The sequence below is a fragment of the Eurytemora carolleeae genome, unplaced genomic scaffold, assembly GCF_000591075.1.
Source record: "Eurytemora carolleeae unplaced genomic scaffold, Eaff_2.0 scaffold1050, whole genome shotgun sequence".
NCBI classification, from domain to species: Eukaryota; Metazoa; Arthropoda; class Copepoda; order Calanoida; family Temoridae; genus Eurytemora; species Eurytemora carolleeae.
In genome coordinates this window covers 24,087-96,175 of record NW_019396939.1, presented here as the reverse complement: position 1 = coordinate 96,175, position 72,089 = coordinate 24,087, and the positions used below count along the sequence as shown (strand labels likewise).

The 72,089-nt window shown below is 32.9% G+C and overlaps 1 protein-coding gene across 1 annotated transcript; it reads left to right on the top strand.

The window, feature by feature from the left end:
* The first annotated feature begins 23,725 nt into the window (after positions 1-23,725).
* On the top strand, positions 23,726-59,259 carry LOC111710339 (lachesin). Its single transcript, XM_023484400.1, has 15 exons — positions 23,726-23,855; positions 31,401-31,511; positions 35,089-35,156; positions 35,638-35,716; positions 36,307-36,374; positions 37,025-37,070; positions 38,646-38,762; positions 39,284-39,381; positions 39,543-39,619; positions 40,446-40,546; positions 43,492-43,622; positions 44,156-44,248; positions 48,270-48,372; positions 57,114-57,176; positions 58,371-59,259. The coding sequence occupies exons 1-15, from the start codon at positions 23,726-23,728 to the stop codon at positions 58,463-58,465; spliced, it is 1,380 nt and encodes a 459-aa protein (XP_023340168.1). The 3' UTR covers positions 58,466-59,259.
* The last annotated feature ends 12,830 nt before the right edge of the window (positions 59,260-72,089 follow it).

Sequence of the window (72,089 nt, the reverse complement as noted above, 5' to 3'; positions counted from 1 at the left end):
AAAATCCATATTTTAATCAAATAAAGTTAAGGATTTGAAGCAAAATGGTTATCGGAAAAATATATTTTCTTGAAGAAAAATTTTAGATCACATTCAACATATTTTAGATCCAATTACACATATCTTAGATCAAAATCACAATTTTGGCAGAAGAAATTTTATGAAAATCTTCACTTGACAAATATATAAAAATGAACAGGGAGCTCAAATTTGAAAACAAATATATTAGATCAGATTCAACATTTTTTAGAGCAAATTCCAAAAATTTTCAGAAAAATGCGGACTTAGATCTAAAAAAATATTTTAGATCAATTTCCACGTTTTTTAGATTAAATTCTCATTAGATCAGATTACTCTTAGATTAAATTCCTTTTAGATCAATAGGTACATAGATTAGTTTCCCAAACAGGGAATTAACTTCTATATTATTATTTGAATTTGTACAATGTGCATGGTGGTTAATACAGTCGTCTTCCAATATATATTACAATAAATACGACTTTCTATTTCTCTTTTTCTCACATATAAACTTATGAAACAGATTATTAAAAAGTCGTCTTCATTGTATTTATAAAATCGTCGACTACTGTATAAAAGTCAATACTATGAAGATTGATCCAATTATACATGAAGAAAGTTTTCAGATAACAATAAAAAGGAAATACACAATAAACTTAAGAGATCAGTAACTTATCTATTGGTACCAAATGTTCTTCTATTTAAAGCTTTAAGGGACTGTCAAGGGAAATTGAAAGGGGATATTGGCTGAAACCTGAGCATTTCATGAGTTGATTGAGATCTACAAGAGTTCTAACTAGGGCTGGACGTCGTTCCTGGGGAACGATTGTTTTTTTCGCGAGAACGAACGGATTTATCAAGAACGATCCCATCGTTCAAAAAAAACGAACACATAGAATACATTCTTAAAAATATTGGAACGATTAATTAAAAGAACGAACGTGGAACGAACATAAATTGCTTGAAAAGAACGTTAAAATCAGGAACACATTCTTATCACCAGGAACGCATTTTAAATCAGAAATAAGCAGGGGCAAACAAGAGGGTGGCATGCAGGGGGGGGGGGATAATTTATTTTACGTCTGGAGATTTGTTGAAAAAAAACTCTGATTCTTGATTTTGGAGACAATAATAGCTTTTCATTAACTTTTTTAAAAATAATTTTGTCTTCCTTTTATTCCTTCAAAGTTCACAAACATAAAGAGCAGTTTAATTAATGCAGAATCTATTGAGATGTTTAAAGTGACTGCGGACATAATTTCAATTCAGATTCACAACAATACCCTTCAAAGCTTTGTCTGATCAAGTATTGCATTAAATATCCATGTTTTCAAGTTTGAAACCTGATTATTTTCATTAGTGGTTTCTCTACAAAAGTGACTCACCAGGTTTCAAAGAAATAGGTATTAGAAAATTTGAGTTTGTGGCAAAGAATGAATTTCTTTGCCTGGTCATTTCAAATAACCAAGAGACATGCCAAACCAAATAAAGATAATTTTAACAAAAATCAATTATAGATTACCCTCTTGAGACATGTTTAAACCAGGGGTTGGAGAACATCCTGCATACAATCTCGCGGGGTTCATATTCTTTATATATTCGGCCATGGTGTTATCATTTAAAATAAAATATACAACATTAGAAGTATCTATAGTGTTGCTGTTATCCACGCACCTCTGCCCCTTTAGTAAAAGTAAATTCAACCTATATGAAGCATTAAGTTTGACCATGTAAACCTTGTTGCACCGGCTAGTCCTGTCCATCGGGCTAGATACAGTACACACTGGGACAGGAAAGGTTGACCCGGCTCGGAAATTCAAATGTACTACGGCTGCCCATGCTTCCCACCTACCTGACTCTTTTCTATAAATTGCGGTAACATAATGTTTTTATTATGGATTAAGTATTTAAAATTAAGTGCTCAGTCAAATTGAGACACTGTTTATTGCAAAATATTCTCCGAAAGTTTTCATATCCGGAAGACACTAGTTCACAATATCGGAAAAACTTGTTCAACTAACGGGAAAGAAAGAAGGGTTGCCTGAGCATCTTTCCTGTTCTTTGATCAGAAGATATTGGGTTTTATGGGAAAACCTTTGTTTGTCATAATCCAGCAAATATATTTTATAGTTTGCTATGTGCTCAATTTTTTAGAATATTTCTGAAGTAACATTAACAGTTAAATATAATTGTGATCTTTTTGGTAAAATTAATTATCAAAGAAATTGTTTAAATTTTCAATACTTTATAAACGAATAAAAATGAAACGTGCAAAATCGAAAAATTGAAAAATCCGAGAAATCGATTTTCGACTTACGCTCAAACAATTGGTTGTAACAAAAGAAGTATGAGGCCTAGAAGGAAATATTTTACATAATGAAATAACTGAAATATAGAGCTTTCGAATGACACCTTTATCGTAAAAATTTAACGAAAATTGTCGCCTCAATTACTAATACCCCTACTGCACAGTTTTTTCTGGGACACCCTGTATATACAAACAAATATAAATGAGCGAAGAGCTTTATTATATAGATTTATATATATACATTTATGTTAGCTATAGCTGGCCAAACGGCGGGACCAAATTGACTGAACTTTTTTGAGGGCACCCATGGGTACCCCAGGGGTAATATAGGCTAAACAAAATTTGAATTTTTTTCTTTTAAAGGGTTTTTTTCAATTCAATTTTTTAATTTCACGGACCATGCCAGGCATTTCAGCGAGTGTATCTATATATTGTAAATTCAAGGCTGTCTTGACTTCTAGAATTTTTTCAAGCCATGAGCAGAGTTGATTTTAACACCGGAAGCAATAAACGATAAACATTTCTTCTTTATACTTTATAGCCTTGTATGTAGGAGAGCTAAAACCCCGGCGGATACTTGGCAAAAACCTTGCTAGAGTTTTATATCTCTGCATTGGGTTCGATTTAGTTCAGAGATAACACTCAGAGATTTCAACCTCAAGGTCAAAATATATTTTCTTCTTATAGTAAGCCTTAGTAAGCCCTTCTTAGCGCCGTCATTACAAAAAAAAATATAGTTTTTGTTGCTTGTTTTCGTACTGTGTAATACATATCATAGCAAGATTTCATGGAAATCCCCGTGTTTGTTGGCGGAATTTCAATTGCAATAAAAATCAAATTTATGATAGAGAATATTACACAGAAATTGAGTCTTTGTCACAGATTCAAATTTTCTAATCGCTGTATCTTTGCAACCTGACGGTAAAAAACCTTTGATATTTCAAATTCAAGTTATTTGATCCAACATAATTTATAGTTTGAAATATCTATGGTCTGCGACATCATGGATTACAAAGATATAGAAATTTATAGAAAATCAGATTTTGTTACGAAGACTCAATTCCCTTTTGCTTACTCAGATCATCCCCTGCGGTGTTTATTGAGGTAAAAATGTAAAGCTGGAGAATTAACTGTTCTAAATGTTTTATGGTGAATACTAAACTGTCCTTTTAAGTATCCATAGACAATGCACAATTAGTTCACATTCTAGGAACTCAGTACTCCATAGCATTCCTTACTAGACATTTTTATCTTTTCTACATCTAGTATATGTACAATGTAAATATTTGAAAATAGTATATATGTAAGTATACAAGTATATATTTGTAAATAATATATATATGTGCATATTTGAAAATTGTACGTTAACGACGACTTTTCGTTTACAATCGTTAATGACGACCCTTCGTTAACGATCGGTAAAAACAAAACAAAAAAGACAAAATACATTTTTTGGTCGAAAAATCCATATACATCGTCAAAAACTCAAATTTTGTAATCCCTTTATCTTTGCAACCTGATGCTGTAATCCTTTGATATTTCAAACTTAGATTATTTTATCTAACAGAATACATAGTTTGAAGGTCTACAACATTGGGTTGTAAAGACTCAATATCTTTGACCTCCTCTTCCTGTGTAGTTCAATGTGCAGCTGAAACTAACGGGAAAGAAAAAGGAATTGTATTTTCAATTTAGTTTTCTTTGAAGAGAAGAACTTTTTAAAAACAAATTGAACAGACAACTTTATAAATTGCATTTGACAAAAACAAGAATAATATTTTAATATTTTTCAACTTTAAAAGATGTCAGTTTACATCTTTTGAAATAAAATTCGATTATTTTTATCTTTTTCGTAATAATGGGAATTTTATCACATTTGGGCAAAAGTCATATATGGGATCCATATATGAAGCTACGCTTCCAGAGTCCCAGACGCTTCGCGCCCACATTTGATTTAAATTTTAACTGTTGCACTTATATTGATTATTTGTTGGATTTTTCCCCTAAACTATCCATACTTATCGGTTACAAACAAACAAACATACAAACAGACAAAGCAAAGTATAATAGAAGTATACGTAACTCTTAAGCACCAATTGTCTTAGTTTTGTTTAAAAGTTCTAAGTTGAGTGACTTTTCTCAGGAAATGTTTTTTAAGCTAGTCTATATAATAAAACAACACATTCATATATATGTTGCGTTTAATAAAATGTTGAAGCACTTAAAATTAAAACTCTAAATCTTTAAATACTATCAATAATGTTATCCTTTATAAAAGCTTTCTGTGAAACGAGTAAAAGTGTATGTTCAAGAGAGCTGGATTTATTGAACTGAAAACAGATTCAAAATTCAAATATAATCTTTTAAAGATGATCTGACTTAATATAAACATGTATTATACATATTATTTTATCATCCATATTGCTCAGAAACCACCAAGTATATTCTCGAAGTAGTCGAAATTAGAGGCAAATCGGTCCAGACAAGAAAAACAGAAATCACTACTTTATATATAGGTCCCCTCCCCCCTCTATCCAAGCTACAAGTTTACCCATTTGCCCCCCCCCCCTTGAATGTCACTTTCGAACCCTCCCACTACTTGTTAGGAAGGAATTTCAACGCATTCTTCAATTACTAACTTGTCTAATTATTGCCTTAAATCTACATACATGGGTCACATACAACTAAACTTCACTATGTCAAAATAAGCAAAATTAAAGATTAAATATTTTTTTATTCTGAAAAAAATTCCTAATTCACATAATTAGATTTATTTTTCAAATCTATGAATTAAAAAATCGCCAGTGCAACATTTTTGATTATTTTTGACTTGCCTGTGTTTATTTTCTTTAAACGTCAAAATGGCTGAATCTTCGGACCTACGTTTTATAAAGAACCTCACATGACCTCAGACCAGGTAGATGGCCGGTAGAAATAAAAAAAAATTCGCCTCTGAAACAACTTTTCATTTTATTCAGAAATCAACGAAAATAAAACGAGAAAATCCGGGATATGTTCCCGATTCAAGATGTACAAAGAAAACAAAAAGTTGTCCAGGATATTAAGGTAGCTAGGTAAGGTGTCCAGGATATTAAGGTAGCTAGGTAAGGTGTCCAGGATATTAAGGTAGCTAGGTAAGGTGTCCAGGATATTAAGGTAGATAGGTAAGGTGTCCAGGATATTAAGGTAGCTAAGTAAGGTGTCCAGGATATTAAGGTAGCTAGGTAGGGTGTCCAGGATATTAAGGTAGATAGGTAAGGTGTCCAGGATATTAAGGTAGCTAGGTAAGGTGTCCAGGATATTAAAGTAGCTAGGTAAGGTGTAAAAATATTAAATTCTGCTGTCAGGAAAATTCGAGAAAAGCAAACAAAATACTCTAATGCAGATAGGAGAGTTGTGACCTGAGCGCATCCTAATTGAGTCCTATTGAGAAAATATTGAGTCCTAATGAGAAGATATTGGGTCCTAATGAGAAGATAATCAACTTAGAACTCATCTTTCCTAACTAAAATAATCCTAAATACTAAATCATAAATTTGCTGTTGAAAACAAACATTAGAAATCTTTATCATTTTATAAATTTAGATTAAGTTAAGAAAATTAGCTCCCCTGAAACTAAGACTTGCCGTCGTTCCTATGAACGATTGTATTTTCACGGAAACAAGCAGAACGGAACAGAACGGCACAGAACGAAACAGAACGGAACAGAACTGAACAGAACAAACAGAACGGAACAGAACAGAACAGAACAGAACAAACAGAACGGAACAGAACAGAACAGAATGGAACAGAACAGAAAGAACGGAACAGAACAGAAAAGAACGGAAAAGAACGGAACAGAACGGAACAGAACGGAACAGAACAGAACAGAACAGAACGGAACAGAACGGAACAGAACAGAATAGTACGGAACATAACGGAACAGAACGGAGCAGAATGGAACAGAATGGAACAGAACGGAACAGAACGGAACAGAACAGAACAAAACAGAATGGAACAGAACAGAACGAAACACAACAGAAAAGAATGAATCAGAACAAAACAGATTAGAACAGAACGAAACAGAACGAACAGAATGGAACAGAACGGAACAGAACGGAACAGAATGGAACAGAACGGAACAGAACGGAACAGAACGGAACAGAACGGAAAAGAACGGAACAGAACGGAACAGAACAGAACACAACCAAACGAAAGATTGAAAAAAAGTAGGACATGGCCAGCCCAATTCCTGAAACTCTTAATTTTTAAATTTCTGGATGTAAACCTTTGAAAGTTAACAATTTGACTATTTGATCTGTCAAAATTCATAGTCTGAAATATCTAAAGTTTTAATATTTTAACTAAGTCAAATATTTTTTCCAAAAATAAATTTATTTCTGAAATGTTATTTCTGTCGTTTTCAATTTTGAATTAAAATTGCTAGATTTTTTATTTATATAAGGAGAAACTTGAAATTACAATGTTTGTTGATGAGACATAATTTTGTCTATTTTTCCAAATTCCCAATCTATTAAATCATATCTAACTTTATTTTCATTTCTAAATTCCTTCTGATATATTTTATTTACATCATCATTTTCTGGTTTTCCACTTGAACACAGTTTCTAGCATCTCAGTTTCTTGGAATCCTTCTCCTTACTCAACCCTCCCCCTGGCTCTTCTTTATATAAAGAACCCGGGGGCTTAAAGTGATTGTTTGCAGAATTTCAATGAGAACACAGATACAAAGTTGCAATGGTTGTAAACTTTTATCTATATATATAAAAAGTTGAAATCTAAGTTTGTCTGTTTGTTTGTCCGATCATAACTCAGGAGTCCCTGGAACGATTTGCCTTAAAATTTGATTGGAGAACTCTGGGGATCCCCGGGAATGTTCTTAGCTTGGTTTTGAGGTTATAAGTTGAGTAAATCGACTTGTATGGCGAACATTTAGTTTCACGGTTAAAACTGTCAAAGTCCGGGTAAACGGTGGGAGTAACATGGGCAACGCTGGGTTTCCAAGCTAGTTCTTTTATAATCTTTAAAATAGAAAAATTCTGTCAATTTCCTACCTTGTCGCTTATTTTACATGAATTGAAAAACCTTAATTTCAATATAAAAAAAAGAATTAACATTGTGATTATTAAAGCCTGTAATTCTTGAAATGGAGCTAGTCACAAGAAATGCTAAGACCAGCACCTTGAGTTCATCTATATCTATATCCTTCATGCAATGCCCAATTTGCAAAGGTACCCTTGAAACCTTAATCTGACCAAAAATTTGGAAGATTCCGTCAGGTTTTTTTGCGCTCGAAATGTGTTTATTTCTGCGAGTTTCTCCATTGGTTCTTGCAAACAAGCATTGCGCAAGTTACACTCTCAGAGAAATGAAAATAAACAGTTTAAACAAAAAAAAACATTGATATCTAATTCATGCTTGATCAGACAAAGCTTTCAAGACTACCGTTGTAAATCGTGCATTATCATCTTTGCAAGGAGGATTTTTTGAAATTACGCTAACAGTCCCTTTAAACTCTTCCTTTCTCAAGGTTTTTACTTAATAAACTGAAAACTATAGCTGAGCACATTGAACATGTTTTTTAGATTTATCTTTTAACGGTTAAATCAACTTGCATCAGATCTAATGTAACAGTGGGCGAGTTTTGTTGATCTTTTACGATCAGCAATTCAAGGATTTTTTGGATCGCTGAGATCATAGCTACCAAGGGGAATCATGCCCCTTTCACAGATGTAAACTGTATAAATTAAATTCACAGATGTAAACTGTATAAATTAAATTCACAGATGTAAACTGTATAAATCAAATTGCAAATCTTGGCATATAATTACAATGCTTAAAAAGGGAACTGATTACTTGCCTAAAACTCTACTTTGCAACATGATGCATGAATGATGACACACTGCAAATCGCACGCTCTTACACAAAAATGGAGCAGTATTTTGCCGATTACTTCTTATGAATTTGATCTAGAAACAGACATGCAGCACTTTTAAAATGTATATGTCTAGGCCTAGAAAACAAGGATTTATGATTTGTGAGGTAAAACCAAACGCCTAGGCGTTGAGACACTTCAAAGTAAAGAAATTTGATAACTCAGGGTTGTATAAATCTCAGTGGGCATAACCCTTTGATATTTCAATCATATGCATTCAACTATAAGTAGTCAATATTTGAAATATCAAAGGTTGCCACCACACAAAGATTCAGACACCTGAAAAAAACTAAGCATCAATTTTCAATTTTTAATTTTCAATTTTATGATTTCTATGTTATTAATTTTTATCTCTCAATATGAAGTTTTTGTAACTAAAAATAAACAATTAAGAGAAGCAGAATCTTAATTTTTGTCTGGATGTAGATTTTTAAATAAACCTTCTCAATCTTAAAATATTTTTTGCGCAAAAGCAAAATGTTTGATCGACCCATCCCCCCGCCCCTTTTAAGGCACTGCACCTTAAAGAAACACTATAAGCACATTAAGACAACGTTTTGTAGGCATACAGAAGAACTGAACACTTGTCACAAAGGTAAAATGTGTTATCTTATATCTTAGCAACCTGATGTTGTATGAATCCTTGAGGTTTCTTAGTTTAAATTCTGCTATATCCAATAACCAAAGTTTGAAATATCAAAGATTTACACTATCAGGTTAGTTGTAAAGAAAAAGAAATTGGAAATTAGAGTATGTGGCAACTGGTGTGTTCCTTTACGAAACTGGTTTTTAAATATTTAACGATTTATACCTCTTGATAACGAAACTGGTCGTTAAATATTTAACGATTTATACCGCTTGATTACAAAGCTGGTTGTTAAATATTTAAAGATTTATACCACTTGATTATGAAACTGTTCGTTAAATATATTTAACGATTTATACCGTTTGATTACAAAACTGATTGTTAAATATTTAACATTTTATACCGTTTGATTACGAAACTAGTCGTTAAATATTTAACGATTTTTACCTTTTGATTACAAAACTGGTTGTTAAATATTTAACAATTTATACCGCTTGATTACGAAACTGGTCGTACATATTTAATGATGTATACCGCTTGATTACAAAACTGGTCGTTAAATATTTAACGATTTATACAGCTTGATTACATTAAATATTTAACGATTTAAACCGCTTGATTATGAAACTGGTCGTTAAATATTTAAAGATTTATGCCGTTTGATTACGAAACTGGTCGTTAAATATTTATTATTATTATTGTTTATTTATACCGCTTGATTACATTAAATATTTAACGATTTATACGGCTTGATTACGAAACTGGTCATTAAATGTTTAATGATTTATACTGCTTGATTACGATACTGGTCGTTAAATATTTATCATTTTATACCGCTTGATTAGAATACTGGTCGTTACAATTTAACGATTTAAACCGCTTGATTATGGAACTCAGCCCATCCCTACTCAATTTATCTATTTTATTTTTCTCACTTTTACTTCATTTTTTTTTCAAGAAAAATAAATGTTAACTTTGCTTTTATTTGAACTTTTCATGTTGTTTTCATCTGATTCAAATCTTTAAACTTTAAACAGATTTTAACATAAATCATTAGAAGCCTTTGTTGGAAAAGTTTTTATATTCTTTGTCTATTTCTAGTCATAAATCAGAATTCTTTATTCTTTGGTTTGGTAAGTCTGGACCCTTCTAACCATGACTAATGTAGAGTATGCTTAATATATGCAATTATATAACAGTCTGTACAATATTCATGCTCTGTCTATTATGTTTAGACAGCTAGAGAATAATAAACAATATTTTTAGGGTTTTCAGGAAAAACTAAACTAAAATCTTAACATAGTATTACAGAATATAAGAAGATATTAAACATCTATGCTTTTAGGGAGCTTGGCTCCCCCCTTACTTTTTACAACTTTAGAGGATTACTCTATTTAAATTGGTTTAAAATCTCTAAGGTGAGTGGTTTGACTATTTTAAGGAAAATTAAAGGCAGGCAGAGCTGGGTTCCCAAACTAGTTTTTAATGAAACTAGTTTGAACTGAGCTTAAGTGTGACAGTAAAATATTTTTATTAAATTCTACTCTCCTTGGTAGAAATGTTCTTTAGAGAATAGAATCTAATATAACGAACTGTTAATTCTGAGCATATAAATAGAATGCACTTCTAGTGTTGTTAATTTAATCTGAAAGTTTAAAGGAAGGGTTAACAGTATTCTTTAAACCATTGTCTGAGTTGTTTTTCTTTACTGTGAGTTGTGACGCATTCTAAACAATTTCCTTTATTGTCTGTTCAATATAAATCCGCAAGAGGAACCAGGAGTTATGATTAAACAAAATTTTGGATTGAAAAATTATTAGGTGTAACTAGTAGTAGTATTATTATATTATTTATTATATTAAAATTATGCCTAAAAAATGTTAACTTTTACAAAAAATGTCTTCAAAAAACCTTGTATATTAATAAATAACAGTTCCTGCATTAAAGAAACTCGAGTATATTCTAGACATGTATTGCGATGTGAAGGTAATTAAAACATTTCTTCATTGCTCTCGCGGTAAAGAAACTCAAGTATATTCTAGAGTTCATACTTGACAACTACAGTGAGAACTCAAGTATATTCTAAAGTTCATACTTGACAACTACAGTGAGAACTCAAGTATATTCTAGAGTTCATACTTGACAACTACAGTGAGAACTCAAGTATATTGTAGAGTTCATACTTGACAACTACAGTGAGAACTCGAGTATATTCTAGAGTTCATACTTGACAACTACAGTGATAACGTGAAACTAAGGAAAATCCCACGAAAGATTGAAATCTATGGTTTTTATCATGACTCCTCTTCTTAAATAGCTATCGACATTTTTTAAAATTTTTATCATTCATAAACCTTCCCTGGGGTCAGGTGAGATCCCACACAGAATTTGGGCCCGATCATTTCATCAGTTTTGACGTTTATTGGATACAAACAAACAGACAGACAAGCTAGATAGAAAATAATATATATATACTAGCCTTAGAGGGCGCTTCGCGCCCATCTTCTAAATTAATTGTGAACATGTTCTCTTTGTGTACATCGTAAAACAAAACAAAAATAATTCGCGGATTTTCACAAAAAATTTCGCGGATTTTCAAAATTTTCAAAAATTTAATGAAGATCGAATTTTGATGGAGACAAATATTTGAAATTTTGATCATTCATAAACCTTCCCTGGGGTCCCTAGATGTTCCACAAAAAATTTGGGCCCGATCGGTTCAGCTGTTTTGACGTTTATTGGATACAAACAAACAGACAGACAAACAGACAAACGGACAGACAGACAAGCCAAATTTATATATAGATTAGATAATAAGATAAAAGCTCACATCTCACACTTGTGCTGCGTAGAATCAGAACGGAGTCAGTAATGTTATGTACACTTGACAGCTTCTCCGTCTGGTTAGTTGGCACTGAGCCTGAGACACAAAAATGGTGCAGTGGAAACAGACCCATTTCAACAAATTAGTGATTTAATAAGTCAGTAAAACTATTTTTGTTTGTAACAACATCAAATATACTTTAGATATTGTATAAAGTCTGAACGCGTCAACCTTGTTGCACCGGCTAGTCCTATTGAGTGCCTGCTTTATTTAGCCAATGTCCGGGCGATGCAGTACAAACTGGGACCGGAAAGGTTGACCTGGCTCGGATATTTAAATGTACAAAGGCTGCCCGTAATTTTACCCGATTTACAACAGTACCCTTCAACCCTAGAACTGATCATAGAGGGCAGAGAACTATGTATGTTTCTCTTCAAAATGGTGGTCAAATTGCCGAAACTGGATTATACGCAATCGCAAAGTATTGTCTTTTTCCAACACAGTTTTCGAAAGTTTACCTAAAAATATCTATATTCGAATATGTTATGAGACTTCTGGAAATTATATATTAATATTATTTAGTTAAATATAAAACAACCTACATAAGAGATATCAACAATTACAAACGTTTCTGTAAAAATAATACAGATAGGTCCGTCATGGAACCTTGATCTTTTAGAGGTACTGTTGTGAATAGAACATGGCATTCTAAAAAAGAGGGTCAATAGAAATTAGGTCTGCAGTCCCTTTAATAATAACCACTTCCATCTCTTTCGGATTTAAAAAAAATTATAACTGAATTTCAAAACATCGGTGGAACTGAAAGCGCAAATGTTGCAAAAGCCGCGGGAAACGGTGAACTTTTTTTTATTGATTGATTGATTAAAAGAAAAAGAAAATAAACCTTTGATTCAAGCTTGCTTCGGGCTGAATTAAGATTCTTTCTAATTTTTTTTAAATTTCATAAAGAAATATTTAATCAATTGAATTTAATTTTGTGATGAAAAAAACACAAGTTAAAAAAAAAATTAATCGATTTGTTGATTAAATCTGTATGGAAGACGAATTAAATGATGAATACCGCAAATTATTTTATATGACTCAAGAAAACAGATTAAGAAAATCCAACACGACTATTAAAAGAAACTGAATTAATTGATATTTTACCGTTGCTTGATAAGTGTTAAGTGAAATATAACAGTATCCTGTGATTTTTAAGTATTTCATTTTTTATAAATGGAAATTCTAAAGTTGAAGTTATAAAATAACCAATTATGTCTCCATAAATATAAAAATTCTCATTAAGATTTGTTTATTTATCATTTAGATATTATTAAATTGAAAGCTATGTTCCTAATTGGTTTATATTACATTTAGTCTTCCATAACAGAGCTGTTATTACTGATCTCAAACAATATATATTTCTATTCAAGTAGAGGGTATCGCGAAAGACATTTGTTGAATGTTGATAATTCTTTGGGTCCGTCCTAGTAAGATCTCTAAGGTTTATTAGAATTAGTTACACAAAACAATTAAACAGTTTATAATTGTTTGTACATGTAATACAGTTTTTAAAAAAATTCCGCACATTTAAAAATTTTTCTTTAATCAAAAACTAGTTCTATCATTTTACTAAAATATTTAAAATATTAAAGATTTGAATAACTCAAAAATGACTAAATTTTTTCAACATTTTAAGTTTCTACATTATCTTTCTGAAATTTATTTTAATCTAAAAATTTGCATTTAATGCATCACCACCAGCTTCTTCTGCTTCATTAAACACTCCCACAGTGGTTCACTAGGGAACAGTTTGGTTGAAGAAATTTAAAAATTCATTTTTGTTTTCTATTCCGGATTTGAAATTAAAATCTGTTTAAGGTTAAAATACAATGATATTTTTCACATGGTTGAATATAGAACGGTAGATAGGGTAGATAGGGTAGATAGGGTAGATAGGTAGATAGGGTACCGGGTTGAATTGGGCATGACCAAGGAGTATGGAATTGAAGGGAGATGGAAACGACGCGGCCCGCCCTTGTACATGCTCGCAGACGGGGTACTCCAGATGGAAAAGAGTTTTTAAAGGTAGTCTTTTAATTTTTTTGAAATGTTGTTTTTTAATATACCATATTCAATAAACCAGATTTTTATATTGCAAAAAAGTACGTTTAAAAACGTGTTTTTTTTAGTTATTTAACCTACTTTTTTCACTTTCCAATGTCTACAATAACCTATTCTGAATACATGTACGCGGTATTTGTATATCAGACAAATATTTCTTATTCAAATGTAGTACCGTCTGTAGCAAATCATGAATAAACATATGGTAGTGTGGCCACGTCGTTTCAATCTCCCTTATTTTCCGTTGGTTACTCCTTGAGTATATCTACTACAGTGCCATTAGATCACATATATATCAATGCATCAAAAATAAAGAATTCAACATGTTTGCTAAACGTTTTGTCCTCCTGTGAGCACACTGTGTGTACCCTCCCATCCCGTTTANCTTCACTACTTTCACTAACCCAGCTTACGTTCTAGAGCTAGTGGGCTAATTTTCTAAGCATTGCAAAATTTTAACCAAAACCAGCATAAGAAACAAGAAATTCAAAAAACGAAAAAAAATATAATTTTAGGTCAAAGAAGTTGCAACAATATCTTTGCAACCTGAGATATCTTTGCAACCTCAGAAGGCAAACTGGTAACATTTTTCAATTTTATTTAATCAGAATTCATATTTTGAGAAATCAAAGGTCTAAAACATCAGCTTGCAAAGATAATAGAAACGGACGACTCTAGAAGGACAGATAATAGGGACGGACGATTCTAGAAGGACAGATAATAGGGACGGACGATTCTAGAAGGACAGATAATAGGGACGGACGATTCTATAAGGACAGATAATAGGGACGAACGATTCTAGAAAGACAGATAATAGGGACGGACGATTCTAGAAGGACAGATAATAGGGACGGACGATTCTAGAAGTACAGCTAATAGGAATGGACGATTCTAGAAGGACAGATAATAGGGATGGACGATTCTAGAAGGACAGATAATAGAAACGGACGATTCTAGAAGGACAGATAATAGGGAAGGACGATTCTAGAAGGACAGATAATAGGGACGGACGATTCTAGAAGGACGAATCTAGCTCAGGGTTGGCGGAAAAGTAGTGACGGAGTGTGGGAATATACCGGAGAGACTGAGAGAGAAGAGGGAGGTTAGGTTCGGATATTCTCAGTGTTGATTCTAGCCCTGATACAGACACATCCTAGTGTTGATTCCAGCCCTGATACAGACACATCCTAGTGTTGATTCTAGCCCTGATACAGACACATCCTAGTGTTGATTCTAGCCCTGATACAGACACATCCTAGTGTTGATTCTAGCTCTGATACAGACACATCCTAGTGTTGATTCTAGCCCTGATACAGACACATCCTAGTGAGCCACAGATAGATAGATATATAATGGATAGATGGGTAGTTACTCAAAATATTCAAATTAGTTTTCAAGGGGTAAAAAAAGATGAACAGTCAGAAACTTGAATTTTAATGACACAACTCTCGTACAAAAATATTTTTTTAGCTCTTAAATTACTCCTCATGTTTTTGGGGGTTTGTTCACATAATTGTCCAAAAATCTCAATTCATGCTCAAACGGTTTTTTTTTCTTGATGATAACTACAAACTATAAGAGTGTCCCAATAAACATTGGAATTCATGAACGAACTCGAATTGTCACTGTATTACCTATTTTCACTGGTCATGATAAAACGTTAAAGATGTTCTTGAACATTTCTGCAAGATTTGCAAGATTAACAGTTAAAAGGAACAACTGTACTGTGTAAAGGAGTTGAGTCTTTGTCACAAACTATGATTTTCTAATCTCTATATCTTTGTAATCCAATGCCGTAGACCTTATTTATTTCAAACTATGAATTCTGTCAGATGAAAGAATCTAAGTTTTAAATATCAAGGTATTAAAAAATCAGAGTTTGTGACAAAGACTCAATTCCTTTTTCTAAATTTGAAACTCGAGTACAACAGTATAGAACCAAAACACATACATAGAAATTATAAACAGCCGAAAAATTTACGGATTACAGTTTTTTCAGTATCACCATACTAAATCAAATAATCATTTAGAAAGACGATATCAAAATCGTCACTGGGACACCCTTTCGCAGACAATTTGCGAAGTAGATGTTGAATGTTTATGCAAAAGGAAAAGAAAATAATTATATTTGTTGTCTGCAGAAAGAAAAAAAGATAGTTATGGACTAGAGTATTTTCTGAATAGATAAATAGTATTGATGAATGATTGAGCTGAGCAGGAAAATAAATCATTGATATGAATAAATCGTGATTAGAGGGAAATTCAAGATACAAATGATAAATGTAATTTAAAATATTCTTGTAAAAACAAATATTTACTTCTACAACTTTTATTTTTAAATGGTATTTTATTAGTGATCTATAATTATCCTAAACAGCACACCAAACATTGCCAATTTTGAAGACTTGATGCATACTCCCTAAATCTATACAAACAGATGGCGTAAACCTTTAATATTTCAGACATAAATTATTTGATCTAACAAATATCATAGTTTAAAATATCTAAAACATTGGGTTGCAAAAATATAGGGCTAAGAAAATTCTATTTTGTAGCAAAAACTCAGTTCCTCACATGACCTCAAGGAAGGTTTGTTGTGCCTAAAAAAAAACTAAAAATGTGTGTCCTAAAAAGTAAACTTTTTGATCTTTGCAAAATTTAAAAAATGCTTGAAAAAATATTACGAGATCCGCAAACTTTTTTTGTTTTTGTTTTATGTTATACAAGGAGAAGATGCTCACAGATTAAAAGTTGAATTAGAAGATGGGCGCGAGCTCCCTAAAAGCCTTGTTTTTAATATTGAACATATAACACAATTTCGAAATTACGACTTACGAGCATTCTGTTTGAATTTCCGAACAGAATGATTTAGGTTAATGAAAACATGTGAGATATGCAAAACATTTGGTTAATAATTTTGTAACGTTTTGATGTTTTGATTTGTTATTTTTTTTAAATTTAAACTTTTCTTTTCTGAAAACTGCAAAACTGCTACGGCATTTTGCTTTCTTGATTTCAAATTTCAAATCTTAGTTTGAGTTTAGTTCAGAAATGACAGATTTCAACAGATTTTTTTTTTGCAATTCAATCCTTTTCAGGTCAAAATATTTTGCTAATTTTAGACTAAATATGATGAAAAGAACTTTTCAAATTGCAGCAAACAATTTTAAACAAAAACAAATAAATTATATTTGAAATATAATTATCTTTGTCATTGTAATGAACTTTCACTTCACTACTTTCACTAACTTTCACTTCACTAGTGGGCCGCCAGGTGTCTTTAGATTATGAGTTTTCCAATTACGCTTTGTATCGTTGACATCTTAACAGCTCAGGCTACAGAAGATTACGTATATTTTGGAATATATGCGATTGATTTGAATTACAAAACGAACGGACTCGATTTTGTAGACCTTATGATGTTCAAATTATGAACTCTGTTGGATCAAATAAATAAAAGTTTAAATTATTCACCTTCCTGTAGAGTAAAAAAAATGGATTCGAAAATTTTAGAAAAACTCAATTCCTTTTAGATTTCAATATTCTGACGAACTAAAATAATATTTTTAGTGTACAAAAACAATCAAGTTCAGAACTTTAAGAAACTCATTTTTAGCTTCAAAATTCTTTGTTCATCCCTATATATTTTCCATGCAATAATTCTTACAGTAAAAAAGCATTAATTTTGCCGAATTACCTAACCTTTAATAAAATCATTATTTGAGAGGTTCCTTGTGCCCTTTCCTTCCTTAATGCTACTTTAATATATAATCCTTGTTCCTTCTGCCCTTTCCTTCCTTTTTAGTACTTTAATATCTAATCCTTGTTCCTACTGCCCTTTCCTTCCTTAATGCTACTTTAATATCTAATCCTTCTTCCTCCTGCCCTTTCCTTCCTTAATACTACTTTAATAAATAATCCTTCTTCCTCCTGCCCTTTCCTTCCTTAATACTACTTTAATATCTAATCCTTCTTCCTCCTGCCCTTTCCTTCCTTAATACTACTTTAATATCTAATCCTTGTTCCTCCTGCCCTTTCCTTCCTTAATACTACTTTAATATCTAATCCTTGTTCCTTCTGCCCTTTCCTTCCTTATTACTACTTTAATATCTAATCCTTCTTCCTCTTGCCCTTTCCTTCCATAAAGGGAGTGACCGGCTATGTAAGGTAATTGTTGTCGAAAACTTCTTTAGGATTCATTTGAGACATATTTCACTTTTTAAAGATCTTTAAATCCTGAGTTTGAGCGCAAATTCGACGTTCAAAACTCCTGATTTGGGGGTGGATACGCTTTTAGAATTATTTTTTTTTTAATTATTAAATAACGACAACGAAAAATAAAGTAAAAATTATACAGTAATCTAATTAAATGGCTAGGAACATATTTCACAAAAGAAATTTGTCCATAAATTAATGCTAAAATCGATTATTTCGTTTTCATTATTATATTAAATTTCTAATTTTCTTTGAATTTATTCGCAGATTTCTTCAAATTATTTAAATGTCGTCTTTTCAATAATAATTAAAGAAAATCTGCGAACATCTTTGTGAATAAACGAGAAACTAGAATGATGGGATAATAGAAACTAATAATTGAACAAGATTACTTATTTTCGATGATAAGATTAATTTTTATTTTCTCAAAATGTTCCTAAACATGACTGTAGTTTATTGTAGTATATTTTACATTTTATGTCGTCGTTAATTAATAATTAAAAAAAAAAACTAATTCTGAAAGCATATCCACCCCCAAATCAGGAGTTTTGAACGTCAAATTTGCGCTCAAACTCAGGATTTACAAACTTTTAAAATGTGAAATATGTCTCAAATGAATCCTAAAGAAGTTTTCCTCAGTTCAACTACCTTACATAGCTGGTCACTCCCTTTAATACTACTTTAATATCTAATCCGCTCAAAAGATTTCTCTAGGTTCACATCGTTTTCATAAATAATCTTTCTTTTTAGATTTATTTCCCCCCCCTCCCCTCCATTTATTTTCCTCATTGTGTTACATAACTGAAAACGTTTTTATCGGAAATATTGGTTGAAATCCTTGAAATCCCTGCTATTCAGAATGTCACAAATAAATCCTAATTTTTCTCCAGATTTTATTCTAACTTTGATTTTAAACTGCATCTTCAAGTTCGATGGAATTTCAAAATAAAAATTAATTTTAAAAGTGTTTTCTTTACAGAAATCCATATTTTAATTAAAAATTATTCTGAATTGATTACATTTTTATTTTAAAAAGAAATTTGTTTCTAAAGATTAAGTTGTCAAATGCACACAATAGACTATTTACAAGATTTCAAATAAACTTTATGGAATCCTGTAGTCTGTTAGCAACGTTTTTCTGCCTTGTGAGCGTAAAAATTATCTCAATTTTCTTCATTGTCGCTCATTCGCAACTCCGCAAGTCACTTTCTTAGAGAACTGGAGTAGAAAATATGAACTTTCAATAGCAAACACAAGGATAACCCTAACTCAATAAATTTTTTTTTGGTGGACACATGTTTCTACATCCATTTTTCAAGGGCTTTTCAAAAATATAGTTTTTAGATCTGTAGCTTAAGTCACAAAACATTTTTATAGGCTATGTTCTATTTTATTTTCCCACACCGGACTTTTCTCCGCCCTGTACCGTTCCGTTTGCATAAAAAAATTTTTACTATTCGTTAAAAGTCACAAAATGTCACGGAGATAATGTCAAAAATGAGAGTGCTAGGACAAAAAACTACAGGTGGGGCGGGCCCCAAACCCCCCCCCCCATCCTCTTTAGGGTTAACCCTATTCCCGCTGGGGGGGGGGTCAATTTGACCCCCCCCCTGTAGTTTTTTCTACATAACTCAAAAAGTATTGGTCTGAGGCTGTTGAAATTTTCTGACTTTTCTTACATACCCAAAGCCCTCCCTTTAGGCCTAAAACCGGGCTTTAATACTAACTGCCTGAGTCCTCAGGCAGACTGCCTGAATGACTGCTTTTGCCTGTAGCAAACTAAATCTTTGTTTTGACCCACTTTCACTTGTCAGATTTTGATAAAATTTAGCTTTTTGGAAAGCCTATGACATAAGGAAACGGATTGCACAAGTTTTGCGAAAAAAAATTGCAAATTTTTTGCAAACAACCTGTCAAAGGAAATTTGCACATTTTTAGTTTTTCTTGATTAAAAATCAGGTTATTTAAAATTTTGCAAAAATTTTTGCATATTTGAAATGGCATGGTCAAGGGCTTTTCAAAAATGTATAATTTGTCATTTTTTGGACAAATTTTTTTTTGCAAACATTTTTACTATAAAACTGGATTTTGCGATAAAAAATTCAATTTTCGCAAATTTGCAAATTTTTTTGCAGATTCTAAAAGTAGAGCACAAGAGCTTTCTAATGATGTATCATTTGTCATATTTGGACATAAAACATGGGATTTAGAGGGGGGGGGGGAAAATTGAACCCCCCCCCCAGCGTATCCTGGTTTTCAAGTTCCCCAGCGGGGATAGGGTTAAAGGGTTAATTCCGTAAATTGAAATCGCGTTGGTTGTCTCTTCAATAAAGCAAGATAAATGGTCATTGCTCAATATGCTTTAAATATCAAAATGCACATAACAAACAAAGAAGATTTTGATGAAGACATTGAAAAGGCAAAAGATTGAAATGATGCGCATTGACTATATTTTCGATTTTACAAAAAAGACTGCATGAAAAAAGGAAATATCTTTGATTGCTTGCCAGGTTTTAAATTTTGGCGTCAAACCTTATAGAAATCCAACGTATGGACCCGCTACGTATAGCAACATGGCGTATTTTTCGGGAGAACATTTCTTATATTTTTGAAAAATTAAATTATCAGTGTAAAGTAAATATAATTTTCATAAAATCCTTTTATTTAAATGGTAAAACGAAATTTTAGGAAATCATATTAGCATTACTGGAGAACTTTTTTTATACTTTCAAGAATTTTTTCCAAACCTAAAATGTACGCATTAAACTATTTTGCTCCTTTAATGTCTAAGTTTTGTTAAAAAAAATAGAAATTATGATAATTATAATCATAAGCTACAATATTTTACAAAAACGTTTAATTTTTCAAAAATATAAAAAAATGTTCTCACGGAAAATACGCCATGTTGCTATACGTAACGGGTCCAGACGTTGGATTTCTATAAGGTTTGACGCCTTAAATTTTTTTATTCCATAGTTTTTCTGTAAAGAAATTAAATAATTTGAAGTTAGGCATATATCGGACTGTGTTTACAGATTGGTTTGGTTTGCAGATATGGTTTGGTTTACAGATATGGTTGGTTTACATATATGGTTTGGTTTACAGATATGGTTGGTTTACAGATTTGGTTTGGTTTACAGATATGGTTGGTTTACAGATATGGTTTGGTTTACAGATATGGTTTGGTTTACAGATATGGTTGGTTTACAGATAAAGTTTGGTTTACAGATATGGTTGGTTTACAGATTTGGTTTGATTTACAGATATGGTTTGGTTTACAGATATGGTTGGTTTACAGATATGATATGGTTTGGTTTATAGATATGGTTTGGTTTATAGATATTTTGGTTTACAGATATGGTTGGTTTACAGATTTGGTTTGATTTACAGATATGGTTTGGTTTACAGATATGGTTGGTTTACAGATATGATATGGTTTGGTTTATAGATATGGTTTGGTTTATAGATATGGTTTGGTTTACAGATATAGTTTGGTTTACAGATATGGTTGTTTTACAGATATGGGTTGGTTTACAGATATGGTTAGGTTTACAGATATGAATTGGTTTACAGCTATGGTTTGGTTTACAGATATAATTGGCTTACATTTAATTTTTGGAAATTGAATTTGCGAACTTGTATCAAAAACTTGTTCTGCTTTTTTTGCATTGATATCTTACAGTGATCAAAAGGTTGAAAGCTGTTGTGCAAAACTGTATATGAGAATTTTGCGATTTTTTGGTAAAAACTAAAGCTTAAAAACGTTCTGTATGCATCAAAGGCCAAGGTGCAACGACACTAAAAACTTGACCCAATCCACGGGCAGCTGTAGTACATTTGAATTTCCAAATCGGGTCAACCTGTCCCAGTTTCTACTGTATCGCCCGGACTTTGGGTAAATAAAGCAGACACTCAATAGGACTAGCCGGTGCAACAAGGTTGACGCGGTCAGACTTTAGGTTGAATTTACTTTTACTGAAGGGTCAGAGGTGCATGAGTCTTGAAAATCATATGCAACATTTTTTAGCTGTCTGGGTTTATATGGGATCTATACTTTGAATGATTGTAGCAGTTGCCAAATTGTTAGATTTTCAGGTGAGATGGTTTTTGTTGTTGTATGTTCATTCTAATTTGAATAGTCAACCTCGCTTAAAGGTAATTCAAAATGACCTTCGATTGCAAGTGTTGCGCGCGAGTCGTTATTGCCAACAAAACCACTATGAATCCAATCAATTTATAATACTTCTGCGCTACTTTTAGAGAACATAAAGACATAAAAATTGTACTGCAATGCTACTTTCCCTGTAAAACCTTTAGATTTTAAAGAATTGGAAAATGCAGCAGACAGTTTATTTCTGTTTCCAGATATTGATATTCCAATGATTTGCAAATACTAAGCTTCGAACGAATATTATAAATCAACCTTGTCAAAACCCAGTCAGAAGTATATTGAAAATAAATCTTAAAATGTTAGAAAAAAAGATAGAATAATAATAAATAAAAATTTGGAAAGTGAGATAGATAGAAAGATAGATAGATTACCGCAATACTATTTCTATTGGTTCAGAATAAACAACAAACACATGACTGAACCCTGATTGGATCAGGTGCTAATGGACCGGAATACAGGAGTGTTTTTCTTGCGCAAACAACGCTTGAAAGATACTATTATAAGTTTAACATTACAGTCATACATGGAGGGTCAAAGGAAATTACGTTCATAATCCCTTTAAAAGCATAATAAAAATGTCCATAAGTTCGTTCCAGTCAAAGGTTTTTTAGTCTCAACAATTGCTTTTTCCCTCAAAAAATAACTAAACTCTAATTCGTCTTTAACTAGTTTAAATAAGTATTAAACCCTGTTAACACAAATTAATTTCAAACTGTTTATTTTGGGGGTAAAATATTTGTTCTTCATTTTTCGTCTGTCTCAATACATAATTCGATTGTTGCACTTAAATATGATGAATTATTTAAGAATAATATTACAAGCTAGCTATACGTTGGTGGCATAAAACGATTTTTTATTTGGAATGTTTTGAAAAAAATGAATAGTACATAAATTCGCGAACTATGATTTACTCAAAAAAAAATTTATCTAATGGTTCAGAAAATAGGCTCGCTAAAACCATATCGATTTTGTCTACTGGAAAAACCTTAAATCTTTAAAATAAAAATTTTCAATTAAATTTTTCAAAAGAATTTTTTCTATGATAAAAACATGTTTATTAAAATTTTTATTCATTCAATTTAATAATTATTTTGGGAGGGAAGCAATGAACTCTTTCCGGAAACCCATGATCCAAGAAATATATATTAAAAACAATAAAATCTAACATGAAAGCACTGAAATCTAACATGAAAACACTGAAATCTAACATGAAAACACTGAAATCTAACATGAAAACAATGAAATATAACATGAACACAATGAAATCTAACATGAAAACAATGAAATCTAACATGAAAACAATGAAATATAACATGAAAACAATGAAATCCAACATGAAAACAATGAAATCCAACATGAAAACAATGAAATCTAACATGAAAACAATGAAATCTAACATGAAAACAATAAAATCTAACATGAAAACAATGAAATCTAACATGAAAGCAATGAAATCTAACATGAAAACAATGAAATCTAACATGAAAACAATGAAATCTAACATGAAAACTATAAAATCAAAAATGAAAGCATTGACATATAACATGAAAGCTATTAAATCTAACATGAAAGCTATTAAATCTAACATGAAAGCTGTGAAAACTAACATGAAAGCAATGATATATAACATGAAAGCAATGAAAGAGGACTACAACATGAGCATAAAATTGTATGGTTATATTATTACATCATTATCATTATTATTATGTTTCTCCTTCTATTGAAGGATGCGAAAATATGAAACATTATTCTTATAGTTATTAATCTTGGTCTTCGCACACTTACAATATTAAAAATAAGAATTATTCAGCTGGATATTATAAACTATATTATTCAGCTGGATATTATATATTATTCAGCTGGATATTATAAACTATATTATTCAGCTGGATATTATACACTATATTATTCAGCTGGATATTATAAACTATATTATTCAGCTGGATATTATAAACTATACAATGTTCATTTGGCGTCTGTATTTGTGCTGTACAGCTCGCAGTAGTTGATTAAACATCGGTCCGGTACTTGAACTGGAATTTTTACAGTGAAGAACAAGTAAAAGATTGAATATACATTAAATGCTTTGGTTCGACAATGAATTCAAACTTCTCGTCAAGAATAAACTGTTGTTAAAAAGTATTGTTAACTGTTTTAAAAGCTTGTCACCTTTTGTTACATTTTCCAACTTAATGGTCAATACTGATCAATGCTTCTACAAAATGGTGATTTATAGTGTGACCCGTTATAGAACAATATTATTTTATATAGTTCTTGATTGTAGGATTGAATACGTAAAAAACAGAACTGTTGGTTTGAATTAATCCTGAAAGCTAGATAACGTAAGAAAATTTTCAAAACTCAACTCATGAGATTTAGACAACTCTGAAAACTCATGAGATTTAGACAACTCAACTCACTCATGAGATTTAGACAACTCAACTCACTCATGAGATTTAGACAACTCTGAAAGATAGTCAGCAAATGTTTAAGAAGTCTCATCTTCACCTTGGCCTTTGGTCTAACCTCACCAACTTTCTTATACTTTTTTGTAGCTCTAGGCATATGCATTTAAAAAATTAAATGGGCTTGTTACTCGCTTAAGTTTTAAAGAGTTATTGGCAAATTCCTGCTCGATTTTTGCGTAAGTTTGCATTCATTCATATACAACGATAATATTAAATTTTAAACCTTAAATTGAGAAAGATTATGATGAGTTTAGTAGTTGGAAAACTGTTGAATTCTGACAATTATCTTCTTTCGCTCTTGGTGTGTAAATCCTCAATTGTACATATATCTCTATACTTTGCTTGTCTGTCAGTATGTTTGCATCCAATGAACGTAAGACGGCTGAACCAATGTAGGGCCGGCCTCACATGACAAGGTTTAAGGATGCTCGAAATTCCAAAAATTTGTGTTCAAAAGTTTTTTATTTTTGTAATTTTTTGAAAATGTGCGAAAAAATATTATTTTTATTCTTCAAATGAAAGATGCTCACAGATAGAGCAACAATTAAAAGTTTTTTTTTAAATGGGCCATAATTAAAGCCTTTTTTACATAAAAAAGATTGTCATTAGAATTTTTACTTGTAGTGTCACTTAAAATTACGTCTACATGTTCATTAAAATATAAAATTTGATCGAATATTTTTTTAAAAGTTGTCTCATCTAAATCCAGTTCAAGGCTTCAACTAAACTCAAACTTCTGGAAGTCAAACACTTGAAAACAATCAAAACAGATAAATCTGTAAAATCTTCATTTCCAAGGAAGGAACTCAAGTTTAATGAAATAAAAGTTTTTGCCCGGCAAAGGAATAAATTTATCTTGGCTTGAAGTTGACAATTTATTCTTTATTTCCCTACAAAGCTCTAGTTAATGGACTATGCAGTGCAGTTCTATTCAAATTGTTTTCTTCAGAACAAAACTATATATTTCAGAATTTGAGACAACGATGTGAGTAGCGGAGCAGAAAATATCGTTATGTTATCATTGCTGAGATATGTTGGAGCACCTTTTCTCGTCGCTGTATTCCTCCCAGGTAAACAAGTTTTTTTCGGGTTGTTTATGTTTTTTTTTGTCCGCCAAGGGGGAGGTGAAAAAAAATTGAATTTGGGGGAGGGTGGGGGGCTTTAATAAAATGGTCCACAACAATATATTGAATTCTTCGCTTGGGCAGAAACCCCCCCCCAGTTTATCTCCTCTTAAAAGTTTTAGATGTGAAGAGGAACAATTTCAGTTTTTAGTAGTTGAGTGATTTTTCGGTATTGTGGAGATCCGTAGACATCGTCCTCCGGACACTCTGATTACCAAACCAAATATATATGTAAATATATATATATATATATATGTAAATATATATATAGAAACTCGGATTTTCTAATTCTTGTATCTTTGCAACCCAACAGCGTAGACCTGAGATAGTTCAAATTATGAATTCAGTTGGATCACTTATGAATTCAGTTGGATCAAATGAGTTTGAAATACTATCAGGTTGCAAAAATTAAGGAATTATAACAATTGAGTTGTTGGCAAAAAAAACTTAATTCCTTTAAATTAAATTATGAGGAAGTTTTTGCAACCCTAAATCTAGAATATCGGGTTGGAAAGAAATAGGGATTAGAAAATCATCGTTTGTGGCAAAAATCTCAATTTTTTTACTTAGATTTGTTCTGCTATATTTTAAAATCAGTAGTTGCGCTTTAAATAAACTATAGTAGAAATATTGATAATAAGTTTTACTTCTATTTGTTTCCCAAAGTAATAATGTTTTGCTGCTTTATATAAAGAAATTTCCCATTAAAACAGTTTGCAAAGTGCATTCATATTACCATGTAAAGGCTAGAATTACACTTCCTCTAAAATAAGGATCCAATATTGTATATTTCCTTTCTCGTAATTAATTCTACATTAACACGTTTTCCAGGGTATGAACCAAAGTGTAAATACAATAAGCGAATTTATTACAAATAAGGGAAAAAAGCAAACTTATTTTTTTAAAGAACTTTTACGTTTTTTGGAATTTTTTCCTTCACAAATTTTTTAACAATTTTTCTTTTTTGAATTTTAAAAAAAGGTTTTTAGAAAAGATAATTAAGTGTACAATATTTTTTTAATAGTATTACAGAACTTCAATTTTTCAAACTTAGAGAATCTTAGGGCCCAGGGACCCTCCCCGTCTGGGGGGGGGGGAGAAAGGGGTATCATTCCCAGGACCCCGAAAACCCCAAGTGTGAAAAAGCACCCCAACATTTATTTTTAGTATTTTCAAAATAATTGGTATTAGAATTGGTATTGTTGCAAATAATACTGTGAATTTCTAAAGGTTCCAACATTTCAAAACTGTAAAATAAAATTAATATTTGGAAAAATCTAACTAAAAATATCGTTTTAAAACGTTAGTTTTTAGCAAATTTTGCCATAGACTTGATGCTTAACCCTAAACAGGCTGGGGGGGAGGGGGCTGCTTGGCGCCCCTCTCTAGTTGGTTTGACACTATACCGTGAAATTTTTGCAAATGGTAGGGTACAGGGCGGTAAAAAATCTGGTCTGAGTAAATAAAAATTCATAAAACTATATTTTTGAAAAGCTCTTAAAAAATTTGTTTAAAAACAAAAAATTTTCTTTTACATTTGTTTTACCTTTTTTGGCATTTTTTTAACCTTCCCTAGCACCCAAACTACAAAAGAAAAGTTATAGACCTAATTTTATAAAATGAGCAGGCCTTGAAATATTGGGCTATAATCATGCATTTTAACCCTATACCTATTTTCTAAGGCCTTATTCTAGGTGGGGGGGAGACACCCCCAGCCATTATGGGGTTTTAGGAGTTAATAACTCGCCTCAAACTGTGATTTATCAGTCCTAAAAACTGTGAAACATAATATTGTTGTTAAATAATCATGCATGTATTGTTACCCCATCAGGTTGTAAAGATATAAGGACAATAGTCGAATACAGCTTGAGCTCCGTTTGCCAGTACTCTTAAAACAAATAAAGGTTAAAAATACAGAAATTTGATCTAACAGAATTTAAAATTTGTAATTACAAAGGTCCACGACATTGGGTTGCAAAAATATTAGAAAATCAGTGTTTGCAGCCAAAAAAAACCCAATTTATTCTGCAAAACTTTTAAACATTTTAATCTAAAAGGTAAACCCTCTGACTCTGACTATAGATTATCCTGCTAAAGCTTTAAAGCAAAAAGAATTGCAATAGTATACAAAGTGTCTCTTCTCAATGCATTAGACATTTCTCTTTTCCAAACTTAAATCCTTTATTTTCTGAATTGAACCAATATTGGTCACTTATCTAGTGCACTTGGAGGATACAGGATAATCAATCTGATTTACTCCTGATTTCTCCACTCCTCTTGATCAAGATTATATTAGAAAATAGGTTGGGGGGTTTTTAAAAAGTTTTTTTTAAGTTCGTTTTTAAAATGGTCGTTTTCAAAACGATCGTTTTATAAATTTCGTCGTTTTGTTGACGAATGTTAACGACGACCGTTCGTTAATGATCGTTAACGAAGAGAGGAAACAGACCTGAAGGGCATCTGTACTTATTATTGAGTAGTTTTTAAGAAAATATCAAGAAGTTTTAGCTCCCCTACAACTGTTTAAGTTCATGTAAGACGACATTCAAGAAAGTTGCATGTAATTTTTTTTTAAAACGATCGTTTTTCCAAAAACGACCGTTTTCATAAAGTTCGTCGTTTCGTTAACGATCATTTTTTAAAATAAAATTATCGTTTTTTTAAAAACAATCGCATTAAAAACGGTCGGAAATCGTTTCTATAAAAATGATCGTTTTCAAAAACGATTGTTATTCGTTTTTTAAGGTTTTTTTAAGGGGGGGAGGTTCTGAAACTATTTATATAATAGCTAGAAATAAAAAAAAATATTCAATAAACATCCCCCCTCCTCACAATCAGTAGGAAAAATGATGAAAATATGTTAAAAATATTTAATTTCATCAAGATCATTATTTATTTAAGTTATAAGTTTATCATATATATATACAAAGTTGTAATCTCTGTTTGTCTGTCTGTTTGTTTGTCCAATCATAACTCAGGAACCCCTGGACCGAATTGCCTAAAATTTTGATTAGGGAACTCGGGAGACCCAAGGGAATGTTCTTAGCTTAGTTTTGAGATTTAAATGAATAGGTTGACTTTAATAGCGATAGTTTATTTTCCCGGTAAACTCGTTCAAGTGCGGGTAAACAGCGGAGTAACTTTTAGTAACCCGGGCAGCGCTGGGTTCCTATTCCCAAGCTAGTTCTATATATTTCGGAAAAATACCAGCGATTTATTTTATGTAAAATTGAAAACTGAAAAAAAAGTTGTATTATTTTTACAATCCAAAATAATTAAAAGTAAATTAATTTATTCGAAAATGTATGACAAGGTGTAAAGAAATGTAAAATGAATACATGTATATATTTCTAACTAAAATTCTCCTAGATCGTGCTCAAAGTTTGAAATATGAAAAGTTTAAAACATCAGGTTGCAAAGATAAGAAGATTAGAAAAATATTAGTTTGAGGCCTATGTGATCTAGATTTTCAAATAACCAACTAACTAGCAAACTGGCAAATAAATCAACTATCTAACCTTACCATCTATCAAGCTAACTATCAAATTAACCATCTAACAAGCTAACTATCAAATTAACCATCTAACAAGCTAACTAACAAATTAACCATCTATCAAGCTAACTATCAAATTAACCATCTAACAAGCTAACTATCAAATTAACCATCTAACAAGCTAACTAACAAATTAACCATCTAACAAGCTAACTAACAAATTAACCATCTATCAAGCTAACTATCAAATTAACCATCTAACAAGCTAACTAACAAATTAACCATCTAACAAGCTAACTAACAAATTAACCATCTAACAAGCTAACTAACAAATTAACCATCTATCAAGCTAACTATCAAATTAACCATCTATCAAGCTAACTAACAAATTAACCATCTAACAAGCTAACTAACAAATTAACCATCTAACAAGCTAACTAACAAGCAAACATTTTGGATTTAAGTTCAAAGCCAACAAATTAGCGGAATGTCAAACAATAGGGAAATGTTTAGAAACTATACACAGTTTACACAGAAAGGAAATTTGTAAGACCAAAGATAACATAGATAGGACATCAGTACGTTAACAAAATGTTATAGATGTAAAAATACTTTTTTTTCTTAATATTCTGTTAATACTTCCGAACACAAAAATTAGACAATTTCAATATAATAAACAAAATATTAGGATTTCTTTTACCAGTTAATCTTTTACACAATTAAATGAGTGATAAAACCAAGCTTGAAATTCAGATTTTTGTTAAAAAGCTTTTTTAAAAAAAAAGTTAAAAAAAGGAAAATTGAATGAACTTTAGATGAAGATGATTATTATATTGTTTTGACCTTAATATCTAAAATTAGTTTTTATAATATAAATAATTGCATCTACAGTAGAATACATATATAATTTTAGAATATGATAGAAATAATGTATTTACACATTTTTGTTTTTCTGAACTTTTGATTTTGAGAGAAAAAAACGTTTCGCGGATTTTTTTGGCGGGCCATTTACTAAAAAAAAATCAAAAAAAAAAAAAATACAGGAGAGTTGCACAAACATGTACAATACTACAAAAATTATATCGATAGATAGGGAATAAATACAATAGAAATTAAATTTTGTTGTTGAAAACTTATTTTCTAATAGAAAAGAAAACTATAGAAATATATATAATATATCAATATAATATAGTTCATATAAGCTTATATATATTTTATATATAAAAACGTAACAATCTTCTTATAACATTTTATTCATAAGTATATACAAGCTGAAGTGTCCGGTGTTGCCCATGTAATTAAAAAAATGTTTAACCTATGTGTCCCCCAGGGAACCTATGGGTTTCCTCAAAAAATGTCAGCCATTTTTGGTTCAGCCGTATAACCACCTATAACTTACATATAAATATATATCAGTTGAAATGCAACAATCTTCTTATAACATTTTATTCATAAACAAATTGTTTCATAAATATAAATATATAAATATATCTACTGATGACTGCATAATAAGCATGAAACAATAAAACTGTATTTATGAATATAAATATATAAATATATATACTGATGACTGCATAATAAGCATGAAACAATAAAACTGTATTTATGAATAAAATGTTTTAAGAAGATTGTTGAGTTTAAAAAAATAATCACTGTTAATTAATCATCAATTTGTAATTGTAAACTCGTTTTGTAAACAGATACATGTATTTTAGCAATAAACTTTTTCTTATCTTATCTTATCTTATCTTATATATACATTTATATGTAAGTTATAGATGGCTATACGGCTGGACCAAATTGGCTAAACAATTTTTAGGGACCCCATAGGTACCCAGAGGGAAACAGAGACTAAACATTTTTTTATTGCATGGGCAACACTAGACACTTCAGTTATAGTATATACGTATGAATAAGTAGATAAATAGTAAAATTAGTTGAGTTAAGAGTAGCAGGATAGATTATATAGAAATGTATTGAAATTCCTCACAAATACATATGTATTTCTACATACTCGAGGGATTGAGGGCGCTCCGTGCCCCTATCTGGAGTTTTCTTTTTTATCAAAAACATTAGAACGTTTCCAAAACAGTATTTTTAATTGACATTAATAAATATAATTTAATTTTTTAAGTTGAGTTTGTGGGAAGTGAAGAGGCCCAGATCAAGATAAAAACTGTTGGTCAACGGTTTATGAAACCGGTCAATGGAAATCTTACCCTACCATGCCGAGCTCTATATCTAGGTATGTGATAAATATTGTGTAGCAGGATATGCTGTAAACCTGCAGTACGTTGTACATTATTATTATTCTATGTTTGTGAACTTCTACATAAAACCCATTATTAATTTGAACTGTGTTTCAAAAAACTACTCCTGTGATATATATAATGAAGTACATCTTAACTGCGCCTATTTCAACTGTGCTGTAATACTTAACATGATTGCCTTAAAATCATGTGATATAGAAAGGGATGTAGGATTTTTAACTACGTCTATTAACTTTAACTTGTAACCTCAAATACATCAGTTAATATAGAAACTCCGCTTTGATTACAATTTTTGTGATTGTGTCCTGTTTAAGACATTGATCAATTGATTGCTATTGTCTAGTTGACATAGCTAACAAGATCGCGCCCAGTGGGAGTGGCGTTGATAGTTCATGGGATTGTAGCCGTGTGGATCGTGTCCTGTTTGAGACATTGATCATATTGATACCGATAGCTAACAAGATTGCACCAAGTGGTAGTGTCGTTGATAGTTCATGGGATTGTAGCCGTGTGGATTGTGTCCTGTTTGAGACATTTTTGATTGCTAGTGTCTGTAAGTGACAAACTACATTTGAAAAAAAAGAACTGCATGTTTAATTTACAAGGGATTGATTTATTATCCGGTAAGATTTTTGCTTCTCAATCATGGGCATCATGGTATATTTGAATTTCTGAGCCGGGTCAACTTTTCAGGTCCAGGTTTGTACTGTATCGCACGGACATTGGGTAAATAAAGCAGACACTCAGTAGGACTAGCCGGTGCAACAAGGTTGACGCGGTCAGACTTTAGGTTAAATTTACTTTTACTGAAGGGTCAGGGGTGCGTGCAAGGCTGCAATAAGGAGTTATGATTTCAATCTTACACGCAGTTTACTTTAGTTAGTCTTGTCTTGGTCATACTTTTTGATTTAATGGATGACATATTTATAATTTTATTTTTATTTTTCAATTTAACCTTTTACGAAAATTATATGTTTATGAAGATATTTAAGCGTGTGAGTGCTATGGGGGGGGGATAAATATGAAATCATGAAAAAATACTATAAAGGCTGGGGGGTCTGAAACTATTTCTAAGCCCACCCCCCACCCCCTAGAAAAAAAGACCTTAAAAAATAGGTATAGGGTAAAAATGCATGTTCATGGCCCAATTTTTCAAGCTCATTGAAAAAAAACAAGACCAATAACTTTCATAGGGAGGGTTGAAAAAAATGCCGAAAAAGGGTCAGAAAAATGAAAAAATATATTTTTTGATTTAAACAAACAATGTGTGAGACATTTTTCTGCATTTTTCTAGGGCTTTTTAAAAATAAAGTTTTTAGATCAAAGTTTTTAGTTTTAGGAACAAAAAATTATTTCAGATTTTTTTTTCACAGACCGAACATTTATCCGCCCTGTATCTTACCCATGCATTAAAAAAAAAATTTTACAAAAAATCCTTTATACTTCTATTCATTAAAAGTAACAAAATTTCAAGGTGATAGTTTGAAAAATGGAAACGAGGGATAAATATCAAGGACTTTAAATCATTTCCGATTTTTTTCCGAGCTCGGTAAATAATTAATTGTTTGATTGGCATTTTCAGTTAATAGAATTATAAATGTCTTTCAACTTGAAATGTTTTAACATCCTAGCAGGAAATATGGGATTCAATTCATTTACCCGTAACTCATAACATAAAAAATATCAGGAAAGTATGGAAGTTAAAGGCCAAATATGCTAAACCAATTTATCTTTAAGATCGTTGCTTAACGTTCTAAAAAGACATGGACTATAAACGGGTCAAAAATGTAAAAAATTCTAATGTTTTGTTTTAAAAATATAAAAAATTAGGGTTACCCACAAAGAATAAAACTTCATACATGACGACCGTACGTAATCTATGCTTAAATTCCCTGAAACTGTAAGCTTTGCAAAATCATTTAATAACAAAATAAAACACTGTATTCAAGTCTAAAGACTTAATTTAACGTTGGTATCTTCATTATTTTGAGATTAAGGTCGTGCTTTACAGTCTTGTACTTTGAGGGTAACCCTGATGTTTTTAAGTTTCCTTTCGTTTCTTATTCATTTTTTAGTTTAAACTGTATCGTGTCTGTGCCCAAATAAGAAAGGTTTATTTAAGATGTTAAACAGATAAAATTGTCAAGTTAGAAATGCCACATGTCAATGTGGGATTGCAGTTTGGCATCTAATTTTAGACAAAAAGATGGTTAAACAAATAGTGTTAAAAGGGCCTATAAACGTAGTTTCAAACTACCTCCCATTCAAAGAGGGGCAACCCCCGATTCACAACGGTATCATCCTTTAAACCTCACACATCTCTGGCCCTTTAGTAAAAGTAAATTCAACCTAAAGTCTGACCGCGTCAACCTTGTTGCACCGGCTAATCCTATTGAGTGTCTGCTTTATTTAACCTATGTCCATGCGATACAGTAGAAACTGGGACCGGAAAGGTTTATATTCAAATGTACTACGTCTGTCCGTGACCTTTAACAGACTTTTCCTAATTTATCTTCAGAATCAACTAGAATTGTTGAACGCTTTGATTGAAAGCTGTTTTTTAAGGAAAAATAATAATATTCACTTTCTAGAAATGGCAAAATTCTAAAAATTTTAAAAAACCGCATTGGACATATTGTCTGCTTCTATTTTACGACTTTTTACACAGCATTCAATTGAGATTTCTGAGTATTCAAATCAAGATTTCTTTTTAAAAAATGTTTATATTGATTGAACAATAAACTAAGCTAGTGGGATAGGTCATATAGGCCGATTACTATAAAAAGTCAAAGTTGAAACCAAGCCGGCATAGGATAAGGTTGGGCTGGTACCGTACGTTACTAAGACCAGTACAAGGGTTCGGGCCAGTACTTGCCGTATGTTACTAAGACTAGTACAAGGGGTCGGACCGGTACTTGCATGCACGTTTCTAAGACCGGTACAAGGGGTCAGACAGGTACCTGCAGTATGTTACTAAGACCGGTACAAGGGGTCGGACCGGTACCTGCAGTATGTTACTAAGACCGGTACAAGGGGTCGGACCGGTACTTGCATGCACGTTTCTAAGACCGGTACAAGGGGTCAGACAGGTACCTGCAGTATGTTACTAAGACTGGTACAAGGGGTCGGACCGGTACCTGCAGTATGTTACTAAGACCGGTACAAGGGGTTGGACTGGTACCTGCAGTATGTTACTAAGACCGGTACAAGGGGTCAGGCCGGTACCTGCAGTATGTTTCTAAGACCAGTACAAGGGGTCCGGCCGGTCTTGCAGTATGTTTCTAAGACCAGTACAATTAGTCTGGCCGGTGCTTGCAGTATGTTACTAAGACCGGTACAAGGGGTCGGGCCGGTACCTGCAGTATGTTACTAAGACCAGTACAAGGGGTCAGGTCAGTTCGAATTCAAATTAAACTTAGTCCACTCTACACAGTGACTGGAGTAGACATTTGGGTTTACTATAGCACTGATTTCAGGATTCATCTCTAATTGGATAATGAGATGAGATGATTGGATCAGACGCTACAGTGTGAATCATATAATTGTGTTTAGATGACTCAGTGGTGACTTGGAGTAAGGATGGTTTGGTCATCAGTGCAGACGGTTTCAAAGTTCGGCAGGTAAATGAATAAATTTTAAAAATAATTTTTAAAAATTCTTAAAAAAAAAAAATGAAATCTCCATAGTTGGTATTAAAGGAACAGTGCCACAAACTCGAATGTTCAACTTCCTGTATATTTGCAACCTAATGGTGCATATAGGTAGATTGTAGACCCTCAAAATTTAAACTTAGCCTAATTTATCCAACTTAGTCATGATTTGAAATAACAAATTTCTACACCATCAGAGGCTGCAAAGACACAGGGGTACAAAATTAAGAATTTATGGCGTGTGCTGAGTTCTATAAAATGAGTTTCAGAACAAATTTTTAAGACACTTATATCTGAGAACTAATTTTACTTGGTCCCAGGGTGTTAGATGCCTTCCATTTGTAATTCTTTACAATAACAAGCGGAAAATTGTGCAAAATTATGGCTTCCAGGCAATAATTAATGGAGAAGGTTATTAATACAAACATAAACGTGCCCTTTGAACGTTCAGGATGACCGTATAGATGTGGTGTATATGCCCGGGATAGGAGTTGACCTCCAGCTGACTGGGCTGACCAGGGGGGATACAGGCACATACAAGTGTACTGTCAATGTAAACAAGAAAGCAATAGACGTTACACATACGGTAGGTTTCAATTTTATTAAATTTTGAAATAAATATATATATTTTTATGTATTTCTATATCTAAAATTTTTTTCTGTTTTTTCTTCTAATATTTCTAACATTTTATTGTTTTTATAGAATTGTAATAATATTTTTCATATTTTTGATATTTCCAATATTTTTTAAATTTCTAATATATTTAATATTTCCAAAATTTTTAATATTTCTAAATATTGGAAAATATTNCAGCTCAAAGATATAATTTCTAACAGGATCAGCTCAAAGATATAATTTCTAACAGGACCAGCTCAAAGATATAATTTCTAACAGGATCAGCTCAAAGATATAATTTCTAACAGGACCAGCTCAAAGATATAATTTCTAACAGGATCAGCTCAAAGATATGGGGATCATTTGATTGTGAGAGTAATCAATGAAATATGAGGTTTTAGGGAGCGGGTTAAATGTGCTGATTAGGCAATATCATTGTATAATTCCCCCCCCCCCTGTGTTGTGGTTTTTTATCTTAAAATATGATTTTATGAATTCTCTTAGGTTCGAATGTACGACTCGAATGTCATGCTGGGGGTCAGCCTACACCAAGAGTTTACTGGAATAGACAGGTAAAATATCTTGGGTTGCTTTCAAGACTTTGCTCTCTTACAACGGCTCCTGTTCTAACGTATATGATATAAGGGTTGCATACAATACCCTGGTAGGAGAAATCATCACTCTTTTGGAGACATTTTTGTAATCTGTGTTAGAATAAATGTGTATTTAGTTGCCCGAATAGCAAAGGTGCCATTTAAATCTGTATCTTCCATCTGTACATGTGTTGAATTGTTGCATTGCATTATTTTGCTCTATCATATAAATCAACAAGTCACTTTTAACCACAATTGAAACTTTTCATTTTTAGAAAAACTTTATCAGATTTATTCAGCTTTAAACAGTATGTTTATCGGTCACTGTCACTTTAGTATCGGAAAAATTCTATGATTAAGGAAATCAATACAATGAAAATTATAAGACTTTTTGAATTGGTGTTTAAGTTTTTTGGTCTCGCTCTCATGGAAATTAATTTTCTTTGTCAAAAATGGGAAGTTTTTAGAATATTTTTTTTACTTAAATCATAATTTTAGATATTTTTCACCTTTTTTATATGATGACATAATACCCAGTTTTTTGTAATCATTCTTTAATAAAGTGAACAATCATTTTTTTCAAGATGAATATTTTAACAAAAAATTTAATATTTAAAAAAATATTTTAGCACAACCAGCCCATGAACTGGAAAGGAAGTACTACCCGTATAGAAGGTAACATTAAAAAAAATATGTAGAGGAATAAAATCCTCATAATAGCATTATAAAATCCACAATTCAGTAGTGTCGGATTCTGGAACCAGAGAATACCTACTCATCTTGTTCATCTCTAATACATTTGTTATTCATTATGTATTCATATCTAGAAACAATAACTGTACTTATTAAAAAGGGTTATATATTTTCTCTGAAAAAGCGTCCCCCCCCCCCACTATCTTGAAATGTTTATGTTTGTCTGGAGTGTTAAATTAATTTAGGTTTTTTATTTGCTCAATTTGAGAAAATAAATATTCATTAAGAAAATTCAAAAATAATTTCTTGAAAAGGTAAACTCCTGTAAAAATACTGATTAGTAATAAAATTATTTTTAATGCATTTTCCCAGGATAAATAAAGCTATATCATGGATTAAGTTATATTAAAAAAAATTAACGTAATTATACTAATTTTAGAAGAAAATAATTGGGTTACAAAATATTTATAATTTTCTGAAAAATAGTGTAAATTGAAAATTTTAGGAATGAGAAGATAGTAAATCATAATTTGTTCCAAAGATATGTTTTAAATATAAATTCATATAATCCCGAATTATGAAATATTCAAATTTCAACCTATTTTCACTTAATCCCTGTTATATAATCTTAAACATATTTTACTTAAATTCTGAACAATTTCCAAAATTTCGTGCTTAATCCAATATTCGAGCATCATAACCATAATTTTCAAGTTTCTGCTTTGATAAATCGTTGTTCTTACACCATACAACAATTTTCAAATTGGGATGAACACCTTCGCTCTCTTTTTACTTTACTTAGGCCGGGAAGGGGGCCTAATATTTCTAATATTTCTAGCTAATTGTTGAGGTACCACCCTATATTGAAAGTGTGAATCCTAGTAATGGGTCAATTACAGTCAGAAAAGGTAATTTACGAAAACTAAAAACTCTTGTGTTACAATATAATTCAACAGAAAAATTTATATCTATGGCGCAACTAGAGGGATGTGGTAAATGGATAAAATTGAACGGATTTCTCGCCGAAAAATCTTGTTTTCATCCCTATATCGTATTATTTTTAATAATCCTAACTTTGATTATTTGATTTCGCAAAATCAAAGTTTGAAAGGTCTGAGATTGAAAGGATATTAGAGTTATAAAACTTCAATTGGAAGCACTTATTTAGTTGTGTAACAAGAACGTTTTAAGAGAGATGACTATAAAAAATCTTGTTTAATGAAGCAAAAGAACTGATTACTTCTTCCTACTGAATATAAAATTCTAAAATCTTTGCAACCGGATGCCGTCAGTTTTATTTAAACCATCAAATGTTGCAAAAGAGAACGGGAAAATAATTTCTAACAGGATCAGCTCAAAGATATAATTTCTAACAGGATCAGCTCAAAGATATAATTTCTAACAGGATCAGCTCAAAGATATAATTTCTAACAGGATCAGCTCAAAAATATAATTTCTAACAGGACCAGCTCAAAGATATAATTTTTTAGGAGATATATTAGAACTATTAAATATATTTTGAGAGATGCATGGAGAATATATATTTATATATTTCAGGAGATATATTAGAACTATTAAATATATCTCGTGAGATGCATGGAGAATATACCTGTAACGCTGATAATGGAGTATCTCTCCAACCTGCCTGGCAAAGCATAAACATAAATGTCCTGTGTAAGTAACAATTAAAATTAATTCACAAAGGAACTGAATTTAAATTTTAAAAATAGAAATTTAAACATTTAAACCAAAATAATCAACGGTTTGCAAAGATTAAGATAAAAAACCTGAATTTATCGAAAAACCTCAGTTTCTTAAAATAAGAAATAAGAGCGTAGTTGGATACATGCTGGGGTTGGGAAGAATATAACATATATCTGTATCTAGATCCTCCTGAGGTATCTGCATAGCGTAGTTGGATACATGCTGGGGTTGGGGAGGATATAACATATATCTGTATCTAGATCCTCCTGAGGTATCTGCAGAGCATAGTTGGATACATGCTGGGGTTGGGGAGGATATAACATATATCTGTATCTAGATTCTCCTGAGGTATCTGCATAGCGTAGTTGGATACATGCTGGGGTTGGGGAGGATATAACATATTTCTGTATCTAGATCCTCCTGAGGTATCTGCAGAGCGTAGTTGGATACATGCTGGGGTTGGGGAGGATATAACATATTTCTGTATCTAGATTCTCCTGAGGTATCTGCAGAGCGTAGTTGGATACATGCTGGGGTTGGGGAGGATATAACTTTTATCTGTATAGTCTACTCAAATCCACCAGCTAAGGTAAACATATCTGTTTAAATTACAATTTAGAAAAAAAATGTTGTTAGCCTTGTACAACCATTAGTTTAAGAATATCATGTAAATGTCTGGCAAAAATAAAAACATAAAATAAGTTGTTAAAATAAAATATGATCTTTTCCTAACGTGTTTTTATAATTTAGGTTTCCTGGTATAAACAAACTATGAAACTCTTAGATGGAGAAAAAATTAGAGTTAAAACTGTCGGTGATACTTACAGGTATAGATATTAGAACTGTTGTGATACTTACAGGTATAGATATTAGAACTGTTGTGATACTTACAGGTATAGATATTAGAACTGTTGTGATACTTACAGGTATAGATATTAGAACTGTTGTGATACTTTACAGGTATAGATATTAGAACTGTTGTGATACTTATGACAAAAAAACGAAAACATAACGATCGTTTTATAATATGATCGTTTTCAAAATGATCGTTTTTGTAAAGCTCGTCGTTTTGTTAAGGATCCCTTTGTTAACGATTGTTAACGACGACCATTTGTTAACAATCGTTAACAACGACTCTTTGTTAACAATTGTTAACAACGATCCTTCGTTAACGATTGTGAAGGAAGAGAGGAGGAGAGAGGAAACTGCGCTAAAGGGCATTGGTACATATCATTGAGCAGTTTTAACGAAAATATTAAGAAGTTTCAGCTCCCCCACAACTGTTGACCTTCATGTAAGACGACATGTAATTTTTTTTTCAGAAACTATAGTTTTTTTCAAAAACTATGGTTTTTAAAAAGTTTGTCGTTTCGTTAAGGACCCTTTTGTTAACATTGTTAACATATTTCTCATTTCTTACAGGTTAAATATTAGAACTGTCGTTGATACTTACAGTTATACATATTAGAACTGTCGGTGATACTTACAGTTATACATATTAGAACTGTCGTTGATAATTACAGGTATCAATACTGTAAATGTAGGTATTACTTACAGGTTTTAAAATATACATATTAATTAGAATAACTGATCTTAAAAATGTGCAATTTTAATTCTTATAGATAAAATAACATAAATTTATTCAATTTTTAGATTCCTTCTGAGTTCAGTAGAGGAGAAGGACTATGGTGAATATATGTGTAAAGCTGGAAATATGCTGGAGGAAGATGTCACTCAAATCTTTACACTTACAGGTTATATATCACTCAATTCTTTAAATTACAGATTATATATCACTCAAATCTTTACATTTACAGTTTATATATCATTAAAATCTTTACAATCACAGGTTATATATTATTCAATCTTTACACTAACAAGTTATATATCACTCAAATCTTTGCACTTACAGATTATGTTTCACTGAAATCTTTACATTTACAGGTTATATATCACTCAAATCTTTACACTTACAAGGTTATATGTCACTCAAATCTTTACATTTACTGGTTATATATCACTCAAATCTTTACATTTACAGGTTATATATCACTTATATCTTTACACTTACAGTTCACTTAATTTTTTGCATTTACAGTTTATATAATCACTCAATTATTTACACTCACAGGCTATATATCACTCAAATCTTTACATTTACAGGTTAAATATCACTCAAATCTTTACACTTACAGGTTATATATTACTCAATTATATACACTTACAGGTTATATATTACTCAATTATATACACTTACAGGTTATATATTACTCTATTATATACACTTACAGGTTATATATTACTCAAATATTTACACTTAAAGGCTTTATATCACTCAAATCTTTACACTTACAAGGTTATATATCACTCAAATCTTTACATTTACTGGTTATATATCACTCAAATCTTTACATTTACAGGGTATATATCACTTAAATCTTTACACTTACATGGTTATATGTCACTCAAATCTTTACATTTACAGGTTATATATCACTTATATCTTTACACTTACAGGTTATGTAGCACTCAATTATTTACACTTATAGGCTTTATATCACTCAAATCTTTACATTACAGGTTATATATCACTCAAATCTTTACATTTACAGGTTATATATCACTTAAATCTTTGCACTTACAGGCTATATATCACTCAAGTCTTTACATTTACAGGTTGTATATCACTGAAATATTTACACTAACAGGCTATATATCAATCAAATCTTTACACTTACAGGTTATATGTTACTCAAATTTAAAATTACAGGTTATATGTCACTCAAATTTAAAATTACAGGTTGTATATCACTCAAATCTTTACAATTACAGGTTATTTTTCACTGAAATCTTTACACTTTTACTTTACACAGGTTTTATTCCATTCAAATCCTTACAAATCTTTACACTTATAGTTTATATAGCACTCAAATATTTACACTTACAGGCTATATAACACTAAAATCTTTACATTTACAGGTTATATATCACTCAATGTTATACACTTACAGGCTATATATCACTCAAATCTTTCCATTTACAGGTTATATAACTCTAAAATCTTTACAATTTCAGGTTATATATCACTCAAATCTTTACATTTACAGGTTATATATCACTCAAATCTTTACACTTACAGTTTATATATTACTCAAATATTTACACTTACAGGCTATGTAACACTAAAATCTTTACAATTTCAGGTTATATGTCACTCAAATCTTTACACTTACAGGTTATGTATCACTCAAGTCTTTACTTTTACAGGCTATATTTCACTAAAATTTTTGCACTTACCGGTTATATATCACTCAAATTTTTACACTTACAGGTTAAATTTCACTGAAATCTTTATACTTACAGGCTACATATCACTCAAATCTTTACACTTACACTTACAAGTTATGTCACTCAAATTTAAAATTACAGGTTATATGTCACTCAAATTTAAAATTACAGGTTATATGTCACTCAAATTTAAAATTAAAGGTTATATGTCACTCAAATTTAAAATTACAGGTTATATTTACTGACATCTTTACACTGACAGGTTATATATAATTCAAATCTTTACATTTTTCACATCTCAGTTTCCTTTGATAAAAGCTAATATATTTATGACTTGTAAGTTTGCACAGAGATTTTTTAATAAGATTTTCCTTTTTCTGATACTCTTTGAAGAAAGACAGGTATTGATGGATCAAAAACTGCCTCAAGGACAAATTGCAGATTTTGAAATATTAAAATTAATTTTTCCTAAAAAGGAGAAATTGCAGGAATAGAAATGTTAAAATAACTGTTTCACTAAATAGCCAGAGCTGGAAACTTTAGAATGGTGGATATCGGGATTAATGCTCAATCCACTCTTTTTCTTAATCTCCAGATTAAATATGGCTTGTTCTCCTCAAGAATTTAATCTCCAGATTAATTAACAGATTGGGATTAAGGATATCACATTCTAAAGTTTTCAGCTCAGATTATTATAGGAAACCTTGGTTCTTCAAAAATATCAATACTAGGCTTATTTGGCACTTTCCCTGTAGTCACCCTAAGTCCCACAAAAAGTTTGGGTCTGATCGTTTCAGCCGTTTTGATGTTTAAGGATACAAACGGAAAGACAGACAAACAAACAGAGAATCATAATTCCTAATTTTTTTCCAGACAAAAAAAAGTGTAGATTTAATAAAATTCATTTTGCAGTTTTAACAACATGTTAAATATCAAACAATGTTTACTCTTTCAACTTTTAAAGACAAACATTTTAATTAACCAGTTTCGTAATTATTCATTTTTGTTTTAACAATACATGTGTGTCTTTTCTTTAAATCTAAATTCGCTTTAAAACCCCCATGAGTCTAAAAAAAAGTTAAAATATTATAGATTTTTCTTTTTTGCGCTTGAAGAATATTAGGTGATTAAGAAAATATCTACCTCTCATCCATCCCATAACTTTTAATTTTCTCCTGACCACTTGGCACTTTCTTCTTTCAACTTGCTTTATACTATACCTACATCTCTATCCATTAAAGCTTCCAATGACTCCTTCTAAGTTTGAATTTAATAACATTTAAATTTTGCGGTTTAATAATGGTATAACAAAGCAAATATCAACCATTTATAAGATCAGTTTTAAGTTAATAATTCCCAACTCTATGCATTGCTTAGATACTTGAGACATTTGCAATTTTACTTATTACAGGTAAACCTGCCTATCCCTTAATAGTTGGTGATCGCGAGGGCTTGGAGAGGTACAGCTATGATTTGAAGTGGGAAGTGTTATCCTCCTATTTAATATCCTCTCATGAACTGGTCTACTGGGAAGCAGATAAGGTACAGCTATGATTTGAAGTGTTATGCTCCTATTCAATAACCTCTCATGAACTGGTCTACTGTGAGGCAGATAAGGTACAGCTATGATTTGAAGTGTTATCCTCCTACTCAATAACCTCTCATGAACCAGTCTACAGTAGACTGGTTCATGAGAGGATGACTGTCTACTGCAAGCTGATAACGTAAATCTATGCTCTAAGGGGGGTAAGTAGTATTATTTGTAGTTGTAGTTTGGAACATGCAACAATTGGACTGGATACCAACAGTCACACATTTCAGAGATCCTCATAATAGGTTTAAATTCAATCTTTTACATAGATAAATTAACATAAAACCACTGTACAATGTACAGTTCTTGGCCTTGACTGTGGTTTTTCTTTTCTGTTTATCCCTTAGAAAGACGTACTGCAAACTTCAGTTCATTTGAAGTGCCATACCAACTCATTGGCAGCCAACGCAATCAAATAAAACAATACACGAAATGCAAATTATCCCTTTCTAGAGAGAATAATGTGTACTATGTACTATTATAGGTTCAGAGTAGTACACCAGTACCCCCCAAGAGTGCACATTATAGACGTGTATTCGCTGCACTTTCAGAAGGAGGGTACACTTACAACATGAAGGTAATAATTTATTATTTATTGATTAAATACTAAAGTGGAACAGACTAGACAACGACGACAAGGGGGGTCATAAGGTTGTATTTTGTTATGCTTATTACTTAGGGAGACATCTATCCGCCAAATACTATATGACAACAAATAAAATATAAAATTCATCACAAACGCAATGAAAAATTAAGAAAAATCTAGTTTTACGAAATTTTTTTCTGAAATAAAAACCTGGAAATAAAATCTTTGTAAAAAATTATAATTTCCTCAAGTCTCATGTCCCTTTAAATAAAGTACTTTATTTAAAATTGTTGGGACTTATTTTCCTTTATACCAGATAATCAGATTCACCATGGTACCCTCCTGCCTTTATACCAGACAATCAGATTCACCATGGTACCCTTTGAACTTTTGGCTAAGCAAAAATTATATCCTTGTTTTTCTATCTGAAATTGATCATTCTTAATTGCGGTTTTCTGTTAAAGCTACTCGCGGATGTAATTATTAAGGAAGTTCTTTTACATTTTAAGACAGAAAAACGACACTTTAAAGCTAGACTCACTTTATATCTAAGTTTTGTAATATCATTTTCTGTGACGTCATATCTAAATAATGAAATTAAAATTTTGGCGTAATTAATTATATTCTCTTAATTCTCTTCAAGCTAACATTAACAAAAAAAAAGAAAATAGAAAATGAAACTAAGATATTGTGTTTTTTCTGACAATGTATTTTTTCCAATGGCTGACAAGAATTATTATAAATTAATAAAAAAAAACTGTTGGACAATTGGTTTCCGTACAAAAGATAAGAACGAACAATAAAATTAATCAAAGCAAAAAAGCCCTGATGGAGCGGTTTTATTTTATTTTATTCCTAAAAGGGACTATACGCGTAAAAAAGCCCTGATGGAGCGGTTTTATTTTATTTTATTCCTAAAAGGGACTATACGCGTAAAAAAGCCCTGATGGAGCGGTTTTATTTTATTTTATTCCTAAAAGGGACTATACGCGTAAATTTTAGAAAATTTAATGCTTTTAAACATAGAAAACAATACCAATGGTTTAAAGGGTACCTTTGTGAATCGGACATTCCCTTCTCATTAGGAAGGTCCATTTAAAATAACGTTTGCAGTACCTTAATAGAAAAAACAGAAAAAAATAGTATTTGTCGAATAAATTTTGGACGATATTTTATTCATTTTATTTTTGCGAACAGTCCTTTTAAAGGGACCCTTCACTTATTTGGGTAATTTAACGGGGTAAACTAAATTGCTTATTAGCTGTTTAGTTTACCATGAAAATACCCAAATAAGTGAACGGTCCCTTTAAGGTGCTTGTTAAGAAAAAAGTGTCAGCAAGCTTTTAGTTTTTGATGTTTCACCGAATCATTATGAATAAGTTGTGCTAATTATTGCAAAATGCTCTATATATTGTTTATGTTTTTGTTTAAATAACTTGTATTTATGTTTATTGCAGTACACTCTGTAATTAGTGTTTAACTTCGCTTTGACATTTAATGAATACTTTAACTTGAAAATAATTTAGTTTAATAACTTCCTTTGCAGTTACAATACTACATGGTTATTCACAAAGGATTAGACTTCAGAGACGACTGTGCGGAATGTATTCAGTCTGAATAATTTACTTGTATTAAAGAAATTCTAGACTCTTAACCCCCCCCCCCCCTCAGTTCTTAATCAAAAAGAACAACTAATAATATGGTGCCTGTCGGTTTCGTTTTTTTCTATCGTTAACCCAGATATGCACTGTGATGGTCGCTTTTTTCATGCTAATTTTTATTTTTAAAATTTTAGAATAATTCTTTTCATTGTAATTCTAATTAAGTCTGGAAGACATTGCAATTAGTTCTAAATGTTAGAAAATGCAAACAATAGGTTTTTCATTTAAAATATTTAAAAATCGAAATTAGATTTTACAATTGGTTATTATTAGTAGTAAATACTGGGAATATTATTAGTAGTAAATACTGGGAATATTATTAATAGTAAATACCGGGAATAAATACCGGGAATATTATTAGTAGTAAATACTGGGAATATTATTAGTAGTAAATACTGGGAATATTATTAGTAGTAAATACTGGGAATATTATTAAATACCGGGAATATTATTATTAGTAAATACTGGGAATATTATTAGTAGTAAATACTGGGAATATTATTAGTAGTAAATACTGGGAATAAAGAAACTGAGTTTTTACCAGCACTCAAAACATTCTAATCCCATAATTTCTGCAACCTGATGGTATCAACCATGAATATAAAATAGAATATATATAGACAGGATAGATAGGTTTGCAATTTTAGACATATTTCTTAATATCTCAGTCAATTCTTATGGTACACAATCAAAAACGACACATTCGGAAAAGAATTTATTTTTAAATTTTATTTTTTATTTTTTGAAATAAAACATCAATATCGAAACGAACAACTATCGTTTATCGATTCTAAACCTAAGTCCCACCTCTGTAATAGATGGATAAAGATAATAGTGTAATCTACCATATTATCAAGTAACACCTATTCTGTACTGACAACTTGCTGACCAATCTAATCTTTAGTTTGAATTAAGTTGTTTATATTTGTGTAAAATCCTATATCTGCATTGCTATGTGGACCGGATATGTTTAACTAAAGACCGGAAATGCGGAACTAAAAAACTAAAAGACAAGAAATTTATTTTAATGCTCCTTAAAGGGAGTGTTCGCGAAAAATGAAAGGGGGTATAGGCTTACGGCGAAAAATAAGCGCTTTTGATTGCTTCTAATCTTACTTCTATCTGTTAATTGTTAAAAAAAACTCATGCTGAAGAACGAAGCGTCCATACAAATTCAGAAAGTTGCAACATTAAGCTCGGATCGTATAAATTCAATTTAATTCCAAACAAATTATTCAGATATTACAACCAATAATCATCGATAATTGTTAAGTGTTCAATCCTAATCAAAGCAACAATATTGTTCTAAACACCATGTCCGCATTTACCTTAACCCTATACAAGCTGGGGCGTCTGAATTATTGTTTAATTATTTTTTACTCGGACTTGACTTTTTACCATTCTGTTCCCAATCCTAATCTATGCATTAACAAAAAAGATACAAAAAAATCCATAAAATTTCTATTCATTAAAAGTCAAGAAATTTCACAGTGATAGTGCCAAAAATGAGAGTGCTAGGGCAAACAAACTAGAGGGAGGCAGGCCCGTAGCTAGGGGGTGCACAGGGGCATGTGCCCCCCCCTTTAACCTCTGGAAAGAGGGCACAGGAGGGGCACAATTTCTGAGACAAAAAAAGAAGAAAAAGAAAAATTAAAAGAAGGAAACGAAAAAAGAGAGAAAGAAGGAAAAAAGAAAATTGGCAAAATATTTAATTTTTGTTTCTAATATTATGTTTAAAGGATTATTTATTCTATGATAGGATTCATATCATTTCTTTTTGTATTTTGAGGAACTTATCCTTTTCCTTCCTTATTAGATAAATGATTCTAATTAACCATCGCACAACTATAAGTATCATGGAGACAAAGGAATTGACTCTTTGACACAAACTCTGATTTTCTAATCACTATTTCTTTGGAACCAAATGTTGCAGACCTTAGATATTTCAAACTATGAATTCTATTAGATCAAATAATCAGAGTTTGAAATATCAAAGGTTTACAACATTGAGTTCTAAAGATATTGAGGTTTAAATATATGATTTTGTTCCAAAGACTCAAATCCTTTAATAAAAGAAATACCAAATATGGCCAGGAGAGTATTTTTTGCGAATTTTAGTTTTTGGACAACTTAAGATTTTCATGCTTGAGCCTTTTTTTTATTTACTGCTTTCCCCAACCTTAGAATGGAATTTGTTCTTCCTTATATAAGAATGTGGACCACTGTACATCATGTAGTATATATTGTATGTAAACAAGGAAGCCTTTTTAGATCAGAGATATTGACGAGAAAGTTTGCTTTTGGTGGGTGGAAATATAGTGTTGATAATGATCAAATTCATTCAATTTCAGGGTCTACAGAACAATACATTTTACGATGTGATTGTACGGTCCCAGAACAAGTATGGATGGTCACCCTACTCAACTGTGTTCACATTCAGAACAGCAGAGATAGGTAAAATATTGTTAGAAATCAATCAATCAATCAATCAACTGTAACTGACTAATTTCCTCAGAAGCTAATTCTCTAATCCTAATCCTAGAAATCCCATTTCGGAGGCCAAAGTTTGATATATCTAAACAAATACGGCGCAAATGCATGAAATAATTTTAATTATTTTTTTTTTGGCTTGGTTGATTTTGCTTATACTTACAATTATACAATTTTACATTTTCCGGCTTAAAAGTTTATGTTTAGAAATACTTTTGAAATTCTATAAATTTATTTTAAATAATGACTGGTTTTACGTCATCATGATTGTTAATGTGAAGTACAAAAGCATAATAGGCAATTAGTATTCTTTTGTTTTAAATTGTGACAGAGTGTATTTGACAGGGGTTTCATTCAGAGGAAGTTAATTCAAAATTCGAAAATCAAAACTAAAATGTAAGCAGATTACATTGAGTACCAGCTAATTTTAGAATTTTCCTATGGTCTATCTTCCAAGGATCTGGAACTCTATTCCATTGGAAATAAAACCTTTAGGCACCATAACAAGTTATAAAACAAGTTTTAAAAAAATTTCTTGAAGAATATTGTTACGCGAGCCATGCTCCGTGTATAAAGTCTAGTTGATGCCCCTGTGAGTTTCTGAGTTCTCCCTGCGGATCTGTACAGAACGTATTGTGAAAAACTAGTTTTGGAAGCTGTTTACAGACTGACTACGCAGGCGCAAGATTTCTCGCGTGGGAGTGAACAGTTTTATATTAGTATATGTTTATTTGTCTTGCAAGTGTAACCGTGTCCAGAATTCTAGGATCACTGTGGTAAATGGTATAGGATCTAACTGACTGCGCGGAGTTAGGTTTAGTAGGATTGTAAACAGTGCAGTTCACTATTTACAAACAGAGCAAAAAGGGGCAACAACTTCAACTTCTCCTTCTCTCATCTTTTCTAACTTGTCCTTCAACATGGATGTAACCCTTTCCAACATCTTAATCTCAGATGTTTTCTGACTTTTCTGTATCTTCTTGCACTGGTCAGCAGCCTTGTGCTTTATTCCAGGATTCTGATCTTGAGAAAGTGTAACATAAGTGCTATACCTATGTGTGGCCTTAGCTTCATGCCTTTTCTTTCTGAGCTCAGCTAACTCTGGCGTATCAGTGACAATTTTGCCAATGAATGCAGAAAGGACAGGACGAATAGTTTCAAGATCATAAACAGATAAAAACTTATTTTTATCGTTGTGAGTATAGAGATCCATTATATGATAAGGAAAATTCCACATGTATAGAATTAGAAGCTGAGAATGTGTGAATTGTTTGATTAAAGAATCATTTTCAGTGTGCTTTTTTGCAATGAGTTTCAGAGCTTCAGATAGTTTTGTGTCCAAATACTTGATCTTCTTCAAGTTGAATACTGATCTTACAGATTTGATTGAATTTGTAAAACTGTTTACTCCCTGGCAACTGAACATACCTGCATGGAGTTTGTTTTCAATATTAGAATGCATATACATTGAAACAAATGCAGATGAAGAATCAATCCATCTTATATGAGCTGGTATGGAACTATCTGAGAGCAGCGGACTGATGAACTGGCAAATGTGGTGAATGGCCTGGATATCTGTTATACAACCTCCACCTGTTACATTTCTCCAGCTAGGAACCATGCTTGCAAGTTGGTCTGCTGAAAAAACAGGATCATCACATCCTTTGTAACAAATCATTTGAATCAATTCTGTAGGGTTACTGTCCCTCTGTATCCACATTCCTTTTCCTGTGTTGATTGAAGAATTTTTTAAGATACAGAGGATAAACTGATTGAACCAAACCAAAAACTTCTCAGGGTCCTTGTTGCTTACAAGGGCAGCAATTCCTGGGGTGGGGAACCAGGTTATCAATATGCACAAGTAGCAAATCAATCCTATGCACCAAACTGCATTTCCCTTGCTCTGAAGATAGGCGTTAAGTTGCAATGGCAATTCGTGAATATCTGACCATCTCCCAAACCCGGCTTTGATAGGGTCTTGAGATTGATGCATCCCTCCAGTAAATAACCAAAGAAGGATCGATAAATCAATCGAGATCTCATTTATGCCAGCCAGCTAAAACTCCCAAGCTTATATTTGCTTGGTCACTTCTAAAAGAGAAAGTTTGTTACTGAAGCACCTCCCTTGAGGGCACACAACTAGTAAGCGGGTAGGAACCCTTACTGCCGAGATCAAGGCACTGCGGAGCCTTGAAGGAGACCTCTGCTCGACAGTTCTGGGACCCCCAAAGATACGTGCTCAGGGACAGTCTGTGTCAGTCCGTGAGTGCTCGGGGCCCGTGGAGCAGACACATCAAGAGCAGGGTAGCTGATACCTGCGCCAGGGCTACTTCTTTACTGTGGTATTTGTACACTGAGCGTCATTTCTCTAGATCTTGCTCACATGACTCAGGAGGCCGTCTGGACAGATATACCACGTTAACCTAAATAGTTCTGAGATGGCCAGAGTGGACAAGAAGCCGTGTTATCTTGGCGACACGCAGCTGGATCTAATAGCCACATCACAGATTGTTGCCTTGAGAGGAGATGAAGCTACTAGAGAATGGGTAAAAGAGAGCAACCCGTGCAGGAGCCTATTTCCCGATTGGGGCGAGGAGTCGGAAGCTGCTAGGGCTGCTGCTGCAAACCGGGAGTTGAATGAAGATTATGACGACCCTGATGATATGCATCCTAGGTTCTTGAGAGACAGGAAGCTATTTGCCTCTCTGTGTAGGAATGCTGACACCGGTGACCTGAATGTGCTGATCAGGAAGCTGAAGCTGAATCATCTCATCATGTCTCTAGCCTCGAATTGGACTACGGGGAGCGCAGCTATGGGTCATTTTATCTCCCACGTAATATTAGATGAACTGAACTTTAAATTAGGCTGCATACCTAACCACAACATCACTCATGGAATAGTGGATAACTTTCCCCAGTTGACTGGAGTATCTAACTGTGTCTCTCGAAACTGGACCCTTAGGGCTAAAGCGACTAATTCATCCCTAGCTGACCTCACACCAGGAGCAGAGCGTGCTATCCTAGCTTACATGCTGATTGAGTATTGGTTCAAAGCCACTAAGGACGGTCGATTTGGGCATCTACTGGCAGATATGGATCAAGCTGGAATTACTGATTTCGCAGGAGTGGAGATTGACGACCATTCCTTGCCTGACCTAGGATACTTGCCTGGCAGAACGAATTCGGACAAGTCCATAAGGTGCTGGAAATTTTGCTCTAAGTTGTACATCGTTGTATGCACAAGGCAGTACATCTACGGTTATCTCCTTGGCAGAGATCACGTCATAAATCTAATAGAGAGGCTAAAGTCGATAGCCAATGTTCGCACGTTTATGAAGGTGTACCGGACTAGGGGAATTAATGAAGATAGACCTCTAGACATAAGTAAAGCCGTGGATAAAGTGGAGAGGTATATGGGCGCCCGTCTGAGAGATGCATACCCTGCCGAAGACTCGAAGTTACCGAAATCCATGAAGCAGGTCCTAGCTATCTTGGAGAATGATTACCACATGCACGACATCCCCTCAGGCATGGACACTGGGGAGGACCGGAGGAGGACAAAGCTGCTTGAGGGACTGGAAGAAGTTTGCAAGGATGCACATGGCCTGATAGATCTTTTTAAAGACCTTGGTACATACGATGGTATAGTACTCGACTTATGTTACCTGTTTCACTACTTACCTACACCGGACAGAGACATAGTTACTACATTGCGGATCACTAGGGACAATATGACTGAGCCGAGATCTACGGACCCTAAGGCAGAGAAAGACTTCATAGGATTCTGCGAAATATTCGACCTTCTAGCTACCGCTTCTAAAGAGCACTCAATCCCAAATCACGAGTGCAACGAGGGGAGCGAAGCAGAAGTGCGAGTTGCTATCGAACAGGCGATTAAGTTCGGCCCTTTTAACCCTCCCGAAAACCTCTGGGGAGCAGCAAGGTTGAAGCGACACTTCCCTTACGTGAACACTGCTGACAAAGCATTCATCCAGGCGAAGGACGTCACCCGTGTTCCTGCTAGATATGAGGAGTATGTGAACCCAGGTTCGTCAATGTTTAGGAGAAATGTTTCAGCCAATGAGCTTCTTTACAGCATGTTCAATGGAGATGACTGTGGTGCAGGAGTAAAGATGTTAGACTACAAGATAATGTTTGCCAAGGGCTTGATCAAAAGAGACAATATAGCGGACCTGGCAACCAAGGCAGAAAACACTAAAGATGCCCTAACGTCAAGAGAAACTCTCTCTCTGAACGAGTCAAGCAGGAGGATGTTGAGTGAAATGGATTCGAGTCACCCTATACTTACTAACCATTTGGGGAACATCGCAATGGGGGCCAGCCAGTCAGACATGGACTTAGCTTTCAGGACGTTCTTATCAAAGTTGTCAGAGGTGGGGTCATGCTTATTCATAAGCATCGATGTAAAGGGGTGGAGTCCTGGAGCGAAGAGGAGCTTCTTCTTAACACATCACGATACACTCATTGGGTATACTCAAGCAGATCACGGAATCACCTTCCAGAAAGTGTGGGATACCTTGAGGTTCGTGTGCAGAAGAGACGGGCTGAACGTGGACATGATGATAGACGAGGGGATGGTTCAGGGGTGGACGGGGAGGTATGACTGTATATTGCATAGCCACCTGCTCTTTTACGTCACTGCCAAGTTACGAAAGAAGGGTATACTATCGGCCGGAGAAGGTTACAAAGGGAAAGTGATGATTGACGATGCACTATTCTGCTTCTTTTTCTCCAAGAAGTCTACCAAGCAGGAGAAGGAAAAGAAGTGCCTGCTGATTGAGGACGCAATAACGGAGGCTTACGCTGAGGTTGGGCTAGTGATTGCTAAGGACAAGACCATCATATCCACGTTGAATTTCACATTCCTTAATAGATTTTTCTCGAAAGGTGCTGAAGTGGTTAAGCCAATAAGGACGATGATGAAGGTTTGCACAGCAGCAGATAGGATGATCACAACCTTTCAAGGGCAAGTCCAGGACATTACCGGTTCCATCAGGGGAGCAATTGAGAAAGGAGCAGATCCAATGGTTATGTATGTTATGGCCATAAGACTCGTAGTCAGCACAGCGTTACAATGGGACCCCAACATCGCTAAGAACAACATCATTAGTCTAATACCCCAGATCATCGCACCGTCCTATCTTGGCGGATGGGGATTCCCAGCCTTCGTGGATTTCATTACGAAGGAGAAAACCGATCATATGAGACCAGTGAACATGTTCGTCCAAGGACTCGCAGAGGTTGACGAGGGGGCAGAGTGCTTTGGAGAAATTAAAGCAGTCATTGGTGCATTTTACTTAGCACAATTCAGAAACCCAAACGTGTACAGCTTCATGGCCAACCCGACGATTCCTGCCTTCCATGGAGTTGACGACCCAACCAGCAGCTTGAGGAGGATTCTTCGGAACATGGTCCGATGTGGGGATTTCTGCCAGGAGATGGTGAACGCGGCATTGGTGGACTCTGACACAGTGGTTGCTGAGGCTCTGTGGGAGATAGTGATGTCATGCACCTGGGATCCTTCAGTTCTAGAATCGGTTGGGACCATGAGACCTTACGCTAGCCAAATGAAGCTACTTGTTAAGCTGATGGAGTGCGAGTCCTGCAGGAAATTGTTAAGCCCGATCCAGCTAGCTAGATGCAGAAGATATGCGAAAGTGCACAGCAAGACTTCTGTTACTTCCATTCTATCCAGGTGCACATTGGAGTATCCAGACAGTAGCGTCCGTAGGGTACTTTCAATTGCAAGGACGCGGCCTCCCTGTGAACTGACGCGGTTTGTACTTGACAATTATTACAGCTACCTAGGAGTTAACATGGTTAACTACGCGCTACCTGACCCTGTTGAGGTGGTTATCAGATCGAGGGATGATGAACATGTGATGGTTGTGGCGAGGTATGAACCTCCTTTATCTACTGGAACAGACGTGACTGATGCCTCAACAGGACAAGCATGGAGCAGCCCAGGATTCAGTTATAACGATATGCACACGGGAAGGTCTCGGAAAGGCAGGGATGTTACGAAAGTCTCTAAGGGAATATTCGACGTGACTAACCCGGCATACCGAAGTTTACCTCTTGAATCAAGGACAATTCATATGGCCAGGGCAATGACTGTGTGTCTTAACGCTAAGGGGCTCCCTGGAGAGCAACTGTGGGAGGCGGAGCTGGCAATGAATGGGTTGTTCCCTGATGAAGACACCCTGTTATGCATGGTGAAGATAAGCCCCAGCGTCTCAACCAAAAGAATGACTCGAGTGACGCAACAGACGAGCCACTCTGTCGTGGCGTATCCGAATGCACCAGGAACTAGTGGCCAGACAGGAGACTTGGATCTGATGACCAAGGTTTACGAAAAGCGTGGGAAATCATTGAACGTCCAAGCATTCCATGGGGTGGTTAAGGCTCTAACATACATCGAAGCTTCCCTCTCAAATCGGGTAGAACTATCAATCGGTTACGGTATTCGCGAAGGATCTCTGAGAGTGCTGGAGGATACAATCTTTACGATCGACAATGAAGAACTGTTCAACTCGGCAATTGCGAAACTCAGGGAAAGAATCAGCGACTTTCGTGGAAATCCCTTTAAAGATGCTATGTCGTATGCTAGCACAATGGGTTCTAGGGTTGGGCTCGTGTATGATGCGAGGGACGACGACTGGGACAGCGAAATCGCCGATGACAGTATTCCTGGGCCAGAACCGGAGATGCCCCAAATGTGCACAGTGACCTTGCCTCCCCTAGGACTCTTGCCGATTAGCAGCAGAAGAGTGCCTAGAGGACCAGAGATTGACACCTTAACTCAAAGGGTAGAAAGAGACAAGGTATCAGAATCCGTAATGAAGAAGTATGACAGAGTGCCCCCTGAAGACAGATGCTATATACGAATGAAGCTTGACCTACTCTTTACGCTAACTACTCATGTCGTGAAACTGCAACCCAGGGTCAGGGAGATACTCCTCTCCTTGAATGATAACGTTGCAGCAATAAGAAGAGGAAATATGCTGCTCAATGATGCGGAAGTCGTTGCCTTTAGCAACAGTATGAAGAAGGTGGTGTCTATTGCGAACGACACGCTTAAGGCGAGGAATATCAACGGTATGTCCGAGGCAATATGTGGCCCCACCCTGCAGCCTGAGGACGCTAAACTCCTATGCAGAGCACTCAACGACATCGACGATCTGGAGTTCTGGCATGCTGTCGGGCTGTATAGGATGTCCCATGGGAGAATGACCAGTCCATACATGACCGTTGTCAACTGCCACTCGAATCTTACTATGTACAAGAAGTGGTTGGATTCGCAAGGAAGCTTCTTCGTTGAAGAACGAGCAGTATCCAAGCTGTATAGGGTAGCCAGTGATGTTGCTAAGACCAGCAGGACACATCGTGACTTTGTTGTCAGCATAATCAAACATCTGTCCAGAGCTCACAGCTGGGCTACGAAGGAGTTGTCTGATTCAATTCTTGCTGGGATCAAGAGGAAGGTAGTCCACCGAAATGAGCTAGAAGGGATACGTTCTGACATCCCTTCAGGTAGGGGGAATGCTTTACGCAAACACTGGGCTGAGATTGTGCTAGGAGCAATGGCTGCTTACGGCGAAATTGACGTTGCAGCTGATAGGGTTATTGAGGAGATGGGAGTCTCAGCCGCAAAGAGAGCTAGAGTTAGCCTTGACGACCTTGACCTAGCAGTGGGATCCTTCTCTCAGGGAATTAGAGTGCTCAGCTTAGGGAGTGACTCAAAGTTGGAAAGTCTGAGGATGTCCTGTGTAGCTATTACTCAATTGGGACTAGACGTTGAGAACCTTATCGATTTGTATATGAACGAGGGGCACCATGCTGCACGTGAAGCAATACAAGAAAGGAGAAACCCATGTTACCAAGATGAAAACAACGCTTATTACCTAGAGAACCATTTGAATACCTGGATAGAGGTATTCCAGATCAACAACCCTTCAGAGTGGGATCAGGACTCGAGGGTTCTAGTCCTGGAGGAGCTCGAGGGTATCTTGAGCTACGAACCCATAGACCAGAACGCACTTGAGGCAGAAGACAATGAGTGATGCGCCTTACCCATGTACATGTAAATTATGATTATCATGTTTATCATGAGTTGTTTCTTCTATAATAAAAAAAAAATAATTTTCAGTGTATAAATCGAATTTGATTTTATTGTTAAATCTTGATTCTATCCCCTTTCCCCTGTTATTATAACAAAACATAATAAAACATAAACATTATAAACTTAGTGTGCTGGGTTGTCCCCCCCCCCCCCAATGATCCTTTCTTCTTCTTTTCCTCTTTATTCTTCAATACTTTTTCCTCTATCTACTACTTTTCCTTGTCCTCCTTTTCCTTTAGTTCTAAATTGTTTTTGTTTTATTTTGTTTTATTTAAATTTAGCATACATGTATCGTTGCAGAAAGGCCTCTCATTCAAAACAACCAACCATGGTTAGAGAGGCCCTGGTTAAATTAAAATATAAAAATTGTGCAATTGTACTTGTTTTAGATTAAAATATTGACTATGGAAGACAATTCCTATAATAAAAAATTTAAGCCTTCACATTTAGCTATCTATTTAGTTTTACAATTGCTGAGATTAAGGTATACTAATAAGTATAAAATAGCTCTAACTTTCCTGTTAAGTAGTTAAGTAAAAATTTAACAAAACTGTTTTTTTAGATAAGACCCCCCTTGAAGTAAGAATACCAGCTGAGACAAGCAGACCAATTTACGAGGGTCAAGGTGATTAAATAATATTATTAATATAAAATCAATTCCATAATTTTCATATCAAATTAAGTTATGAAAAGTAGACATGTCAACATAGTTGACATGTCAACATAGTAGACATGTCAACATAGTAGACATGTCAACATAGTAGACATGTCAACATAGTAGACATGTCAACATAGTAAACATGTCAACATAGTAGACATGTCAACATAGTAAAACAAACTTGACTGCTCACGTATTAATTAAAGTTAAAAGTTTTAAAAATCTTTTAGTTAAAAGTTAAAAGTTTTAAAAATCTGCAAAAGTTTGTTACAAAATAATTAATATACACATTATATAGAAGGAAACTCTGAAATTTTTTCATTCCAAGCATTCTGTCCTAAATTGGTCATTAGTTAAATATTATTTACGAAATATTCCTAATTTCTAAATGGTTTTGATGGTTTAATATTGTGAACTAAATATTCTTTATTTTTAAATGGTTTTGATAGTTTAATATTGTGAACTAAATATTCTTTATTTCGTAATGGTTTTGATAGTTTAATATTGTGAACTAAATATTCTTTATTTCTAAATGGTTTTGGTAGTTTAATATTGTGAACTAAATATTCTTTATTTCTAAATGGTTTTGATAGTTTAATATTGTGAACTAAATATTTCTAATTTCTAAATGGTTTTGCGAAAAAAATTTTTGAAGTTCACAACAGTACTCTTGAAACCTTTATCTGATCAATAATTTGTGAAGATATTATTGTTTTTCTAGATTTAAAAATCTTTAATGTTTTTAAAATTTTCATATGTTTTCCTGCAGTAGAAATGCTCACGTCACTTTTGTACGGTGAAAACCATAAAACTCTGAATTAGGAAGACTTTTAAACTCAAGTTATGACTTTAAATAGTCCAATGAACACGAGACACAGTGATTGTGCAGTGTTATCAGACCCATTGAACTTAAGGACAACATCAAATACACTTGAGCATTGCTAAAATGTCGTCTTTTTATTCCACATTTTTCTGGTCCTAACTGTAGAGATACCACAATTGAAAAAAATTAGTTTTCAAAATTATAAACAATGATATATAATCCATACTTGATCAGACAAAGCTTTTAAGGTCGGTACCGTTGTGAATCGGGAATTGCCATTTTTGCATGTAGGGCACCTAAATTACGCTTACAGTCCCTTTAAAGGAGTATTTTTTCAGCCATAGCCCCTGAACCTGTAACATCTGAAGCAGTGAGGATCCTGTTCACAAGTATCATTAGTCCTGTTTTAATCAGTATCATCTCCTGTTTCTAGAAAATACTTTGCTGTTCAATGTTTATGTACGCCATATATTTGTTAAATCTTAAAAATGATCAGAGCCTGCGATTTCAAAATTTGTGAAAATAAGACTCAGGTCTAAACTTTCATTGAGACTAATTTTAGACTCTAACTTTGGGATCTAAGTTGCAACTAATTCTCCTTAAAGTTGGGTTTATTAAACTAGTTTAATATTGTATTTGGCGGATTCCGGGAATTGATTAGAATAAGACTCGAAACATGTATTGAGACTAATTTTCCACTAAAATCAAAAAAGGTCGGATTGCTTTATTTTCATTGGGTCTAAGTCCTTAAATCGGGTCTCAGAGCTGGCAGCTGTTGATCATGTGACACAATGTCGTCAGCTGATTCATAAGTTGGATCTAAGATTCAGCCTTGAAGCTGGGTCTAAGAAATTAAGACTCGAGCTGAAGCTGTTAAACTGCGGGCTTGCAGGAATCATCTGTAAAGAGGATTGAGCATTGGAAAACATCCTAATTTTATTAGTAAAATTACTATAAAAAAAAACTCCGTGCAATTTGTCAATGTTAAAAATATGTGTTTTGTTATTTTTCTACAAAAGAATCCTTAGTTCTAATTTCAGAATCGATTTTAACAAATAAATTATTCAAAGCAATTTAGTTTTTTAAAATTTTTTATTTTCTTTGTTCACAACATGAATGACGTCTATTACGAATTGACTGTGTTGTGCGAACTTGTTTCAGGTTTACATGAAAAACGAAATTAGTCTGGTGGCAATAAATAGAAGTTAAACTTCAAATTCAAGCTATTTTACAACTAAACCTTAATTTATAACAGTAGATGGCAATATAGTTTTTTTTTACATTTGTTTTTAGATTTTTATTAATTTTAATAATTTCAAGATTCTCAAATGTTTATAACATTTAAAAATTGTATGCTCTTTAAGGTTGCTTTTGTTACGTTATAAAACACTGTTTTGTTAGGGTAAATATCTTTTGTTAGAGTAAATATCTTTTGTTGGGGTAAAATGTTGAACAAACAGATAATTGAGTTTTTGCCACAAACAATAATATTCGAATGAAAAAAATGTAAATAAATAAAGATGCCGTTTTATTCCAATCACAAAATAAGTTGTTTTAAAATTTATTTTTGCAAGGAAAATTTTCAATATTCAAACGTTTTATTTTAAAGTGTGAAACATAAAAAAATTTGACTATCATTGTTTTTTTTTCAAAAATATTTTCCAAAAGCTATAATACAATTAAATACAAATTTTAATATAACATGGTGCAAAAGAGTAAACATTGAGACATATATTTAATTTTTTGATTTTTTAATATATTAATTTTGATATTAATTGATGAAAAAAATAATAATAAAATACATGTTGTGATTTGTAAATAATCTAGATAGTTTATGTTTATATTGAATATATATAATAAAAATTTAATATTATTAGTTGTTTCAGACAGATTGAACAAGATAAAACAAATTAAAAATCTACTTTAAAAAAGTGAAGACAATAATGTGTCTTTACTTTTTATTAAAAGTAATTAATATGGCAGAAAAACGTTGAATTATTGTTGAAACTGAAATTTTTCATACACGCACCTCTTCAAGCAAAGGAATTGAGTTTTTGCAACAAACTCAAATTTTCTAATCCCTATATCTCTGCAACCGGAAGGCGTAAACCTTTGATATTTCAAACTTAGATTACTTAATCTAATATAATTCATAGTTTGAAATATTAAAGTTTTACTACTTTAGGTTGAAAAGATGTAGAGATTAGAGTTTGTTACATAGAATCAATTACTTTAACCTAAAGTCTGACCGCGTCAACCATGTTGCACCGGCTAGTCCTATTGAGTGTCTGCTTTATTTACCTGCAATGTCCGGGTGGTACAGTACAAACTGGGACCGGAAAGGTTGACCTGGCTCGGAAATTCAAATGTACAAGGCTGACCGTGCTTAAATTGTTGAAAGTGTTTTTCTAATCTCTAGATCTTTGCAACCCGAGATCAGAGTTTAATGTTTGGAATATAAATGTATAAAACATATTTTCTTGTATTTGTAAAACGAAACATTTCTGGGATTTTATTGTTAATATGGATTTCTAAAAATTAAAAAATCTAAGTTAGGGTTTGTTTTTAATCTTCCTGACAGAAACAACTGACGAGGGTCAACCCAGACCAAAATATATTTTCATTAAATGTGGAACTAACACCTACTTTTTTTTACTCTAAACAGGTTTGGTCCATCACCATCACTTATATTTAAATCTAAATTTTGTTAGGCCCAAATTTTTAGTTTCAACCGGCCATGAATCCTACTTGTGGTCATGGAGTTTTCACAAAAAAATTGGGCCGGTTTGGTTCCGTAGTTTGACGTTCATGGATACAGAAAGACAGACACACAAGTGAAATCTATATAAAGATAAAAAGGTGTAAGTGGGTTGGGTTAGGATTAGAAATTATTATCAAGTATGACATCTTCCCCCCGCAAGCATCCACGTACATTTAATTCATAATAAATATATAAAATAAAATAAATATTTTCCTTTCTCTACAGTCTACACATTCTACAACAGAATGGTAATCTCATTTTGTATCCCTGTCTGTTTGCTTGGATGTGCGATCCTAACTAATGAACCCCAGGATCGCCGCAAATTATGACTAGGAAAAACTGGATGCCCAAAATCTAGTTCATGATATAAAAAATTTAGATTGATTCTGCAAAACCCTTAAGCGTCAAAATTAGAAAAAGTAAGAATTTTTCAATACGAGAAAGGAAGTTTAAGTAGCCCTGAATGGTTCAACTAATTCTATTTTAAAACTGAAATTAACTAATACCGGAGATATTTGAAATTGAACCTTGACTTATAAATCAAGAATTGGGAGAAGTTGTCTGCCGCTAAACTAGGGCTGGGGACATTCAGACTAAACTAGGGCTGGGGACATTCAGACTAAACTAGGGCTGGGGACATTCAGACTAACTTAGGGCTGGGGACATTCAGACTTTTTTCAAATCATTCGTTAATCATTTTCAACAAACAACTGGCAGCTGATTGTTCTTTAGCTAAAAAATGAATGATCTGTATGTTAACGGTATTTTCTTTTCTTTTTTTCAATTAACGATCTCAATTTATTTATTTCGTTAGAAGAAGATATTTTACATATTGTTAACAGTTCCAGCTGTTAACATGCCATCTACAATTATTTCATGTTAATATAGATGAAAAATAACATTAAATACACCAAAACACATAAAAACATCAAATTACATGAAATTCGTTTTTTATTTTTATAAGTTTAATACAACTTCCAGTTGAAACATTAACGTAACTTTTTACAAACTGTTAATTTTTCCAAGAAATTTTGTTAACAATTAAAAAACAAAGTTTTTTTTGCCGTTTGTTAACAGAATGTTGCACAGCCCTAGGTTAAACGAGTTAGACTGCAAGTTTAAAATTAGTTACAGTCATACCTAGTTCAGCTACTTCTTTCTATTCATAAAATTAAACTTCTGAGGTATCATGTTAATTTGAAATGAAAACTATTCTGTAAACCAATCTTGGTGCATTTGGTAGACAGTAAATGCATTAGACACTTGACAAGGGATTACAAGTTTTCCGACTGCATTCTCCTGCATTAATCTATGCAGGTTATGCATTAATTCTAAACTGGAGGGAAGGCAGACATTCCCCCCCTACCATCCCCTCCATTATTTTAAACATCCCTGACACCATCGTTTCGCAGTCTATTAGAATTTTTATCCAATAAAACACAAGCGAGATTTTTTTTGCCCAATAGTGATAGTGTGCTATCTATCTATCTTTAGCGGTCAAGGAGCCGGGTGATTTATCTATCTATCTTCTTGTATCTAACTATCTTTCTTGCTATCGCTGCAGTAAACATGATTGTGGGACCCAAAAATGACGGTGAAGTCGTCTTCGTTAGCAGCCACAAACAACAGATTTAATATTTTGATGGATGATTTTGTATGTTCAGAATTATATAAAGATTGTTAGTTGCCACAGTTGATTTTTCAACGTTTTTTAGCATGGAAGAGTTTTGTTAAAAGGTTACTGTAGAAAAAAAACGATTCTTCCTTGTTTTATTGCTTATGTTTTATTGCTTATGTTTAAAGCACTTGTGCCGAAATTGTGGCCTCAGTAAACCCATAAAATATACGGTATTCTCACTGTGTGCATTCTTAGTTCGAGCATTCAATATATTAAAAATTATTTGTGGTGAAACCTTACTAAAATTAAAATATAGGCTAAGTGTTATTTAATTATTTATTTCCAAATATGTAAAACAGTTAAATATAGTATATGGCAAAATCCAACATTTCAACTAATGTAATAAGCTAAATAATTAAAAATTTTGATTGCAAACTTTGAATGAAATAGTGAACTTTGTTACACCCAACATAATTCAAGATTTGTATGTCATTTTAAGTTACAACTTGCTCACATTGATTACAGGGAGCCAGATTTGTAAGCGTCTGTTTAAATATCCTGTTCAAGAGGCAACTTTGTCACATTAATCTTATGGCTAGAGATTTATGTGTTCATTAAAGTATCCTTTTCAATGACAAAAATCTATGCAAAATGGTTTAAATTATTTATTTTTTGACAGATAACAGTAGAATATAAATTAAGTTTCATGGCATCATTCTCCTACAATGCTCTAGTGTATGACCTTTTGGAGATTTAACCAATAACCATTTCATGAAATAAAGTTCCAGAATTTTGGCATAAAAACTATAATTATACAACATACAGTGTACAATGTACAATGTACAATTTTACATGTGTATTTAGCAATATGGAATTGACAATATGTAAATATTCCTCACTAAGACGCATTTTATCAATTTTAAAAATGCATTTAGCGGGTTTATTTTTAACATATGCAATGTAATGAGCGTAGATATTCTACTAAATTAGATTTGGACAATTCAACAATTTTCTTTGCAATTGAAGTATATAGTCCATATATCATTTTACGCTTCATTAGAAGGGGGGGGGGCTCATTTTGCAAAGTCAGTTATTTAGTTTGTATGATAAACTAATTTTCAACTGTTACAAAACTTAGAATTTTAACTGACTCATACATAAACAAGCTTGGATCTTAGACTTGTTTGAAAGCTTTCAAGGTGGTTCTAGCATGCTTAGTAACAGCCATTGACCTTAATACTTTGCCCCGCCTTATACCCGCCATATCCCCCAAAGCCTTTCAATATACAAGCTTTAGAAGGGGTTAAGGGAGGGGGGGGGGGGTTCTTGGTTCGAGTTTAAGGTCTCTATTCTAAAAAAATGGAATCTGTAATATCTGAAAACCCAAATTTGAAAATAGAGAAGCCCCTTTTACTGCGCCACTTTTGGTTGTGGTAATTTCTTACATCCAAAAATGTATGATGCAATAAAATTAGCAAACTTAAACTAGCAAACTATGATAAGATCACACCTCAAGTTAGCTAACCCTTATGTGATCAATTATCTTTGCTAATAGATACCATCATACATCGGGTTATCTCCTCACTCAGATCAAACCTTTATATAATTACTTATCTTTGTAACCTGATTACATTAGACATAGGGTTATCTCCTCACTCGGATCAAACCTTAATACAATTACTTATCTTTGCAACCTGATAACATTATGCATCAGGTCATCTCCTCACTCGGATCAAACCTTTATACAATTACTTATCCATGCAATATTTAACACCCATATTAATAAACATATTCTAATTTGATTAATTACATTTATTTCACATATATTCATAAATGTATACATAATCACAATATAGAGATAAATAGATTGTTTAATGATCAGCCGTGATCCCTTTACATATTAGGTTCCTTTGCTTGACCTTTGAGCACTTTCTCCGTTAATCTACCAAGTCTCACGTGCATGACTGATATATTATTCAGTCCATCAATCAGATCTTTATATCTTTCATTCCAGGTTTGCTGGTTGACACGCTCCTGCATGATCTAGAGCATATCTACCACCTGGTTCAAGAACCTAGTACTGATCTCATCTCTACTTGAGTCAGGATGCAGTTTGTATTCTCGCTCCCAAGCCCTCCCTGTGTCCCATACATTAATATATGGGTCAACAGGGGGCAGTTGGGAGCATGTGCCCCTAGGAGTGGGGAATTGGAGGTCTTAAACCTCCTTATGGAGTTCCTCCAGGTTATCTAGGACGTCCTGTAGTATCTTTAACAGATCCTCTGTCACATTGTCCTCATCCTCATCCTCCTCTACGTCCTCAGCTACATCTCCGTCCTCTGAGGCTGGGCAGTAACAATGGGATCATTCCCACTGACAAGAGGAGCAAGGTCTTCAGGATCTACTTTAACTACATCTGAAGCAACTTCAGCTCTATAAGCAGGATTGCTTACTATGACGGGTACTCTGTTCATCTCTTCTGCAAGAAGCTTGTTCCAATAGGTTCCCTCTGTATGCAGTGATCTAAATAAACTTTATGAATAGTACTGGGCACAGAACTATAGGAATAGACGAATGTGTATTGTTATGTGTCTATGCTTCTAAGGTTCGTGCTGTACTGACTGCTCTGGCATCTGCTTGTATTCAAGGGACTGTTCACTCTTATCTGGAACAGTCTAGGATACAACATCAATGAAACATTTATCTGTAAAATCCCGTTATAATATTGAAAAAACTTTGAGATACATTGTTTTTACATTTGTTTTTAAGTGCATCTTTTTATAAGGCCATTTGTTGTCAATTGTCAATAAATTACTAACAAATTTAAATCCAGGTATAAAGAATTAAAAATCTCTTAAAAATGGGATGAACGGTCAGAACAATAAAATTGTGGAAAAAGAAGTTGACTGTTCTAAACACAATACACAAGCAATTTTTTAAAACAACAAATAATAAGGTTGCTTAAATGTCGTCTTCTTATTCCAAAGTATTTTGATCTCACTGTACTAGTGATAATCATGCCAATATTTGTGAAAAGAAATTCGTTGAAGTTTTTGAGAACATTTCCTATAGCAAAGAATGGTTGAGGTTCAAGGAATCTAGTAAATGCCCTACTCCATAACCGTTTCTCAAACATGTATCTATCCAGGTACAACTCAGATTCTCTTGACTATCAATGTCAACACACAGCTACTATTCCATGAACTATCAATGCTACTACTACTGGGCGAGATCTTAATAGCTATTGATGTCCACACGAACACTAGCAATTCGATTAATACCTCAACCAGGACACAATCAACATGGCTACAATCCCGTGAACTATCAACACCACTACCACTGGGCGTGATCTCATAAACTATCTATGTCTCAACTAGGACATGATGATCCTCAACATGTTTATCAACGATTACTCTCTGGCAGTAAACATTACGAAGTCTCTATACCAACTAGCTATATTTCTTCAGTTTATGTTAGCATTGGGTCTTAACAGCGTAATTACAAGTTTTGAGCTGTTATATATAACGTTGTTATCACATTATGACTATGACGGAGTTATGAATATCTATATATTTAATTGGGTTAATCTCAATACATAATTTAGGTATTTACTAATGGGTGCATTTATCTTAATGAACAATGTACAACCTAATATATTTGCTACAGGAAAACCACTGCATTAAATCTCTACTGTGTGTGTTTAGTGTGGCAGTATAGAATCAATTCTCCAATAATACAAATACTCAAGAGCCAACAACTTTTTCTGGACTCCCCCCCCCTCACCACCACCAACCAACCCTAGTTTAATCTAAGCAATGTTTTTCTCTTAATTGATCCTTCAGGTTACAGTTGTGTTTCCGAAATGCCTCTCTAAGGAACTGAATTTTGATCATAAAAACTCAAATTTGCTAGTCCTTTTATCTTTTCTACCTGGAGGTGAAAAACTTAGATTTTTCAAGCTTAGATCTTTTGAACTAATAGAATTAATATAAATAAAATATCAAAGGTCTGCAACAATGGGTTTCAAAGATAAAAAGATAAACAAATCTGAGTTTGTGACTAAGACTCAATTTATAGATAAATGCAAAAAACTTGCTTTTAAATATTAAAGCTTTTAAACAAGTCCAAGAACATCTAAGATTAAAGTGGTGGGTTGGGGGGAGGGGGAGCACGGAGAGGGGGGACGGATTTACAAAGTTTTTTTCTCTACAAACATCCTTTTTTATATTAGCTGAATAAATGTAGGGATGGGCAAAAAGCCGAGTGCATGTGAGTAACACGTACGTGTTCCTCAGTATATGAAGAGTTGCATGTTAGTCCCTTTAAACTTCCTATTTGAGTGACTGCATAAGAAAAGATTTTGTTATAGTTTTTCAATCTTTGAAAAGTGTCAATTTCCGACAATGCACGTCAATGTCTCTGCGACGTATAAATCCGCAACTCAAACAAAACCCTGGAAACCATTGACAGTCCATCGAGTAGAAAGATCTCTCTGTTTAAACATATCGTAAACTGCTTGAATTCCTATAAAACGCTGTGTAAAGTGTAACCACACTGCAACTGATCTGTTACTTAAGCAACTCAAAGTATCGACTGTTCACAATTTTTCAACCAATTTTAGAATTATCTTCTGGATAGTTCTTAAATATACAACACTTTGCCAACTAAATATCTAGCAAAGGAATCCGTAGTGAGTCGGTGATGGAAGGTCACTTGATATAACGCTGACAGTCCCTTTAAATCGTTAAATTCATGCATTAAAAACTTGATCAGTCCAATGTTTAAAGGGTACCGTTGTGAGTCGGTGATGCTCCTTTTTATAATGGAAGGTCACTTAAAATTACGCTGACAGTCCCTTTAAATATATTATGCTGACAGTCCCTTTAAATATATTACGCTGACAGTCCCTTTAAATCGTTAAATTCATTAAAAACACTTGTGTAACAATTTCTGAATACAGCATAATAATCTAGTTGATTAATGAAGTTAGAAATCAACATTTCTTATTTATTTATTTATCATTTTTTTTTGCTTTTTCCCTCTCTTTCCTCCTTTCTGTTCTTTTTTCGTTTTATCCTTTCTTTTCTCCTTTCTGTTCTTTATTCTTTTTATCCTTTCTTTTCTCCTTTCTGTTCTTTATTCTTTTTATCCTTTCTTTTCTCTTTTCTGTTCTTTATTCTGTATTTTTCTATTATTTCTTTCATTTTCTTTCAATCTTTTCCTTAAATTATATTCTTTTTAACCTTATATCTATCAGTTTCTTTTTATTCTTTTCCTTTCTATCCTTTCATTTTTATTCTTTCCTATTTTTTCTTTCCCTTTCCTTTCTACTCTTTTCTTTCTCTCAATTATTTTTTTATTCATTTCTTTTCTTTTCTTTTTATTCATTTCTTTTCTTTTCTTTTTATTCTTGTTATCTTTTCTATATCTTCTCTTTTTTCCTTATTTCCTTTAACGAGTAGCGACAATTGCTTAGTTGATTTCCACTAAACCTTTAATTTATGATTTTAATCCATTCTCCTGATTAAACTTTGAAATCTTACGTATTCAGATTTTTATATTATTATTATTATTATTATTATTAGTATTATTAAAATTACCAGGGAACATTGCTTCTTAATTTAGGTTAATTTAGTTTTCTTTAAAATGAACACGTTTGCCAAGCAGAATTCAATTCTATATTAACTATATATTTGCTGGCGAAGACCTGAGATATTTCGGACTCAACATTCTGTTAGATTATTTAGTCTAAGTTTAAAATATCATAGTGTTTTACCCATCAGTTTGCAAAGATAAATTAGGTATTAAGAGTACGTGGCGAGTGTTCAATTTCCTTTTTTAAATTTAAATAAATAAACTTTGAAAACAGTCTGATTGGTTAAGATAGAGACAAACTCGAGTCTTCTATTCAATAGCAAAGTTAGGTCTAGACAGCAAACTCAATTACCATTCTTTTTAAAATTTGTTGTTGTAAAACTTTTTCTGAAATATTATGGGTTAACGGTTCTTTTCTTTTTTGTTTCTTAAATTTCTTCATCAAATATTTCATCAGCAGCAGAATTTTAATTTCAAATTTCTTGAATGATAAATCATTCTTTTTGCAGAAAACAAACTCATTTTCCCCTTCCACTCATCTTTTCTACAAACTTTAACTAAATCCATTAGAATATTAGAATATGTTTGTTTTTTATCAATTTTAAAATCAGATTTGAAGAGATTTCTATTTTATTCTGATGTCAACCAATCTAACTTGAAACATATGATTCATTTTCCAAAGTATTCCATAAAGTCGATTGATTGATTGGTTGAACATTGTCAATCATTTTTTACCTCACACTGGAGGATTTGTTTATAAATTCACTTAAAGGCAATTAATCTGTTTACATAACAGAAACCCCCGATAGCTCTTCAGTTAGAGGAATCATTTTTCCATGCAAGTTATAAGTTAAGAGAGTACAAGAAGCCGAGTGCATGTGAGTAGGGATGTACAAGAAGACGAGTGCATGTGAGTAGGGATGTACAAGAAGCCGAGTGCATGTGAGTAGGGATGTACAAGAAGCCCAGTGCATGTGAGTAAGGATGTACAAGAAGCCGAGTGCATGTGAGTAGGGATGTACAAGAAGCCGAGTGCATGTGAGTAGGGATGGGCAAGAAGCCGAGTGCATGTGAGTAGGGATGGGCAAAAAGCCGAGTGCATGTGAGTAGGGATGGGCAATTGCCAGATTAGTTTTACAGAAACTTTTAATGCTTTTAGACTTTCAGAAGGTTTTACGACAATATTTGAATATATGAGAAGGTTCCAACATTTGAAACTCTAGTCTGTAGAAGTTTGCTTTATTCAAACATACAAATGTGTTACCCTAGAAAGAAAATATAAGGAAACAATCGTTTTAAAACGATAGTTTTTGGGTTTTTAAAACGAAAGCTTCTGGGTCGTTTTTACCTTATATTTTCACCTTAGATAAAAAATTTGCATGTTTATTGAAGGCAAACTTCTACATAATACAATTTTAAATCATTGGACGAAGGGTCTGATTGTTGTAAAACCATAGATAAATAAATAAACATAGATAGCTTATGTACGCAAAATCACCAAGAATTGTACAGTCCGCGAACTCACACTTCTAGGGGTACAAAGTGTACTCTAAGGATAAGCTGGATGGTTTGGTATTTTAATGGATTTTATAATAGAGTGTAAAATAACTCCGGGAATGGAACTATTTGAACAACAATATTTCACTGAGCAATATATCATATTGACGAGAACTGAAAAAGGACATGAGAAGGACTACACTAACTTAAATTTCTCTGTACTGTTTCCGAAAAAACAATGATATTCTCGCGGTTTAAAATAATGGTTTCGTCTCAGGGACTTTATCTAATAACTAGGAATAAAGGGACAACTATCATCTTTTCTTTTTCACAAATATTTATTAATAGTTTAAAATTAAATCCAGGTTTCTCTATTTTTAGGTTTGGTATGGGGACTCGGGGTGAGCTTGGCTTGCGGGGCAGACATCCGTGACTGACTCTTTCCAGGCTGAATCTAGGCCGAGATCAAACCAATGCCTGAGTCAAGAATTTTATCCAAAAGGCTTCTGCCAGCACAATCCCACCACATGAATCAGGGGTGAATTTTAGATTCATCTCTAACCAATTCTAAAATAAGAGAAAAAGCAGTATCATTTTTAGTAACGTCAACATACAATCTAACCATTCCAATCCATTTTTAAATTCTTTATTATTCCTCCTCAAACTTTCTGAAAATGTATTTTCCTCTTCTAAGTTGATTTTCCAGAATAGAAAAAAGAGTTGTAAAAAGGGATTAATATTCCTAGTTTAAAGATTTTGATGTTTCTGAGAAAATATAGTATCCCTGTACAACCTAGAAAAAGAAAAAATGTTAATAAATTCGGTGCTATCTCATTTGAACTACTGCCGTTTGAACTATTGTTCATTTGAACTATTGTTCATTTCAACTACTGCACGTGGGACCACGTGAGTAGTTGAAATGAACAATAGTTCAAACGAGTAAATATATTGCTCATTATAACCATCGAGTGTTTCATCTTCTTCAACACCTCGATGCTGAGGGGACCCCTGTGGAGACCCTGGATTACCAGCTGACTGCCGGAAACTCTGAAGACCAAACCAAACATATTTATTCAATATAATTTTTCTCATGTTGTAAGTTAGACAAAATATATACAGTTAGTCTCGTTTATATCTTTGTTATTTTGCGTCGCTAGATTGTTTTGTTTTTGATTTTTCGTCGTTGTTTTCATAACGAAATGATCGTTTTCTGAAAATGAAAACTTTAACATGTCTAGATCTAAGTAACAACCTGTGTGAGTCCACATACATTCATATGTGGGCTATGCCTCTGTATACTTATTTAAATTCAATTTAATTTAAAATAAAATTTATTTTAAACTAATTTTAAAAAGAATGGTGAAATTTTTTCTCAAACCTTTGAATCTTCTTTTTTTCGATCATAACTCTGTTTTCAGGTCTTCTCCGTTGTTAGATCTCACCTCTGTATAATTATCATCAACCACAGTTTAATCCATCACCATCACCGAATTTTAAATTTACGTTTACCTCTTGTTATTAATCTCCAGATTAATTAACAGATCGAGATTAAGGATATCCCATTCTAAAGGTTTCAGCTCATGTCAGTTCAATGAGGAACTGTTTACTTTTTGTAATTTCTTCTCAGCTAAAACTAATAAGATTTAGATTTACAAGATGCTGAGGGGGAATACTATACTGGACATAAAGAAAAGAAATGTAAAGAGATGAAAGAATATTAACATGGAGTGGAAGGAATATTAATGTGGAATGGAGAGATTATTAACCCTTCAAAGGCTGGGTGGTTTGGTGCCGCCACCCCCCCCCTGGAAAAACGCCTTAGAGAATAGGTATAGGGTTAAAATGCAGGTTATCAGGTTATCATAAAAAATAATCAACCCCTTTTAAGGATTATGATTTATTGTTTCGCGAGCTGATCTGCTGACTCACAATATCCTAGAGTATCAACCTTGTCATGATCTGTTATTGGGTGATCGCAACCATCATTAATTCTCAGATTCTCTTGGATACAACTCTTCTTCTTTTAAAGTCTTTTTCGAAAATAACAGTGCTCAGGATAATGACAGATGGGTTCTATTTGTAACAGATTGCCCAAATTAGTATTTTATTTAGAAACAAATGAGTAAATATAGATACAATATTGAAATAAATGAAGTAATATACAAATTTTGTCACAAGAAATGCGATAACCTTCAAGATCTTAGAACTCAGTTTAATTTAAACAATCCAAGGATAAAAGAGTTCATTTAACAGGTAAAAATAATTTAGTTAGCCTAATAAGTACCTTAGTGAGTCGTAAACAAATCACAACGTTATCTCTGCATCTAACTATCAAGTTTAACTGACAAGAAATGGCAGACACAACATAAATCTAAGGTAAAGTTTTAAAACTGGTTTCAGTGCTGCACAATAGACTCGTTCTCCCCCTCAACTTTATATATATATATATACATATATATACATTTTATATATTTTCATTTAAGCGATAAATATCAAAAATGCTTATAAAAACATTTCAAATATTTTATACATTTTACATAAAGAATGTTTTCTGGGACCATATTAAAAGTTTTGAAATCATTTAAT

What these genes read in the sequence shown, in the direction of transcription:
- LOC111710339 (XM_023484400.1), top strand. Translation starts at nt 23,726, where the DNA reads ATGAAAGCTATTAAATCTAACATGAAAGCTATTAAATCTAACATGAAA. An exon ending in CATGAGCATAAAATTGTATG is followed by an intron (nt 23,856 to 31,400) that starts GTTATATTATTA and finishes TAATTTTTTAAG; the next exon opens with TTGAGTTTGTGGGAAGTGAA. An exon ending in CATAAACATAAATGTCCTGT is followed by an intron (nt 38,763 to 39,283) that starts GTAAGTAACAAT and finishes TTCTGTATCTAG; the next exon opens with ATTCTCCTGAGGTATCTGCA.